This window comes from Lynx canadensis, chromosome B1 (genome assembly GCF_007474595.2).
Source record: "Lynx canadensis isolate LIC74 chromosome B1, mLynCan4.pri.v2, whole genome shotgun sequence".
NCBI lineage: Eukaryota > Metazoa > Chordata > Mammalia > Carnivora > Felidae > Lynx > Lynx canadensis.
In genome coordinates this window covers 142985681-143057769 of record NC_044306.2, presented here as the reverse complement: position 1 = coordinate 143057769, position 72089 = coordinate 142985681, and the positions used below count along the sequence as shown (strand labels likewise).

At 39.3% G+C, this 72089-nt stretch overlaps 1 protein-coding gene and 1 long non-coding RNA gene across 3 annotated transcripts; one reads left to right on the top strand and one right to left on the bottom strand.

Annotated features, from left to right (window-relative positions):
- Positions 1-11420: 11420 nt before the first annotated feature.
- On the bottom strand, positions 11421-29741 carry LOC115512520. 2 transcript variants are annotated; one of them, XR_004343543.1, is made up of 3 exons: positions 29569-29741; positions 25637-25717; positions 11421-13173 (listed from the first exon to the last, which is right to left on the bottom strand). It is a non-coding gene; the product is annotated as an uncharacterized LOC115512520 (long non-coding RNA). The 2 variants fall into 2 exon arrangements; XR_004343544.1 differs by having other exon boundaries at positions 11421-13088.
- Positions 29742-43072: 13331 nt separating this feature from the next.
- CXCL13 (C-X-C motif chemokine ligand 13) lies at positions 43073-49191 on the top strand. Its single transcript, XM_030313628.1, has 4 exons — positions 43073-43159; positions 44820-44952; positions 47746-47826; positions 48353-49191. Exons 1-4 carry the CDS (start codon positions 43096-43098, stop codon positions 48375-48377), a joined length of 303 nt encoding a protein of 100 aa, XP_030169488.1. The 5' UTR covers positions 43073-43095; the 3' UTR covers positions 48378-49191.
- The last annotated feature ends 22898 nt before the right edge of the window (positions 49192-72089 follow it).

Below are 72089 nucleotides of genomic sequence, written 5' to 3'. Positions count from 1 at the left end.
CAGCTGCAGCCATTAGACAATAAAAGAAGTAAAAGGCATCTAAACTGATAAAAAAACATAAGTAATGATGTTTTAAATATTTATAAATGATATTTTACTAGAGATAAAAAAAAAACAACCTAAAGATGCCACCAAAAAAACTATTAGAACTGGTTGCAGATACAAAATTAATATACAGAAACCTGTTGCATTTCTATACACTAATAGTGAATTAGCAGAAGGAGAAATTTTTAGAAAAACAATTCTATTTACTATTGTACCATAAAGAACAAAATACCTAGGAATTAACCAATGAGGTAAAAGATCTGTACTCTGAAAACTATGACACAGATGAAAGAAATTGAAGACAGCACAAACAAAAGGAAAGACATTGCAAGCTCATGGATTAAAAAAATTAATATTGTTAAATGACTATGCTACACAAAGCAAACAGATTTAATTAAATCTCTCTCAAAATACCATAGTATTTTTCATAGAACTAGAACAAATCATTTGTATGGAACCACAAAAGACCCTTAATCACCAAAGCAATCTTGAGAAAGAATAATAAACCCAGAGGTACAACAATCCCAGATTTCAAACGGTACTACAAAGCTATAGTAATCAAAACAGTATGGTACTGGCACGAAATATAGACACATAGATCAGTAGAACAAAATTGAGAGGCCAGAAATAGATCCACACGTATATGGTCAATTAATCTATGACAAAGGAAGCAAGAGCATATAGTAGGGAAAAGATAGTCTCTTCAATAAATAGTTCTGGGAAAACTGACAGCTACACATAAAAGAATGAAATTGGACCATCTTCTCAAACTACACACAAAAATAAAATCAAAATGGATTAAAAACCTAAATGTGAGGGGCGCCTGGGTGGCTCAGTTGGTTAAGCGTCCGACTTTGGCTCAGGTCATGATCTCACAGTTCGTGAGTTTGAGCCCCGCATTGGGCTCTGTGCTGACAGCTTAGAGCCTGGAGCCTGCTTCAAATTCAATGTCTCCTTCTCTTTCTGCTCCTTCCTCGCTCATGCTCTGTCTCTCTCTCCTTCAGAAAAAAAAAAAATTAAACAAAATAAACAAAAAACAAAACAAACAAAAACAAAAACAAAACCTAAATGTGAGACTTTAAACCATAAAACTCCCAAAAGGAAACTTACCAATCTCTTTGACATCAGCCTTAGCATCATTTTTCTAGATGTCTCCTCATGCAAGGGAAATAAAAGCAAAAATAAGCTATTGGGACTACATCGAAATAAAAAGCTTTGTACAGTGAAGGAAACCTCAACAAAATGAAAAGGAAATCTATTGAATGGGAAAAGATATTTGCTAATGATATATTCAATAAAGGATTAATATCCAAAATATATAAAAAACTTAGACACCCAAAAAAAAAACCCCAAATAATCTGATTAAAAATACCTGAATTAAGAAGAGAGATCACAACCAACACAGCAGAAATAAAAATAATAAGAGAATGAACAATTCTATGCCAATGAGCAATTATATGCCAATAAAATGGGCAATCTGAAAGAAATGGACAAATTCCTAGAAACATATATGCTACCAGAACTGAAACAGGAAGAAAAAGGAAATTTGAACAGACCCATAACCAGTAAGGAAATCAAATTAGTAATCAAAAATCTGCCAAAAAACAGGAGTCCAGGAACAGATGGCTTTCCAGGGGAATTCTACCAAACATTTAAGGAAGAGTTAACACCTATTCTCTTGAAGCTGTTCCAAAAATAGAAATGAAAGGAAAACTTCAAACTCTTTCTATGAAGCCAGCAATACCTTGATTCCAAAACCAGACAGAGACCCCACTAAAAAGGAGAACTATAGGCCAATTTCCCTGATGAACATGGATGCAAAAATCCTCAACAAGATATTAACCAACCGGCTCCAACAATACATTAAAAAAATTATTCACCACGACCAAGTGGGATTTATACCTGGGATGCAGGGCTGGTTCAATATCCACAAAACAATTAATGTGATTCATCACATCAATAAAAGAAAGGACAAGAACCATATGATCCTCTCAATAGATGCAGAGAAAGCATTTGACAAAATACAGCATCCTTTCTTGATAAAAACCCTCAAGATAGTAGGGATAGAAGGATCATACCTCAAGATCATAAAAGCCATATATGAACAACCCAATGCTAATATCATCCTCAATGGGGAAAAACTGAGAGCTTTCCCCCTAAGGTCAGGAACAAGACAGGGATGTCCACTCTCACCACTGTTCTTCAACATAGTATTGGAAGTCTTAGCCTCTGCAATCAGACAACACAAAGAAATAAAAGGCATCTAAATCGGCCAGGAGGAGGTCAAACTTTCACTCTTCGCAGATGGCATGATACTCTATATGGAAAACCCTAAAGATTCCACCAAAAAACTTCTAGAATTGATTCATGAATTCAACAAAGTCACAGAATATAAAATCAGTGCACAGAAGTCGGTTGCATTCCTATACACCAACAATGAAGCAACAGATAGAGAAATCAAGGAATCAATCCCATTTACAGTTGCACAAAAGACCATAAAATACTTAGGAATAAATCTAACCAAAGAGGTGAAAAATCTATACACTGAAAACTATAGAAAGCTTATGAAAGAAATTGAAGAAGACACAAAAAAATGGAAAAAGATTCCATGTCAATGCAATCCCTATCAAAATAACACCAGCATTCTTCACAGAGCTAGAACAAACAATCCTAAAATTTGTATGGAACCAGAAAAGACCCTGAATAGCCAAAGCAATGTTGAAAAAGAAAACCAAAGCAGGAGGCATCACAATCCCAGACTTCAAGCTATACTACAAAGCTGTAATCATCAAGGCAGTATGGTACTGACACAAGAACAGGCACTCAGATCAATGGAACAGAATAGAGAACCCAGAAATGGACCCACAAACATGTGGCCAACTAATTTTTGACAAAGCAGGACAGAATATCCAATGGAATAAAGACAGTCTCTTCAGTAAGTGGTGCTGGGAAAAGTGGACAGCAACATGCAGAAGAATGAACCTGGACCACTTTCTTACACCACAAACAAAAATAAACTCAAAATGGATGAAAGAGCTCAATGTAAGACAGGAAACCATCAAAATCCTCTAGGAGAAAGCAGGCAAAAACCTCTTTGATCTTGGCCACAGCAACTTCCTACTCAACATGCCTCTGGATGCAAGGGAAACAAAAGCAAAAATAAATTAATACTGGGACCTCATCAAATAAAAAGCTTCTGCACAGCGAAGGAAACAATCAGCAAAACTAAAAGGCAACCAACAGAATGGGAGAAGATATTTGCAAACAACATATCAGAGAAAGGGTTAGTATCCAAAATCTATAAAGAACTGATCAAACTCAACACCCAAAAAGCAAATAATCCAGTGAAGAAAGGGGCAAAAGACATGAATAGACATTGCTCCAAGGAAGATATTCAGATGGCCAACTAGCACATGAAAAAATGCTCAACATCACTCATCATCAGGGAAATACAAATCAAAAGCACAATGTGATACCACCTTACTCCTGTCAGAATGGCTAACATTAACAACTCAGGCAACAACAGATATTGGCAAGGATGCAGAGAAAGAAGATCTCTTTTGCATTGTTAGTGGGAATGCAGCCACTCTGGAAAACAGTATGGAGTTTCCTCAAAAAACTAAAAATCGAACAACCCTATGACCCAGCAATTGCACTACTAGGCATTTATCCATGGGATACAGGTGTGCTGTTTCAAAGGGACACATGCATCCCCATGTTTATAGCAATACTATCAACAATAGCCAAAGTATGGAAAGAGCCCAAATGTCCATCGATGGATGAATGGATAAAGATGTTGTGTGTGTGTGTGTGTGTGTGTGTACACACACACACACACACACACACACACACACACACACACAATGGAGTATTACTCAGCAATGAAAAAGAATGAAATCTTGCCTTTTGCAACTATGTGGATGGAACTGGAGGCTAAGTGAAATTAGTCAGAGGAAGACAAAAATCTTATAACTTCACTCATATGAAGACTTTAAGAGACAAAACAGATGAAGATAAGGGAAGGGAAACAAAAATAATATCAAAACAGGGAGGGGGACAAAACAGAAGAGACTCAAAAATATGGGGAACAAACTGAGGGTTGCTGGAGGGGTTGTGGGAGGGGGTATGGGCTAAATGGGTAAGGGGCACTAAGGAATCTACTCCTGAAATCATTGTTGCACTATATGCTAACTAATTTGGATGTAAATTTAAAAAAATAAATAAATAAAATAAAATAATTGAATTAAAAATTCAGGATACCTGAATAGACATCTGTCCAAAGAAGATCTACAGATGACCAACAGACACATGAAGTGATGCTCAAAACCACTAGTTATCAAGAAAATCAAAACCACAATGAGATATATCCTCACAGCTGTAAGAATGGCTATTATCAAAAAGACAAAAAATAACAAGTGTTGGCAAGGTTGTGGTGAAAACGGAACCCTGTGTACTATTAGTGGGAATGTAAACCAGTGCAGCCACTATGGCAAACAGTATGGAGAATCCTCAAAAATTAAAAGTAGAATTACTATACAACCCTGCAATGCCACTTCTGGTTATTTATCTGAATAAAACAAAAACACTAATTTGAAAGATAAATACACCCTCTATGTTCATTGCAGTCTTATTTATGATAACCAAGATATGGAAGCAACATAAGTATCCATCAGCAGATGCACTGATAAAGGTATGGTATATTTAGGCAATAGAATATCACTCAGTCATTAAAAAAATAATGATATCTTGCCATTTGTGAAATACGGATGGGCTTAGAGGTTATTATGCTAAGTAAATCAAGTTAGAGAAAAACAAATACTGTATTATTTCACTTATATGTGAAATCTAATAAACAACACAAGTAGATTCATAAATAGAAAGAACAGACTATGGCTGGTAGAGGAGAAAAGGGTGGGGATAGGCAAAAGAGGTAAAGGGGATTAAGAGGTACATATTCCCAGTTATAAAATAAGCAAGTCATGGGGATATAAAGTACACAGCATAGGGAATATAGTCAATAATATTGTAATAACTTTGTATAGTGACAGATGGTAACTGGACTTACTGTGGTAATTATTTCATAATATATATAAATGTTACATTACTATGTTGTTCACCTGAAACTAGTATAATATTGTCTGTCAACTATACTGCAATAAAAAATAAAGTTAAATTTATATTTGTCATATGACCCAATTCTAAGTATATACCAACAAGAAATGCAAACATATGTTCACACAAAGGCACCTATACATGAATATTCATAGCAGCCTTGTTCATAATAGCCTAAAACTACAAACAACATAAATTAATAAATGAATGGTTAAATATACCATGATATATCCATACTCTAGAAAACTACTTAATAATAAAAATCAACAGACTATTGGGGCACCTGGGTGGCTCAGCCAATTAAGTGCCCAACTTCGGCTCAGGTCATGATCTCACCATTTGAGTTCAAGCCTCCCCATCGGTCTCTGTGCTGACAGCTCAGAGCCTGGAGCCTGCTTCAGATTCTGTGCCTCCCTCTCTCTCTGCCCTTTCCCCACTCAGGTTCTCTCTCTCTCTCTCTCTCTCTCTCTCTCTCTCTCTCTCTCCTTCAAAAAATAAACATTTTAAAAAAATCAACAGACTATTGATAAACACACCATGGATCTCAAATACATGCTGAGTGAAAGAAGCCAGATACCAAAAAATATATACTGTATGATTCCTTTAAGTCACATTTTAGAAGAGGAAAACTAATTCATAGTGACAGAAGAAAGCAGCAGTTATTTGTGTCTGGTGTGAGGAAGAAGGGTACTGACAATAAAGAGGGATGAAGAAACTTTTTGGAGTAATGGAAATGTTCCATATCTTGATCAGGTGGTAGACATATACATGTGTCAAAACCCATCAAACTAAACATATAAAGTAGATATATTATACTCTATGTGTATTAAACTTCAGTGAAGTTGATTTTTAAAATCAACGCAAAAATAAGCTTATAAAAATATTCAAATACAAGTTGAAGGAATCTTTTACACTGTAAAGACATAAAATATGAGAAAAATTCAAATAATACAGATCAGGTCCACCATTCAAGAAGGTGGGAAATGGTAGAGAGAAAGGAAACAACATGATTTTCCTGAGTATAAGATACAAATCTTTAAATTAAAATGTCAGTTTATCCACTGAATCCATTTATTCCTTGGACTCCTTATACGTCCATTCTATTGGAGCCACAATGGTGCTTCAGATCTCAGCATCAATATTTTCAGATCATGTCCAATAGGACTCTTTCCATAGTGTACATTTATTTATGTAAATGACCCTGGAAAAGGACTGGGAGAAATCATCCCTGTGTGCACTTGACATTGTATGGCAGAGTCCTTGGTACCTGGATTTTCTTTAACTTTGGGGTTCCAGGCCTAAAAAATGGTTCAAATCTGGAAAGTGAACCATGGACCATGATGTTAAGGTAACTGCTGTTAACCATGCAATCATCCATCCTTGACTTCTTTTGATTACACAGATTGAGTAGTAGCCCTGTTGGTTACCCTTCTATTTTTCCCCGAGGGACACAGTTTTCTATTAATCAGCTCCACACTTATCTGTAAGTCAGATTCATCATTACCCTCTTGGCATTGCTATACATTATGATAGTTTTATCAACCTGGCTTTGGATGATTGAGTACTAACACCTGTCTTCTATGATGTGCACCTGGGGGGTTGGAGGAGTGCTATTATCAATTAGCCCAGTTCTGTAATGGCATTTCCTACTGTCAGCACTTACCTGCTAAGAAATGCCAACACTGAACTTCTTGCTGATGCTGGTGGCCCTCTTACAAGGGACATCTTTACTGGTTGGGTAAATGGTGCACACTCTGGGAGACAGATGTCTGGCGGGTTTTCCAGCCTTCATAGTGTACCCATTCTAGGCTATGTACTTCTCTGAGCCTTTTATTTTCTTCCTCTACCATCTGCTATGGCAACTTTGGTATTTTTACTCCTACTTAGTATGAACTATTGCTTTATTCATGCATCTAAGAGCCATGGTAGAGGTGTGTTTGCACCATTTCTTTGTGTTCTTGCTAAAATTTTAAATCATGTATCCTAAAAGAGTTTCTCAAATTGATAAGCTCTCTTTTCGAACAGTATTTTCTGACCCCTTGATCCAGCACACTCAGAAACCATCTATAATCTTCCAGTACATGTTTATAAAGGATGGCTAAGTCCTGTACCTCCTTTGGAATTGTCCCTTTTTTCCCTTATCATACCCAGCATGCCTCAGCTATGTGTGGGACAACTTATAAGCCCAGTGGCAAAGTGGGTGGTGGGGTCAGATCCTGAGGCAGGCACATGTTGTCTTGCAAGGGAAAGGTTTCTGCATTGTCTTCAAGCTAGTGAAGAGTTCTGGCCCTTAACAGGGAGGAGCAAACTATTTCTGTAGGGCTCCTGGGAATCTGGAGATTCAAGGTTTTATAGGAGAAGAGGAGCAATCAACGATCAACCCAGGTGTCCCCATCCCACATGTTACAAGCTTGGCATAACAGATCTGCTTAGGTTGAGAGTTTAACCTCCTCTGAAGTTCAGCTACTTTTACATTAGTTCCTGGTCCTCAATATTTTCACCCCTTCATGCTGTGGGAGATGAGAGTTTCTTTATATGCTATTAAGGTGAATCTCCTCTTTCACCTCTAGCTTATCTTTTCTCCAAAACCTCAAATGAGTTAGAAAAGGCACTCAATTCCACAGTCTTTATAGTATTTTCCTATTTCTCCAATGGCAGAAATCAATACCAGCTAATGTACTTTCTTTTACCAGTATAGCATCCAACTTCATCACCTGTGATCATTTTAACACCTGCACTACCACCTGGTGTCAATGGCTAGCTGTCCTCCACCCACCACCAGCAGCACCACCTGTCACAGTTGGATTCTCCAGGAAGCAGACTCTAAGATGGAAATTATTCTGCAGAAGGTTCAACAAGTGCAGAGGGAAGGGGAGGATATATGATTAGGCAGAGGGAGAAATTGAGATGTTATGCAGTCTGAGTAAAGCTTCTATTGATCCTGTGGAGGTTTTTGAAGATGAAACAACCCTTCAGAATTGTTCACAACTGGAGTGAGAAGGCTGGGCCTTTAAATCTCTACCAACAGTCACTTGATGTGGACAACCCAAAGAAGGAGCATGACTTTGGCAAGGTGGCTCTCTTCAGCTAGAGGCACTCCCAGTATGAGGGTAATAGCTTCTTTACCCCTGGAGGGGAATTTGGACAGCACATCTTAATAACCATACACCCTTCTCTTTTATGAAAGGACTAAAATTTGCTCTGTGTATGTGTCATTGACAGTATAAACTGAGACATATATTATATATATATTATATTATATAATATATAATAATTATATAAAGACAACATGTGCCTGCCTCAGGATCTGACCCCACCACCCACTTCGCCATTGGGCTTATAAGTTTTCCCACACATAGCCGAGGCATGCTGGGCATGATAAGGGAAAAAAAGGACAATTCCCAAAGGAGGTACAGGTGCGCGCGCGCGCTCTCTCTCTCTCTCTTTCTATATATATAATTATATATATATAGCCTCTCTGCAGGATTTTGTCCTTTCTGTTTTGAATATGTTAATGTTTACTATCCATCAATGAAGTTGATGTTTACTATCCACTTATGAAGCAGGTCCGTACTAAGAAATATACAATGGATTTCCTTTCATGAATTACCTAAGCATCACTTCAATCCTATTTAGAAATCATGAAATTATCATTTTATGCATAAGAAAATAGAGATTTAAGGTGAATAGGATGAAGTGTTTCTAAATCCCACAGCTAGTTCTTGTTAAAAATCTGTGTGAATCCAGATCTGCCTCCAAGTTCCATGATTGTAATGATTACAATACTATTGGCCACCTGCTGTTTTGCCTCCCTCTCCCTCAGCTAAGGGTCAATAAGTACATTGTGTGCCACTGTTCTTAACCAAGCCCTGTTACTGACAACACATACTCCTAAACAGGGCTCTTTTTGAGGCACATTTTATAAAATCATTTCTCTAAAGTCATGACTATTTCCCTATACATTTCCACAATATTCAAAGCAAGACTTACCTGTCCTCTGAAAGCTCAGCTGAAATCACCAACTATATTTTCCCCCAGGTATTCCAGACCAAAATAACCTCCCTATGCCTAACAAATCTCTCCCGCTAAGAACTATTTATTCACGTTTTTACTGCTTAGCATCTTCACGTTTGGCTCTATTCCCCTCGACAGACTATAAACAGCACATACATGCTTTTACATCTCTACCCTTCATAATGTATTGCACATAGGAGACATCTCAAAGCACATCACATCAATTTTGTATTAGTGCCATGTGTCATGAATTGCTTAGAGATATGTTTTGGGATCTCTTCTTTTTCCTCATTCTCTAATAATGATGCAACTTTTATCTTTTCTTGCATTTCCCATAATGCCGAAATCCTTATCTATTCTATATATTTTTCACTCTGCACTTTGTCTCTTGTGTAACTCTGTTCTGGGAACTCCAAGCAGTTAAGTTTATTAGTAGTGATTAACACAGCTGGTTATTTTCCATATAAGGCTAACACATAAGGCTCTTGTGGATGTGTTCAAACTTTTTTTTTTTACTATGATTAAACTCAACAGACCTAGGGAAAATGTTTTATGACTTATTGTATATGGTGGTTAAAGAGAAATTTTAGAATGGTTTAAAATCTTGCTGTGTGTAATCCAGGGACCAGCAGGATCAGTATCATCTGGGAGCTTATTATAAATTGCAGAACCTCGTAACCTCCTACCCCATCCAGGTATGCTGAGTCAGAATCTGCCTTCTAACAAGATTTTCAAGTGATTGTCATGAATATTAGGTTTCAGAAATACTGGTTTTAAAAAACAAGTTAGGGATGCCTGGGTGGCTCACTGGGTTAAGTGTCTGACTCTTGATCTCGGCTCAGGTCATGATGTCACAGTTTGTGAGTTTGAGCTCCACATTGGGCACTGCACTCTTGGTACAGAACTAGCCTGGGATTCTGTCTCTCCTTCTCTCTGCCCCTCTCCTGTTTGTTCTCGTTCACATTCTCTCCTCTCTCTCAAAATAAATAAATAAAAATTTAAAAAACAATTTAATGGTAGCTGTATATACAAATGGTTATGTCTGATGTTTCATATGGTTCTCATAATCCCAACACCACCAAAGGTAGGTAAATGGTGGTATTTCTATTTTATAGATGAGAAATAAGTCTCAGATGTTAACTCACCCCAAATCATTCTTCAAATCAGTTATGCTGATCTTGGAACCCAGAGCTGTTTGCTTGAAGACTCTTTTTCCAATGTTCTATTGTAGATATAGCAGGCAAGCTCAGCGTCTTCCCATCCTGGAGACCATGCCATCCCAGCGTGCATTGCCTGGATTTAGCTCTGCCCCTCTCAGCAGTTCTCAATTAATGTCTAAAGGCCCTACCCCCTTGAGCCTCCAGGTGAGATAATTCTGTGGTGTTTTAAAGTATCTCAAAGTTTATTTGCAGGATTAATTTCCAATTGACTGCTGTGATAGATGGCTTAATAATTCATCATTTTTGGCTGCTTTCCTATTTCCCTGCACCTCCCAACAAACTATCGATAATTAAACCCTTATTTCAGGCTCTGCTTCTGGAGGGAATCAGCATTAAGGCAGCAGAAAAAGCCCAGTTCTTAGTAGAGATTTCTCACACAAAAAAAGAAGCATGTAGAAGTGAATAATCTTTTTTTTTAAATTTTTTTTCAACGTTTTTTATTTATTTTTGGGACAGAGAGAGACAGAGCATGAATGGGGGAGGGGAGGGGCAGAGAGAGAGGGAGACACAGAATCGGAAACAGGCTCCAGGCTCCGAGCCATCAGCCCAGAGCCTGACGCGGGGCTCGAACTCCCGGACCGCGAGATCGTGACCTGGCTGAAGTCGGACGCTTAACCGACTGCGCCACCCAGGCGCCCCAGAAGTGAATAATCTTGATTATAGTGAGTATAACATCGTTAGCAATAGTGAAATTTTTTATAAGACTGGTGGCAGGTGAAAGATGGACTCTGTGATATTTATGAAAATGAAGTGTCATTGGGAAATCCAAGAAAAAAAAAACTGAGTCAACTCCTTTCCAAGTGGAGAGAGAGATGTGATTTTCTTCTACAGGTATCTGTTACATGGATCTTTAGAAAGAATCTCTTGTCCTTGGTTTAGAACTATTATCTGTGGGAAGAATAAACAAATGTCTTTGGAACATACATACTTTCTGTTCCTCGAGGCTTCATACATGAAAGTAAGAGAAATTTTAACTGAGCCAATGTGAGTTCACTCCTTGGTGAGTCACAGAAACCACACTGAGTTGTCTGTTGTACAAAGAAAACTTTATTTGCAGCAAGTAAGAAGATCACAGGGAATGGCTTCCAAAGTGGTGACTCCCCGAGAGAGGGTTAATGGGTGCCTTTTGTTTGGAGTTAGGATGAATATTTGTCATCATATGTAAAGGGGGCCATAAGGTCACACATGCACTTTAAGGAAACATGCCTATACATACATTGTATGTTATGTAAATAAGGCTGAGGTCTGGAGTGGAGATTTTAGTATTAAAATAGGCTAAAGGCAATTCTGGTCATGGGTGTGGTGAGGTGGTCACTCCATGGTCCATCTGTGCAGGTGCAAGTCAGGGGTTTTAACTCAAAGGGCCTTGGTGGTCAGGTTGCCATCACCTGAGTGGTGGTTTCAGGTTTCATTGCCTGAGTTAGGAGGCAAGCCATATAGAAGAACTTAAGGAAAAATGTAAGACAAAGGTTAGTGAGTACAAGCAAGTAGGCAGTAAAGGCCAGGTTTCTGGGTCTCACAGGTTACAAAATCTCATTGTGTAAATTGAATATCCTATCTGACTGTGGCATAAAGAAAGTAAAGACTTTAAATATGTTTGTACTCAGGGCCAGTTTCATGGCCCTGCACTTGGTTTAATGCTCTGCTGTCACTGCCTTGAAATTCTTAATCATTGTGAACAAGGTACCCTACATTTTCATTTTGCAATGGGTCCTGAAAATTATGTAGCCTGTCCTCTTTGTACTAATTAAAGATTGTTTGAAATATAGATTTTCATGATACAAGAAAGAGAAGTCAAGCTAAAGGAACTACAGGAGTTGAAAAACAAAGTATCTTTGGGAAAACAAACACCAATCAAAGTTGGAATTTCTAGAAGCTTCTGGGAATTGTCATTAGAGTTTTGCTGCATAGAGAACAGAAGGAATGCAATGTAATCTGGAAATTGGGTGGTACTTCTCAAACCTACATATACATGTACTGGATGTGATTGCAGAGGCCACATGTTTGATGTGAAGCTAGCAAGGAAAATTCAGGTGACCCAGAAAATTAGGAGCAAAAGAAGTGAGTCACTTGAGCTAGTTGTTCTATATCAGGCAAGCAAATATGTGTTTCTAATGACATCCAGTATTTACAAAACATTTACTCTGTGCCTGGAGTTGCTCTAAGGGACTGAAAGTCATCCCTAATCCTTACAGCAACCCTGTGAGGCAGGTGCTATTACTGTTCCTATATCACCAGTGAGGAAATTTGGGGACAAAATGAGAGTGACTGCCCTAGGCTCTTGCACCTAGCAAATCCTGGAACCTGGGTTAAGAACCCTGGCAGGCAGACTCTAGAGCCCAAACTCTTAATTACAACAGAGTCCCCCTCCCCAGTGCAATAGCTTTGTACACCCAGAGGTGGATGAAGCAGATATTGTGCTGAAAGTCCCCCTTAGAGAAGTTGAAGGGGAAAGGCCGAGTCCCCAGTGGTGCAATCCTTAGTGCAGTAAAGTTCCCCATTCCCCAAGGGGTGGGGGATGGGATAGGGGAGCAGCAAATAAACAGTCACAGACCTTGAGGAGTCCAAGTGGGGTTTTCCTGGGTCCATTTTGCTTCACAAGCAATTTTCCATGGATTTCCACCAGGCCACGTCAGGTTGTCAGTGGTCTTCAAACTGTTCCACTGAGTCTGCCGGTCAGCTGAAAGACTCAAAGGTCTTGTGGGGAGAGACAGGACTCAGTTGAGGGTCTCAGGCTCCTGCTGATTACAACTTGGGCAACCGTACTTTCGCCCATTTTAGTCTCAATACAGGAATGATGAATAAGAATTAGCTTGCAAAAAGAAAACGAGTTTCTGCAACTAAAATTAAATGTTTAAAAATCATTGTTCTGGCTGTCATTTTATTTATTTTTTTTTTTTAAATTTTTTTTTCAACGTTTATTTATTCTTTTGGGACAGAGAGAGACAAAGCATGAACGGGGGAGGGGCAGAGAGAGAGGGAGACACAGAATCAGAAACAGGCTCCAGGCTCTGAGCCATCAGCCCAGAGCCCGACGCGGGGCTCGAACTCACGGACCACGAGATCGTGACCTGGCTGAAGTCGGACGCTTAACCGACTGCGCCACCCAGGCGACCCTGGCTGTCATTTTAAAACAACCAGGAGAAAATGAGTTAGCTGTAGGTAGATCACATGTCCCTCCTCCTCCCCAAACACAACTCATGTTCAATATGGGTCAGTAGAGAAAAGATGATATTGGTATTTGGTATTTGTGGAGCACTGGACAGAACGTAATTGAAACTTTTCTGTGCCAAATGCTCGCTGTAAGTTTGTTCCTAGTTTAAGAAAGATTCTTTTAATTGTTTGCACCAGGTCTTTCCAAAAAGAAAAAAAGAAAAAAAATCTCTATAGGGCCATCTCAGAAGCATCTACAAATGACAACCCTTCCATTCAAACCTGGAATTAACTGTTCCTTCTGCTTTCTACAGCATCCAACAATTATTTGACTATCGATCATGCATAAAACACAATGGAGCCTGCTGTCAAAGGACTCACAATCTAATTGGTAAGAGGACCTAAGTAATTATCTATGCCAGTCATGGTTATTGCCACTTACCACCTCCTGTTGCCAAGAAAGGAGAGCATGCCAATGGCTGTGAGATGTGAGAAAATTGATACAATAATGGCAATCAGGTTTGGCATTAAAGAAATTCAGTCCACTGAATGGACATGTAATTAGTTTCCCAAAAGAAGATGAAATAACTGCTTCGTAGAAGCACAAGTAACAGGAACAAATCCCACAGACCTTGAAAAGCCTTCTTGGAAGGCAGGAACTGGGCTTTTTAATATGTCTTTTCCTGGAGGATTCTCCTATCCCACACACTCTTCAACATCTGAGCCTATGTGTCAAATTTCATACACTTTTGTTTATGATCCAGATGGACTTCTGTATGATTCAGCTCATAGTTGACGATGACAGCACACCTTCCTTAGTGACATAATTCTTTTTTTAATGTTTATTTATTTTTGAGAGAGAGACAAAGTATGTATGTGCGAGCCAGTGAGGGGCAGAGAGAGAGGGAAAGCGAGAATTCCAAGGAGGCTCTGTGGTGTTAGTGCAGAGCCTGACTCGGGCTGGATCCCACGAACAATGAGATCATGACCTGAGCCAAATTCAAGAGTTGGGATGCTTGACCAACGAAGCCACCCAGACACCTCTATTGATATAATTCTAATAAGAATGTGTCAGCAAGTGGTGTTTGTGGAGAGTCAAATGTGTACAGCCCTCTGGGGTAATCTAATTATTTATTATAAAATAAATATACTTGGGGTGCTCAGTCGGTTGGGTGTCTGACTTTGGCTCAGGTCATGATCTCGCGGTTCCTGGGTTCAAGCTCTGCATTGGGCTCTGTGATGACATTTCAGAGCCTGGAGCCTGCTTTGGATTCTGTGTCTCCCTCTCTCTCTCTGTTCCTCCGCACTTGAACTCTGTCTCTCTTTCTCTCAAAGGTAAATAAAGATTTAAAAAATAATAAAATAAAATAAAAATAAAAATACTTAAAATGTTCTAAAACATCCAGGGCTAGAAACGTATGTCCCTACCTCTTTTTTACCAGTCCATTCCAGGGTTTAAAAAAGTACACCTATCAGAGAACAACTGGCAGTTGCCAGAAGGCAGGTGGGTGGGGAGATGGGCAAAATAGGTGAAGGGAATTCAGAGGTACAAAATTCCAGTTATAAATAAGTCACAGAGATGAAATGTGCATGAATATGACTATGCATGTAGTCAATAATATTGTAACAATGTCATATGTGACAGATGGTAACTACACTTATGGCGAGCACTGAGTAATGTATACAATTGTCAAATCACTGTGTTGTACACCTGAACCTAATAGAACATTGTATGTTAATTATACTTCAATAAAAAAAAGATAGACCTGTTACAAAAGCAAAGCATTGCACAAAACTTTGACTCCTGAATTTGCACTGTTCCTTCAAATAATAGGGGTTAGAGAAGAGACCAAGTGTAATTCAAGGCATATCAACTCTAAAACTATTGCTGTGCTTCTATTCCCTAGACCACATCTTTCTTTCCCCCTTTTTAAGAACATTATCATTGTGATAAATATAAATACCCATAAAATTTACCATATACTTTGTTTTAAATTATAAAAATAAATTTTTAGAGTGTGAAATGAGAAAAGAGAGACCCTTGAAGGTTCTTCTTCAATTTATAGCTTCTGTTTTTCCTACAAGCACATAAACTACCAAAATACTTCACAATTCCCGTCCCTCCCTCTCTTAATTTTAGCGTGTTTCCTTTCTCCTTTTATCCTAAATCAGCCTTTTAAATAACAACATGTCAAATTTGTGAACCAGTCATCTATGAATTCATAAACACAACCATAAGAATGGTTTGAGATGTTCGACAAGTTGTACCTCTAGAATTAGGTTGCAAATGAAGTTATTAAAGGAAATTTCAGGATTCCGGTATATGTCCCAAATTTTGATAGTCAGTTAAGAATAGTAACCACTTTCCCCACAAAAAATTCTTGGCATGGTTTATAATCCATTCAGAACCTCTTCACAAAATGGAGGGAAGCTATTTTTTCCTCCGTATCGGGACTTATGTAACAACTAAAACAGCATAAAGTTAGGGTGGGCTACCTCAAAGTAGTCCCACCATCACCGAAGAGACTGAAGCAGAGGCAAAATAAGCTACTGGGAAAGTTGCCCAGAGGTAGAAGAGTGTCAGGATTTATAGACTTGGGGGACTTCAATGGCCAGCACTAACAAGGGATGCAGTAATAGTAAACAGGAATTTCTTTCTTTTTGCTTTTTGTCTCCAGTCCATCCTATTTGAATCTGCCACCCATAGTGTGAGCAACCTCTTGGATGCTCAGGCTCCATGGAGTAGAGAAATATTCCACATCTGTGGGGCCCTGGGTATCCAAGAGGCACAAGAAGACGCTAGTTGGGAATCAGTGCTGGGTGCTAGTTACTGGCAGGTTGCATGACCTTTGAAAAGTCACTCAGCTTTCCTGGGCCTTGTTATTCTCAAATGCAAACTCAGGAAACAAGGCTGGATGCCCTCTATGTCTATTATGTGATCATTCCTTGCCTCCTTCCCCTTCTCCCTAGGCAACAAATGTCGTTTCTTCACGTTCCTGGTCACTAATAGATGCCAGATAATCCAATACACTTTCTCCCCATTTTTAATCTGGACGTTGAGAAGCAACTAGCAGTGTGTGCCACAGGAACGAGGGACCAGCACTCCCCTCCTCTCCCAGCAGCATAATCACACTGTCAAGGTTTAGCTGGTGTGTAATTGTACAGAAAAAAATGTGTGGTCCCTAACCTCTCTTGCAGTTGCATATCTCCAGATGACTAAGTCTGGCCCACAAAATATAAACAGAAGTGTTAGATGGCTGTCTCTGAGCATTCCTTAATGGGGCTGTGGGAATGCTCTTTGAACTTATTTCATCATCTTTTCTTCCATCTGCTGCCTCAAGCTGAGAATGTGAGGCCAGAATGGCAGCACTGCATGGGCCACACTCATTTCCCCAGGGCAGTGAGGTAAACGGGCCAAAGTGGCTAGATGGTGAAGAAGAGCTTCTGGATGGCCCTGGGCCACCCTCCTTCAAGCTGGCCCCAAATGGGAAATGCACTTCTGTCCCATTGAAGGCACCCTTATTTTGGCTTTCAGATACTCATCATCCTAACTGATAGAGTTTTACCCACACAAAATACTTTTTTGTTCAGAAGGCTCTTAAGGAGTTCCTGTCTAGGTATAATTTTGGAATGGTAGAGCGGGGGGCCACTTCTGTGATAAGGCAAGTATTGCTGTTGTTACCCCATCAAAACTGCGGGTCCTCTGCCTATACAAGGTTGTCCCTGGGTCCAAGGGCAGTCCTGACACTGGTGAAGCAACCATCATCAGATACTAACCAGAAAGTCTTGGTTTGCTGTCTGTATTTAATTGTCTCTCTCTAACGGTTTGTCTCCTTATCTATCTTACTTTCCCTGAGGGTTGTTAGAGGGGTGGTGGTTGGGGGGATGGGATAAATGGGTGATGGACATTAAGGAAGGCACTTGCTGGGATGAGCACTTGGTGTTATATGTAAGTGATGAATCACTAAATTCTACACTTGAAACCATTACTACACTATATGTTAACTAATTTGGATTTAAATTTTTAAAAAAGTCATTGATCTTCTCTCAGTGTATTTTGCTGTTGGAAGCCCCCAGGAGTCTTGCAATCTTTATTAGCAATGTGTCCAACTCATACCCCATATTTTAAACAGGCTTCTTTGCTCTTGTGGTTTTACTGAAAATTCCAGAGTCATGTCTCCTGGTAGGCTGTTGAGGAAGAATTTTTTTGCAATGAGTGCCAAGCCCTTGAAATTAGACTATGCTCCCTTGGGAATGGTGTGTTAGCTGCCTGAAACTCTCTGCTTCTTTGCAGTGGATGCTTTTGGATGATTATTTTTATTATAAGCAGATAACCCTGGAGGTCTTGGAGTTAGGCACCCAAGATCCTTAGATTATTCTCTCTCTCTCTCCCTCTCTCTCTCTCTTTTCTTGCTTGTTCTAAGCAATGCTAGTAACTAGAAGCAAGGACTTACTCAAAGCTAACATCCTGAAGAAATCTGTGCAACTCAGGGTGATATTTATATCTTTTAGCCACAAACAGGGCACAGGAACAATCCAACCAGTCCTCAGCTGTGCAAACTACTGATACAGCCAAGCTTGTGCATACCAGCAGTCTCTCAGCCCTGGTACAGATGATCAAAATCAAAGTTTTCACACAGATTGATCCTTGAGGTGTGTGTCCTATACCTGCAGCTGCAGAATACCTTCAGGACTTTTATCTGGCTTTGCTTTTCCTTCATTTCCAAAGGATGTTTTTTTAAACTCTTTTCTTCCCTACTCACCTTGGTATTAGGACAAATTGGCTCTCCCTTTCACTGAGATTAAAAGCTTTCCAAATTTTTCATGTTCCTACTTTTTCACTTAAAAAATACCATCTCCTGGGGCACCTGGGTGGCTCAGTTGGTTAAACATCTGGCTTCGGCTCAGGTCATGTGGTTCATGAGTTCAAGCCCTGCATAGGGCTTACTTCTGTCAGCACAGAGCTCATTTTGGATCCTCTGTCCTCCTCTCTCTCTCCCCATCTCTCTCTGCCTATCTCTCTCTCTCCCTCCCTCCTCAAAAATGAATAAAACATTAAAAAAAAAAACCATCTCCTAGTGAAAGAAGCCAGTCCCAAAAGACCACATAATAAACAACTCCACTGAAATGAAGTGTCCAGCATAGGTGATTCTATGGAGACACAAAGTAGATCAGTGGTTGCTTAGGGGTGAGAAAGTAGGGGGATAGAAAAGTGATAACTAAAGGGTCCAGGATTTCTTTTTAATGATGAAAATATGTTAGGATTGTCTGTGGTAATGATCACATATGTTTGTGAATTTACTTAAAACAACTAAACCATGCACTTTATTTTTTTTAATTTTTTTAACGTTTATTTATTTTTGAGATAGAGAGAGACAGAGCATGAACGGGGGAGGGTCAGAGAGAGGGAGACACAGAATCTGAAACAGGCTCCAGGCTCTGAGCTGTCAGCACAGAGCCCGACGCGGGGCTTGAACTCACTAACCTTGAGATCATGACCCGAGCCAAAGTCGGACGCTTAACCGACTGAGGCACCCAGGCGCCCCTAAACCATGCACTTTAAATGAGTAAACTGTATTTGTAAATTTTATGTCCTTAAAAACTGTTAAATACCATGCTAGCAACTATGGTCTGGAGAAACACGTACTAAAATACAGGTTTTCAAGTGGTTGCCAGTTGGTTGAATATTGGTGTTTTTATTTAACTTCTGTTTAAATCAGTCATCAAATTTTTTAAAAAAGGGTTCTTAAATAAAAATCCAGTCTTGAGATCATAATCTCCAGGATCAACAGCTCCATATTCCTGCACAGGGACAAGTGGCTGGCTCTTAGCTGCTTAGAACCCCTGAGATGAGACCTGAGCTCTCCCAGGCACCTCATCCTGCTAACTTGACTGGTCCATCATGTTATTATTTATTGAATATGCATTAGGTATCATATACTTTTTCTCTTCTCTCTTCTCTCAGGACAAAAACCTCACAAACCTCTATGGTCTCTTTCCACCACCTTCTTCCCCTTCAGCCTATAGACTTTTCCTGGTCTCTATTAGCATAAAAAATTTCATGCAACTAAACAACCTTCTGTTGATCCTGCTACTTTCTCAGGTTAGCTGTTTTATCTTTCCGCTTTATTTTTACCTACAAACTTGTTAGGTATAATCTATATTCACTACCATTTCTTTCCTTCCTACTCCTTTGCTGATAATTTTGGTTTTCATTACTCTACTGAAGCTTCTACTAAAGGTCATTAGAAAAGGGCAGTAAGTCATGAAGTCTAATGCCCTTTTCTTAATTCTTTCTTCAATGCTTTGCCATTGTTCTGCCCAGAAAATACAGAAAAAAATAGAAATGGAAAAAATCATCATTATTCCCCTAACATAACAATTATAATGTTTTATTTATTTTTGAGAGTGAGAGAGAGACAGAGTATGAGTGGGGAGGGGCAGAGAGAGAGGGAGACACAGAATCTGAAGCAGGCTCCAGGCTCTGAGCTGTCAGCACAGAGACCGATGCCAGGCATGAACCCAAAAACTGAGATCATGACATGAGCCGAAGTCTGAGGCTTAACTGACGAGCCACCCAGGCACCCCCCCCCCTTTTTTTTTTAATATTTCTGCTTTATTTATTTATTTTGAGAAAGAGAGAGAGAGTATGTGAGTAGGACAGGGGCAGAGAGAGAGAGGGAGAGAGAGAATCCCAAGCAGGCTCTGCACCATCAACGCAGAGTCTGATGCGGGGCTCAAACTCATGAACTGTGAGATCATGACCTGAGCCGAAATCAAGAGTTGGCCACCCAGGTGCCCCAGCATTTTAAAACTCTAAGAAAATGGGTTTCCTTTTGATTTCACCAGAGTTCTGACATTTCGTGGATCTTCCACAAGGACTACTCCCCTCCCTATATATATTAGGCTGTTCAACAAATAATTAACTAAGATGGGCTGTTGTATTCAGAGAAAATTATGCTTAGACACTGAGATTATCTCTGTCAATAATTTATTTAACACAGTTTCACTTCAGGAATTATAATTTATAATAACATTTCATAAACCAATAGCATACAGGAAAGTGTTTCTTAATAAGCCAATAAAGAAATAACATACTCCAAACCAATGACAGATTAATTACACTATTGTTCCAGATAAAAGGGAGATGAAAGAAACGAAGTCCAAATTTAGGTGAGGTGTACCTTTCTACAAGTTGGTTCTTGGAGGAGTCAGCTTAGCCAACCAAGAGATGACATCCAGCTGCCAGCACAAAGCAAACGTCCCTTATTGCTAGAGCACAATCCTAAGGGAATGAAGGCTCTGGTGTTGGCAGACAAGATTATCTCCTTCACCATGCTGCTGCATGGCTTTTACCACTGAAGGCAAAGGATCTCCTTGCCACAGCAGGAGTTACTGCCTCAAGGTCCCTGGAGAGCTATTTAGATCAGCAAAGGGTAGCCTGTCCCAGACCTGACACTCTTGGTAAGTCCCCACAAATTCTTGGTATTTAAAGTTTAAATGAGTATTACATCATACCCACTCTTCCATATGTTCTACTTATAAGTCCCCAGAGGCACCTGACAACAGTTGAGCTACTGAGTGCTTATCAACAATAGATGACAACATCCTGAAACAGCTTCCTCAGTGTAAACACTTTCACCTTTAGACAAAAGCAACCTCACTTGAGTCACAAACAAGTGGATTTGAAATCATAACAAACCACTATACCACATGGGCCCTGGGTACAAACAAGACCCTGTCCTCATAGAGTTTATAGTCTGGTGGAGAATTACATGGATGTACACTTTTCAACTGGGCAGAACTCCAAAAGAAAGAGCATAATTCTTAGAAACCACACAATGACAAGGAAGGTGACCTTGATGAGATGGGTAGTGGGATCAGGGAAGATGTTCATGGGCAAGTTGTTTGTCCAGTTAACTTCTACTTATCCTGTGCTTCTCCTCTCATAGAAAATAAGGGGGGAGAGAGACAGGGAGAGAATGAGAGAGAGAGAGAGAGAGAGAGAGAGAGAGAGAGAGAAGGCATTTCAGGCAAAACAACAGCAAGCAGCATGCAGGAAGGACAAAGAGAATACAAGGTAAGGCTAGAGAGATTTGATAGAATCTTCTAAGTCATGGTAAGAGTTTTGTTCTTTATCCTAAAAGCAATAGGGAGGCATGGAAAGTTATAAGCAAGGGAAAGGACACCATCACATCAATTTTTTAAAAAATGATCCTGCTGCATTTTATAGAGAATTAGCACAAGAGCCAGAGAAGAGAGAGAGAGAGAGAGAGAGAGAGAGAGAGAGAGAGAGATTGCAGTGAGTCATCTATTAATGTAGGATAGGTGAGAGTTAATGGCTGACGGATTCCACAGAGATTTAAGTCAACAGGAGGCATGTAGACTTTTGGGATACCATCTAATCATCAGAAAATCTCAAGGCTTTCTCCCCCTTCCTCCAAACTCAAGAAGAAAGTACTCATATCAAGGTGATGGCTGAGGATACTGTTGGCCTTGTATTGTCAGGGTTGGAGTTTTTTACGTTAAGGAACAGAGGCTTGAAACACTTTCTTTCAGTTAAACAGAGTAATCCAGCTGAAACAGGTTCCCCCCCTCCCCTCCCTCAGGTCAGGAGACCAGGCAAGAACTAGAGCTAGGTGGAGGAGGCTGTTAGAAAAGATACCTGAAGCCTTGAGCTAGAAGAACAAAAGTTGCTCTTGTGGTTCACTCTTTGTCCATCTGGACCACCTGGTTAGGTTTAGTCCCAAACCTCAGCCCTTTGGGAATTGAAAAGAGTTCAGTGCAAATGCAAAATCCCTCAGAGATATCTTCCCAGTCTTTATCTGCTGACAGAATTTTCTCCTTCCTCCCTAGTTCCTGCCACCCTATGGTTTGACAAATAGCATTCAATCATGACCACTGTTGAATCCATTGCTTCAGATACTGAAGACAGAAAAGTAAAGGATGGAGAAGTAATTTCCCTCAACCTTTTCAGAATGTACTACTCCTTCCCTTGCAGTTCCTTTTGTATTTCAATTAGGGCCTCTTCGTACGGCACTTCTTACATACCTGGTGGTACTGAGTTGTCCTTTCCCTGGATCCCAGATGCATTTGCAGTAAGGATATAAAAAGCTATAAGGCTTTGTTGTTACTTCACCAGATTGAACAGCATATAAAGTATGATGTTACACTGACTGTGCCCTCTGACTCGCAGAGAAAGCACGATATGCTCATCTCCATTAAGGCCCTTTGTAGGCCACAGGGGAAAGTACCTGGTAGAAGTAATGAAGGCATTGAGGATAACCATCTATCTGAAATGTACTCTTCAGAGAGACTAGGTGGGCTTATTTGGTACCTGTTGTTATTGTTTATCTGCTTTGTCATGTTTGTTAGTTTTTGGTTTTTGTTACTGTTGTTTTAGATTTCAGTGAGCCCTTCTAAAGAACAGATGGTACATCCTCTCCCTCCATACCCCCTTTCACCCTTTAAAACAAAATAAGTGACAGCCAAGGTAGGACCCTGGGGAAATGGGCCAAGGATGCCATTGAAATTGATCTAGTTGAGGTCCTAAAGTAGAGGGGCAAGAGGGGCTTCATGGTGTAGGTCCATCCCATGTCACTGATTTAGGACACTGCATTCAAGGTTAGGGCCAACACACAGATGAATGGCCTAAAATAGTCGTTAAATATTATTCTTCAAAAACTGTGGTGTGGCCACAATAGATGATACCCAGGGTTTGTAGCCCAACCACTGGTTAACCCTTACCTATCCAGCTCTTCCCACCACCCAATTCTGTTCAAATCACCTTGGTCTACTTGCCATTCCCCAACATGCCCTGTCTTCATTAAGATAGTTGATAAAACCAATATGTGCTCAGAACAAGAAAGAAGACCATTCCAAGCCTTTTATCATTTTATGCTGACATTGTTCCAATATGCAGAGAAGAGAGAAAATACTCTTTCGTTAATTACCACCTGAACTCAAAATAATCTCAGAACTTGACCAAAAACAAAAAAGTCATTCCAGATCATTCCAAAGCCTTCTAAAAATGTGAATTATCTTTAGAAGATAGATTTTTAACAATGTGGAGAAATTCACTGAAGACAGCCCTGACTGAATTGGACTTTCTGGGGCATAGGAATGGCAAGGAATTAGCTCAGAGAGATGAAGTTTATTATTGGCCCAGAACATCCAGCTCATTGACTGTCTGGGAGAGTTGTGGCAAGAAAATAATTGCCTGAAAGGAGATGGAAAATCCAGTAAAGGACTTCCACCCCTTAGGCAAGAGGTAGGAGAGAAGTGGGATACTCTGATCTGCTGTCTTTACCCTAGGCTTTGCTTAATGGCAAAAGACAGGAGATATAGGAGGCATTTAAAATCCAATTATCCTCAATCCTAAAGCTGCCTTAATGACAGCTATAACTTACACCTTTGCAGAACCTATTATACGCTCTAAAGATTCTTCCTTCTCCAAAGACTGCAGAATGAAAAGACACACAGCTGGCTGAGCACACGATGTTGTAATAAGCCCAGAACCCCTTGCAAGCTCTTCTAAAGGAGTGTCCTGAATCACACCACCATCCTGCAGCATCGTTGTTATCTCAGAACCCTTGTCAGGCCACTGAAAGTAGAGGCTTTACCAAAGCTGGTGGTTACTTTATTTAATAAAAGTCTCAATCTTACTATTTGGATTATTCAAAGTCTCTCTTGCTTATATGCAGTATCTAAAAAACAAAACAAATGAACAAACAAGCAAAACAGACTCTTAAAAACAGAGAATAGGGGCGCCTGGGTGGCTCAGTTGGTTAAGCGTCCGACTTCGGCTCAGGTCGTGATCTCACGGTTCGTGGGTTTGAGCCCTGCATCGGTCTCTGTGCTGACAGCTCAAAGCCTGGAGCCTGTTTCGGATTCTGTGTCGCCCTCTCTCTCTGCCCCACCCCCCACTTGCACTCTGTCTCTCTCTGTCTCAAAAATAAATAAACATTAAAAAAAAAAAAAAACAACAACAGAATAAACGTGGTTGCCAGAGGGGAGCGGGATGGGGAGTTAGGAGAAATTGGTGAAGGGGATTAAAAGTTACAAACTTCCAGCTATAAAATAAATAAATGATGGAGATGAAATGCACAGTATAGGGAATCTAGTCAAGAATATTATAATAACATTGTATAGTGACAGATGGTGACTACAATTAGCGTGGTGAACCCTAAATAATGTATAGAATTGTCAAATTACTATGTTGTACAACTGAAACTAATACAACATTGTATATCACCTATACTTCAATGATTAAAAAATACATAAAATAATAACATAAAAAATAAAATTTCTCTCCAAGTGTGGATGCTCAGGGGCAGGGGGACTTGGATGACGCAGGTCAGGAATATTGAACTTAAGGACAAATTAAGTTTCAAAAAATGTTTAAATTATGATAAATCTCAAGGTCAGCAGAGCACTTTGGTGCTGATGCCGTTGGCTGCTATTTACTGTCCAGGAAGCTGCAGTACTGATTCCTAAACTTCCTCACCCACACTATATTTTCCCATAATACACACAGAAAAGGTAATTAGGCAGTCTGGTGAGCAGCCTTTGACACTCCGTTTCCTTTCTATTCAAATACATGAGGTCAGGGAAAGAGAAGCTGCTCCATCCAGTAAACACCAAGTCTGTGGCATTTTACACCTCGTTCATGACAAATTCTTAATTATTAGCTAACCATTGGGGCCCCACAGTGGCTCAGTTGGTTAAGAGTCCATCTTCAGCTCAGGTCATGACCTCGTGGTTTGTGAGTTTGAGCCCCACATCGGGCTCTGTGCTGACAGCTCAGAGCCTGGAGCCTGCTTAGGATTCTGTGTCTCCCTCTCTCTCTGCCCCTGTCTTTGTCTCTCAACATTGAATAAACGTTAAAAAAAAAAAATTGTTGTTATTAGGTAACAATACTCGCTTAAAGGATATTTTTTTAGAACTAGACTTCTATGGTAAAATAACTGGCCACGTATACTTTGGCACGAACATTTGAGAAGCTCTATGTAATAAGCCCGCAGTTGGCTGAGAGCCTTTCCACCTCCATAAGGCCATGCAGCAAGTAGGATCATGACACATGAAATCCATACCTGGAAGTTTTCCCGAGGCCTCAGATGCCACTCACATGCAGCACTTCCCAGAGGTTGAGCCCCGGTATATTTAACAAGGACCTGTCAAAACAAGGTGATAAAAATAGAGTGTATTTTAAGTGTCTGCATTTAATAAATTAACACTTGTAAAATATATAAGCTTAACACAATTGTGCTGTTACAAAGTAACTTATAAAAATTACTTCAGGTTGTGTAGTATTATAATGAGACAATTTTATAGTTGGATGAAAAAAAAAACCTTTCACTCCCATCTTGGGTCTCTGTGTCAGTGTGTAAAACCCCATTTGAAGTGAAGGTTAAAGTCTAAATTTGGTGCATTTGCTGACATAAGGCCTGAGACTATACCAGTGGTCATCCTGGGCTAGACTTTGCTCTTCCTCCTTCAAAGGGACACAATGAAATCATTTTTTAATTTTTTTAAAGGAACAAGATTACTAAGGTTAGTAAGAGAGGGCTATTCTTTAAATCAAGATGTTGGCAGGATTCTTTCTTTCTTTCTTTCTTTCTTTCTTTCTTTCTTTCTTTCTCTTTTTTTTTTTTACATCTTGGTAAGGTTTCAGTATCTCTGGCTGGGCAATAATATGGAATATCATGGTCTAGTTTTTATACATGGCTTACTGTGTATCTCATGCCAAGGCAGCTGAATATGAGCTTAAGAGAATTTAATGGGCAATATGTATCAATGATCTAAAATTCCCCTCTGTCCACAGGGACAGCAAGACCAAGTGCCCTGGGCAAGAGACTAGGTAATTACCTACACAAAGTGGCTCACCAGAGGTGCATATTCAGAACAGGGTCTCTTGACAGTGGAGAAAGAATAGCTTTTTCGCTCATTGCTTAGCAGCCATATTTTCCTGGTTTCAGAGAAATAATTCATTTTCTCAACTGTTAGAAGACAGAGCCATTAGCTTCGTGTGAGCAGAGTGTTGGCCAGGAACACTTTGAGGGATAATTGTATGGCAGGAGAAAGTCCAGGGAAGTAAAGGATCTAGACATCAGTTGAAAACTGGGCAAGAATGAAGGCTGGTTAGCTAGCACAGCTCTCATAGACGACTGCAGACCCACTGCGGCAAGGCACTGCTGAAATGTGAGAGGCGGGGGATGCCGCCCTCTCCAGCAGGTGACAGATAATGAGAAACCACAGTGTGTCCTGGCAGCTTGAGGTTTCTTCTTCTTAGTCACAACCAACTCAGCAGCCTAGTATTGAAAGTCTGAGGAGGCTTCCCTGCCTGGCTCTTTAAAAGTAAATACAGCCTAGACTTCCTTTATTCGCAAACTTGTCAACAGTGCTCAGAATAAAATCCGGTAAATCTGCTGCCTTATTTGCTGAACCCGTCAAAACAAGAAAAGGATGCTATGTTGGAACATTCCCCTCTATTAATGAAAACCTCCAGTTTCATTTCTCCTCTCCCCCATCCCCCATCCCATTCATTCACTTATGCATTCAGTCAGCAGAGGAACCAGGGGATCCCATGAACTTTCATTGAGCATGTTCTAATTACAGTGTGAGGAATACAAAACTGTAAGGTTTGACTTCTTCCTGCAGGAACTCACAGTCTAGCTAAGGATAATGTATACAAATGATGTATAAAAACAAATGGTTGCCTTCCTCAGGGGTGAATGCAATAATGTGGGTGGGTACTTGGTAGAACAGTGGCTCAAAGGAGTGAGACAAAGAATCTACTTAATTGGAATCTTCACAAAGGCTGTTATCTGTTCCAGGTGCTGTGTCAAATACTTTACCTCCTTCAGTTCATTTAATTGTCCAATGGCCATCATTTGAAAGATCAGAAAACTAAGTCTCCAAAGAAAGCAAGTAACACACCCAAAACTATCTATTAAGAGGCAGAGACAGGATTCAAGTCCAGGTCTGTCTTTTCAGTTCTCTGGCACTCCTTGCCCAGCGATGGCAAGGACAGTGAGCATGGAACTGCCCGGTCCATTTGGCTGGAGTTGTAGGGTCGTGTAAGGGATGGTGGCAGTGTGGACAAGTTGAAGCCAAGGCCAACTTCCACTCCTGACTGCAGAGGGAATAGGATAGAGGAGCTGGCCCTCACGACTGGCATGGACTTTTAACAGCATTCTTCACCTCTCCATCCTTTTCAGCTGCTTTCAAGGAATGCTGTACCCACCTTCACAGCCTCATAACCATTCCGTAAAGGCCTTTGGAACGAAGTAGGGCCCTAGCATCGGTGGCCAAGGGGATTTCTGTCTTACTTCCTTTGTATGATCTTTATTTCCTCTTTTTACCCTTGGTAGACTCAGGAAAGAGAAAAAGTCTCTTCAGTTAAATGTTGTGACCCCTACATTAATTTTCCAAGAGGGCTGTTCCCCCATCTCCACCACTGTGTTCTTCATAGAAAAAGCTCCAATGAACAATCATATGTTACTTTGAATTTGGATACATATTTTATTCTACTGATTCTTAACACCCCCGGGGTATAAGACAAACTGCAACTCAGAAAACTGGATCACTACAATTGGGGCAGGCACAGAAGATTGGTCCCGACCCTCAGCGATTCTGGTACCAAACCTGCTACCCACCTCTGAGAGTCACTGTTCCAGCAGTTAAGCATCATTAGTGTTTTTGTACTCCAGTCAGCTTAGTTCAGCCTTTAAAGATGTTTAGCTTTACTCATTACTGACAGTGCTGATGCCAGCCAAAAGAGCACACGAGAAAAATTATTTAAAACCTGTAATCTTTTGGGGAGCCTGGCTTGCTCAGTCGGTAGAGCATGCAACTCTTGATCTCAGGGTCATGAGTTCAAGCCCCACGTTGGGTGTGGAACCTACTTTAAAATATAGTTTTTTTTTTTAAACCTGTATTCTTTACTTATTTGTCTTTGGCATGTGTCTGTGTCACTAGGGTTTCTGTCCTTTAAACTATGAGTTTACTTTAGACCGAGAGAGAGGATCTGGTTCTCACCTCCATTGTCTTCATCTGCCCTTATGGACCCTCTTTCTTCAGGTTTTTTCCTGGGTTAACTTCACAGGTTCTGCTCACCCCCAAGACAACAACCTCAAAAAATGAGAGCCAAACTGAACACTCCCATAGCAATCACTGCACACTGCCCTTAAAACCACTAAATGAAGTAATGTAGGTAAATCAAACCCAAGGAGATGAAGTTAGAAGGTTCCCTTTTACAACTACCAGAAATGAAAATATCCCCCCCCCCAAGGTTGAAGCAATTTCTTCTGAGACACTTCTATTTTCAATCTGTCTAAGTTTCTATTTCAGGCTCCTGTGGCTGGAAAGGCTACAGATTATTATGGGCCATGTACATTTTGTAATTTACAGAAGTGCTTGCAAGGATCTTGCTTTGATGGTAGGAGGGGTAGAGGAAATTTTTGAAAGTTGTGTCAAAGTTTTACTTCCTGACCCCAGGGCCAAACACCGAGGGTTTGGCATGGAGTTGGCATTGGCAAATATTTGAGAAAGGCTGTTTGCTTTGCCGGAGTCATAGAGAGACTTTGAAAGATGTTGGCGTTTTCAACTGAAAACTTTTGAAAGGCCTCATCTATCGAATGTTCCTTTTCTATCAATTCAGTGTAGGAAGTTTGTAGAAGGTTCATTCAATTCAGTAGACAACACACAGACATACAGCCTGTGCTTGCATCACAAGAAGGATACCGCTCTTCACTCTTTCATCCCCCTCAACACCTACATATACGTTCCCCACACTCACATCTCCCGCGTAGCAGAAGTTCATGGCCCATGTAAATTTGCTGTATGATTGAAGTGCATAGAAGACGGTTTTTATTAAAGTGTGGTCACAGCCCCTTGGGGTTTGCAGGGAACTTCCAAGTCAGAGACCTTTACATTGAGTGGCTCCAGGAGATGGTAAGATATATTTTTTAATTCAGAACCAGAATCACCTTCCAAATTTATATATAAATTGCTAACAACTTACCACGCGTGTCCAAAATGTCCTTTTAGAGAAATGTCTCTTCTTTGTCTTTAGAAACCAGTTTCCACAGGAGAAAGAAACAGTCAAAGGTAAAGCAGAGTCTGTCCTTCCAGCAGAACAATGTGTGGGCCAAGGTCAAAAGTGCTTATTCAAGTTACCATTCCACTTCAAAGAAGCTGATGGCTGTGGGGGAATCACAGAGGCAATTTACGGGAAGTTTGAACTCTTCACTAATTTCAGCCAATACAAGTATTATTCCTTTTTTAAAAAAAATAAATGGTTTTAAATAGAAGTGCACTTGGCATAATAATTTAATAAAGCTAAACACAGTACCAAAATATTGTTCATTAGCTTACCTCCAAAAGGCCTAAAGAATGCACATTCCATGGACACAAGTAACATCGCAATTCCTTCCTTTTTCTACGGCTTGCTTTGAAACCAAACAGCTAAGATAAGGCCTGTTGGCATGACAGTAACCCATGAATTAGCCCCTCTTCAATAGCCATACCCCATATTAATTCTGTGGGGCAGGACTGAGAGCATTATAAATTCAGGGGGCTTAGAACGAGTGTGCTTCTATTTTCCAAACCCCAGGACAGGGCTGGTCCTTTTGTTTTGTGACTAGAAAGAGTTTGTTAAAAGATTTTAATGCTATATAAAGTTCATCTGTAAGCAATCCTACCTATCTCATACTATTTACTGTGTATGTGCACTCAGACTATTTATGTCTGATATCACCATATTAGGAATGGTTCTCTAACTTTGCCAAGAATCAGAATCCCCTGGGGAGCTTTTTCTTTTCTTCAATCGAGATGTAATTGACATAAAACATTGTATAAATTTATTTTTTTTAATTTTTATTTATTTATTTTGAGAAAGAGAGAGTGTGTGTGCAGGGGGAAGAGCAGAGAGACAAAAGAGGGAGAATCCCAAGCATGCTGTACACTGTCAGCACAGAGCCCAACACGGGCTCAGTCCCACCAACCATGGGATCACGACCTGAGCGGAAATCAAGAGTCAGACACTTGACCAACCCAGGTGCCCTGTAACATTGTACAACTTTAAAATGTACAATGTGTTGATTTGATCCATTTGTATATTGCAAAATGATTATCACCACCATAGCACTGGATAACACCTCCAACACATCACATAGTTACCATATCTTATTTTGTGGTGAGAACGTTTAAGATCTAGTCTCTTAACACCCTTCAAGTATATAATACAGTACTGTTAACTACACTCGCTATCTTGCACATTATTAGATCCTCAGAACCTGGGGAGCTTATTAACCATGCAGCTTTTCTAGTCTGACCCCCATAAATTTGGATTCCGTCAGTGGGACTGTGAAATCCACTTGTGTATAAGTGCTCCCAAATGGTATTGATACCTAGAGAACCCAGGCCACAGTTCACATGGCCCTGCTCTGCTCTATTCATGTCATTCACCACAATGTTCTTCATGCCAGCAAAGAGCCTGGCACACAGTCGATGTGCAGCAAATACTGCTGAATGATGGACTTTAAAATCAAGGCACCTAAATCAGAGAGCTCATTCATCTTTAACTGACCACTTAGACTCTGAGCTCTAAATTTTCATCTCTACAAAAAACAGAATCATGTCCTTCTATACAGAGTTCAAGGTTGTCAGTGACATACAGGAGCAACAAAAACAATTCTGGCTACCTAAAGAAATAATTGGAAGCATATTGGACAAGCCATGGAATCCAGAGGGAGGCTGCAAAATCAGGGGAGGCCACGGGAACTGGGCAGCAGGAACCATGCTGAGGTCATGCCACGGGCAGGCCAGTTAAAACACAGACATTGAATCACTCAAGATTCAAAGCTGTGGGTGAGATCACTAAGGTTGCCATCCTGGCTCTTATGTCCTGACCACTAGGAGCCTTTTCAGATTCCATAGTGGAAATGAGAACTCACTGTCCCCCAAGACACACAGTGGGATATTTCTCCAAAACAAGAAATTTTGAATTCTGAGCACCTAAATGTACATTATGTTATGATCAGCTTCACTTTAAGTAATCCAGAGAGGTTAATGACTTACAAACAAGTGAGCAAAGTTGTAATTGTAACTCATATCTTTCTTTCCTCTCCCTCTAGACCCCTCTCTTTAGGCTCTATTCTTCCATCATTCCCTGGGATTTGGGTGGTCTTGGGCACTCTTCTTCAAACCAACAAGATAAATTTTTGACCAGAGGAGATGAGTAGAAACTGAAAGTTTGCTCCATTTCCCCGATTGTGTGCTATTATGAATCACTTTCTGTTAAAACAAAACTGTCAAAGCACCAATTAAACATTTTAAGAGCCAACTAAGCTTCAAGGAGTAGAGAGAATCACCTCCAATTTACAGTAAGAAGGAGCAATAATCATTGCCTCATGTCATCTCCCATATGTGCCCCCTGTTGGGAGTCACGCCAGAGTTGGAGATGCGTCACTGGTGCTGACATGATGACAGAGTGGCATTCCCTGGAGATGTAGCCTTCCAAAGCCAAGCTGATAAATTCATGTGGCTTTCAGGAAGTTGATCTCAGGAACTAAAGCCAATGGAAACACAAAAACAGAGTAATGGAGAGATAGTAAAATACCTTGAATTTCAAAATCATTTTATATTTTATGAAATACTTTCACATACATTAATTTCCTATGTCACCCTCATGTAGACAGCTGTTATTTCCTTCTCACAGATGAGAAAATTTGGAGCTCAGAGTTTAAGTAGTCAGCTCAAGAACAGTGAGCTTCTAAATCTAGGTCTCCTGATTCCAGGGAAAAGGTGAGAGTGTTTGAAGACAGAGGTTGTTTTTGTACGAAGGAGGGCGTGCCACAGTGGTATCAGCACCCGGATAGAGAGCTCTGCCTTCAACCAGTGGAGGGGAGGGGAGGCCAGTACTGCCCCAGACATGGGAACAGACAGACAGCTGCCAGAGGTTTTCCTAACAGGTATCTGGGGCTGAACCCAGAGATGGGGCTGGCTGAAGGGACTAGGAAGAGCAGTGTCACTCTGTGCACGAGCAGAAGGGCGGCAGTGCTCCTGTTCGATGTGCATGCGCACTGCAAGCCGTGTCATAGAGGCAAGGCTGCTTTTCCTTAAGACGTGACATCTGCTTCCTGGCAACACTGAACCGCAGTGCAAGTGCTTGAGGCTCAGCTTAACGGTAAGAATACCAGATTTTGAGTCAGAAGGGCTAGTTTGAGTATCTCAGGAGACTACTAGAGCAAGTCAACGAAGGGAAGGGGGATGAGCTCTTAGACAACTGGCTTTTGGCCCACAGAGGCCCAGCTTCTCCTCTGCCTGGAAACCCTGGTGCTCAGAGCTACTCCCAATGCCTTGAGGCCACGGCAAAGGCCCTTGTAGCACTACTTCTGTGGAGGACAAGGTTGTTAGAACCAGTTTGTCTCCTCCACAAATAGGGATTGTTTACTGATACTTGAATCAAAATCATCCATTTTGTCAGCTTTGTCATTAGAGCTGTGGGTAGCAAAATAGCTCAAAAACTTCCTTGCGGACATTCACCTGTAGACAGCAGCACAGCCTGCCCAGGCCTCCGCTAAGATGAGTGTCAAGGCACAGAATAAACACTTCGTGTCATGGATCCCGGGGACGCTGCTCTGGCTGTATTGACAGGCAGGTCCCGTGGTGTGCCAGTGCCAGTGAGCTCCGATTTCTCATCAATCCCCAACTCCACATTCAGTGAACTCAGGTGGGTAGCAAATGCCACACGTCAGAACTATTTCCAGAAACATTCGCCAGCACAGGGGCACCTGGGTGGCTCATCTGTTGAGTGTCCCACTTCGGCTCACGTCATGATTTCACGGTTGGTGAATTCAAGCCCCACAAACGGCTGCTATCAGCGCAGAGCCTGCTTTGGATCCTCAGTCCATCTCTCTCTCCCTCCCCGGCTTGTACTCTCTCAAAAATAATTAAATATTTACAAAACAAACAAATAAGACATTTACCAGTACTTTTTTTTAACCAACGAAACAAAAACTTTCTGCGTATCACTGAAGTAGATAGAAGGTCTATGGACATGACTCATATTTCTGTTCATTTAGTATGGGCAGCTGCTGCTTTTGAGTTCTCTACTAAGACCTCTTATGTTTCATAATTAAGGGGAAAAAATGTGTTGGGGAGCCTGGGTGGCTCAGTTGGTCAGGTGTCCAACTTCAGCTCAGGGCATGATCTTGTGGCTTGTGGGTTCAAGCGCCACACTGGGCTCTGTGCTGACAGCTCTCGGAGCCTGAAGCCTGTTTCAGATTCTGTGTCTCCCCCTCTCTGCCCTCACTCTCTTGTGCTCTCTCTCTCTCTCTTTCTCTCTCTCTCAAAAATAAATGAAAGAAAGAAAGAAAGAAAGAAAGAAAGAAAGAAAGAAAGAAAGAAAGAAAGAAAATTGTACTAGAACATTTCAATCACCCTGAGTAAAAGTAATGCTAATTTGTGCTTTTAAACTCTGGGCCAGCGTGTGTTGCACTTAGAAACCCAAGTGCATGCAGTAAACGTACTAAATTTTTGGCTGATTCTCACACAGCATGGGCCACACCTTTTTTTTTTTTAATGCATATTGCATGCCTGACATATAGTAGACACTCAATTGTCTGTGCATTTGAAAGCAAGAACAGAGCAATGATAGTGATTTAGTTCACGCATGGACCCTAAATAAAACTGAACCATAGAAGGAAATTTAATAAGCCTTTCTTTGTTCATGACTCACAGAGGAATGCAGCAAAAAAGTGTGAAAGCCACAGCGTTTGACTATAAACATAGCCATGTATGTATTGATATTGCACTTCTAAGACTTTGACTTGCTTGTCTATAGGACTCCTGTCCACCGCCCCCAAGAAGCACCCTACTGATTTCTGGGAAATGTGTAATAAGACTGTCAGTGATTTTTGCTCTAGCTTCTTTGCCAGGATGCATCACAGCTGCACTGTAGGGGCCTTCTGAGGATGCTGCTCTATCACCCTGAGCCTTCATAGTCTCGGAGCTTTACTATCATCTGTAGCACAGTTAGGGGAAATGACCTCTACCCAGTTCTCTGTCCCACTTCCTAAGACAATAAGTTCTGGACTTCAAATAAGCATGCTTCTGTCCAGAGATGTTATCACACAGAGTGTCTTCAGCTTGGCATTCCAATCATCTATCAATGGTCCCAAATAGTCTTTCAGTTTGCGTGGGGATAGAGAATTGACTAAATGAAGCCATACCCCATGATACTTCTTTATGGACCTTGTCATACTAAAAAAAAAAAAAAAAAATGTTGCCTTCACAGAACTGGAACAAATAATCCTAAAATTTGTTTGGAACCACAAAAGACACTGAATAGCCAAAGCAATCTTGAGAAAAAAAGAACAAACCTGGAAGTATCACAGTCCCAGATTTCAAGATATACTACCAAGCTATAGTACTGGCATAAAAATGTACACATAGGTCAACAGGACAGAAATGTTCCATTGGGCAGAGAGCCTGAAATAAACCCACACTTATATGGTCAACTAGTCTACAACAAAGGGAGAAAGAATATACAATGGGGAAAGACAGTCTCTTAAATAAATCGTCCTGGGAAAACCAGACAGCTACATGCAAAAGAATGAAACTGGACCAGTTTCTCATACCATATACAAAAATAATTTCAAAATGGTTTAGGACCTAAAAGTGAGACCTAAAACCATAAAAATCTTAAAAGAAAACTTAGGCAGTAATCTCTTTGACATTGGCCTTCACAGTATTTTTCTAGAATGGTCTCCTGAGGCATGGGAAACAAAAACAAAAATAAACTATTGGGACTACACCAAAATAAAAAGCTTTTGCACAGTGAAGGAAACCATCAACAAAACAACCCACTGAATGGGAGAACATATTTGTAAATCATATATCAGTTAAGGGGATTAATATACAAAATATGTAAAGAACTTATAAAAACTCAATGCCAAAAAAAAAAAAATTCCAATTAGACATGGGTAGAGGACCTGAAAAAGGACCTTCTCTTTCCAAAGAAGACACACAGATGGGCAACAGACACTTGAAAAGATGCTCAACATCATTCATCATTAGGGAAATACAAATCAAAACTACAATGAGATATCACCTCACACTCCTCTGGGTGGCTAGTATCCAAGAGACAAGAAATAACAAGCATTGACAAGGATGTGGAGACAAGGGAAAGCTGGAGCTCTGTTAGTGGGGATGCAAACTGGTGCAGCCACTGTGGAAAATAGTATGGAGGTTTCTCAAAAACTTAAAAACAGAAATAATATGTGACCCAGTAATTCGACTACTAAGTATTTACCCAAAGAATATGAAAACACAAATCCAGAAAGATATATGCACCCCTATGTTTATTGCAGTGTTATTTACAATAGCCAATATACGGAAGTAACCTAAGTGTCCATCCATAGATGGATAAAGGCGTGATATATAGATTATAGGTATAGATATAGATATATAGATACAGATATAGAGATATAAACACACATACATACAATGGAGTATTACTCAGCCATAAAAAAAAGAATGAGATCTTGCCATTTGCAACAACATGGATGGACCTAGAAGGTATTAAGCTAAGCGAAAGAGGCCTTACATAGCACGAAAGCAAGTGTCAATATACTAGAGTCAAGGTTATTGGAGGAAATATTCTTCATTATACACCAACAAGTTGAGAGTCCAAAGTAAACATGTTCTACTCAGGAGGAAGGTAAGGTATTACCTAATTATAAGCTTCAAAAATATCCATGTTCCGTTTCTAGCCCACCTACAACACCCTGTTATTGAGAATAAATATAAATAAAGCCATAGCAGTAGAGCTAGAAGGAAACATGTAAAATATCAAGGTACTGACAATGAGGAAGAAAGTATCCATTTAGAACACAACATTGGAGTCCTTGCAGAAGATGCTCAACCTGTGAACTTCAGACCCCTAGTGGAAGGCAGAGGGATTACACAGGGTTCCCAAATCCACCTGAAAAGTTGAGTAGAGAGCAAGGGAGTAAGGGGAGATGAAATTGGAGAGGAGGCCAAGATCCATGTAAGGACTTAGCCACCTAAGGACAGTGAGAAGCTTTCGAAGCAGAGCAGTGAGATGATCAGGTTTGTGTTTTGAAAAGATGACTGGTAGCAGGGTGAAAATAGGGATGGGAAGAGAGGCTGTTGCCGTGGTAGTTCCAACAATAAACAATGGTGGCTTGGAATAGGAAGTGGCAGTGAGAGTGGAGAAAAGTGGACAAAGCCAAGACACTGTAACAGATATAAGTGGCAACTATTGGAGACCAAGATTAAGGGAAATGAAGGAAAGATGACTTCCTGGCTTCTGAGCAACTAGGTGGATGATGACACCATTCACTAAGACTGAAAATATTGGAGGTAGAGCAGATTTTGGAGAGACTAAGTTCATTTTTGAATATGATGGGTTGGAGAGACCCAAAAGGCCTCTATGAAGTAATGACCAGTAGGCTATTGGATAGATACCAATGTGAGTGGACTTATATCTCAATTTGAAGCAGGGGAAAGACATGCTTGCCTGGGGAAAGAATATCCAGTGAGAAGAGGAGCTTAGTGTCTGGTTAGACAAAGGGGACACGCTGGAAAAGGAATATAAGGCCAAAAGGACTGCCTGGAGACACCTGAGGGCTGAGGATCAGCAGTTGTTAAAGGGACAGAGTGATATGCCAAAAACTTTCAAAAGTAAATAGGGGTGCTCTTGCTGGAAAATTAAACCATTGATTTATATTTATAACATCCAGGACTCCATACGTGGTTATAACATAAAGATATGTATGCTCGGTGAGAAAAGCAGTTGAGAAAATAACATATAGATTAGGGAATCAATGAAAGAAACAAGGTGTCTGTTTTGCTAATGTTCGTGGTGGTGTGCTTTAAAAGGCTGGAAAACTTTACTACACTTTGACATTGGTATGTGGTAGCTTCACTGTTCTCTGAAAACTTTCTAATCGTAGAAGGTTCACACCCAGCTCTGCTGAGGCCCAATGTGATTGCATGCCAGAGCACTGAGGCATCTGATTTTGCAATCTTGGGGCCAGGAAGTTGGATTTGGCCCAGAATTTGTTGGATTACTTCAGATTTTTAGGGGTTTTTCTCCCCTCTTTGATGAACATTTCAGCCTAATCAAAAAATCTCAAATCTCACAATATAGCTTTAGAAAGCAACAAACTAAATCAAATAAATGATTTGAACGTTGAAAGAATACGCAGCACAGCACTCTTATCAGCACTCCGGGGTCTTTACCTGAGGACTGGCCTTTTTCCCTTCCAGCAAGCTGTTTTCATAAGTAATGCTGCCACCTAGCAGTCTTCTTGCAAATCACCGTTTTGAATTGAAGGCACATTTTAGCTTTGTCTCGGGTTCACCGTATTTGAGTTGAACTTGAGCAAAACTTGAAATATAAATTTAACTATCTTTGAAAAATACCTTTTCCACAAATACTGGTCTTGAAACCATTATCTGGAAAACAACAGACTGTTGTAAGCAATTCAGTTGAGATGAAATTGATGGCAAAAGGTAAAACACCTTCTAGGTAAGACTTTAGTACGTTTAGGGGAGCCTGGGTGGCTCAGTTGGTTAGGCATCTGAATTGGGCTCAGGCCATGATCTCACAGTTCGTGGGTTTGAGCCCTGCATTGGGCTCTGTGCTGACAGTGCAGAGCCTGGAGCCTGTTTCGTATTCTGTGTCTCCCTCTCTCTCTCTCTCTGCCCTCCCTCCCTTGCTTGTGCTCTCTCTCTGTTGAAAATAAATAAACATTAAAATTTTTTTTAAAAAGACTTCAGTACATTTATAACTAATACAAACCTCCATGTCTATCTCCTTAGGGGAAATAGATCAATATTTTTTGTTGAAAGTGGGTAGATATGAAGTGTGGGTGATGAGTCTCAATAAGGAACAGCTTTTTGACCAGAGGACCTTCAAACTGAAGGAATCATAAATGTCCAACGGAAACCTAAGAGACATTTTAATTCACATCAAGAGCTTGACTCACAAAGTAAGCCAAAGTTGCTTTTTAAAAAAGATGAATAAGGTCTAGATATCTGTTGTACATGATTATGCTTATAGTCAACAATATTGTATGGTACACTTAAAAAAAATTTTAAGAGGATAGATCTCATGTTGTATTCTTATCAAAATACAATACAATACAATACAATCTCATAAATTTTTGTGTTTTCACAAAGGTAAAAAAAAATCTAACATTTATTGAATGTTTGCTATTTGCCCAAACACCAAGCAAAGCACTTTCTTGGTACTGTGTTCCCTACACAAATCTCTAAGAAGGTATTACAGTAAATAATCCTATTAATACAGGAGGACCTGAGCCTTGGGGATGGTGACAAGGCAAGTGAGTGTTGGAGGGGGTTACAAACCCAGATGGTCTGATTTCAGAACTTGGGCTCTTACCTACCAGCAATCTATCAGAAGCAAATAGATGCCAGATTTTCAGCAGGTTAAAACACTTAACAGAACGGAGTAAGTTTCTATTTTCTACCTGGGTTGCTTTTTAAATGGCATGAAAGAAAATGTTCTCAGTTTGGTCAGAGTGACCTTTGTCTTATCTCCTGTTTTGTTACAAACTACTAAACATTGTAAGAATTTTTAACTCTACCAGAGCTCCCCTGTTCAATGACTACTGGCCTGCTAGATTGGTAGATACTTTGGCCAGTTTTGCCACCTCTCTATTTTAGTGACATTTCATTTCTTCATGTCTTGGGAAGGAGTGTCTTTCTTGTTGATATCACTGCTCTGCACTTAGCTCTCAGTGGACACGTTTGTCCTGGATGTTCTCACTCAGGGATATCTGTACATCATACCCTGAGGAGATTACTTGGGCAAGCATGTCTCTGAAGACAATTTGAATGTGTGTGTGGCTCATGCTCTGCTACAGGTGCTTCTCAGACTTTAAGGTGCATTCAAATCACCTAGGAATCTTGTTAAAGTGCAGGACCTGAGATTTTGCATTTTTAACAACTTCTCAGATGAAGCTGATGGTGCTGGTCCATGGACCATGAGTATTAAGGTGCTCAAAACTCCTCAGTTTTTCTTGGGTCTGAGGAGAAAATCTGGCTTATTTCTGAAGTCAGGGAAGAAAACCTTCCCCATAATTTTCTCATTTTTCCTGTTTTTATGTATCCAATCATAAAAATCAGGGTATAAATCAAGTCATGTATTTTTATATTTTTAAACAAAGGTATCCATAAAAGCTATTTTAAAAATAAAATCCATTTGGGCCTTAAATCCATTGGTTCAAACTTTTCTTCTTGGATTCAGAGTCTTTGCAATTTATACCCCTACCATAAATGAGATCATGGAGAGTCATTCTGGAAATTTCTAGAACAATTGGGCTACCCGAGAGCTGCCCAACCTCCAGTCCTATCTTGGGGCAAGCAGGCATAAGGCTCCTATTGTCAGTATAAGCTAAATCCAGAACTCTGGGCATTAAAAAGACCAAAATCAAACTTTAGAATTGCTCTGGAATTAGCTCCCTGACCCAGTGGTCCTATTTTAACAATTGTGGAATTTCCTGGGTTTATTCAGAGTCCTCTTTCAGGTACTTTTGTCCCTATATTCTTCCTGTTATTGTCAGCATCACTCATTTTTGCTCTAACAAGGAGATATACAGTACATATAACAGAGGCAAGTGTAAAACTGCTACACTTAGTTCCCAAGATCAAATGGCACAAGAGTGAAATGAGTGAGACATAGAAATTGGCCATTTTCAAAAGAAAAAAAAATTCATTGCCTGTCTACTCAGTATAAGTGACCAGAATAATGTTATTCAGTCTAGGAAGGCATTAATAGAATAGTGCCTAGGACAAAGGAGGTAATGGGCCTCCTCTAGTTTGCACTGGCCAAGCCATACTTGGGGTACTATGGCGTTCAGATATGTGTGTACACGGGAGTGTGTGTGTGTGTGTGTGTGTGTGTGTGTGTGTGTGTGACTCAGTGAAAGTATGGGAAGGCAAAAGGAAGAGCAGTCATGATTTAGGAGAAACAATGAAAAAGACCCAACAGATTTCAAAAAGATAACCTTTCTCTTTTTGAAGATAAGTGGTGGAAAGAAGTTGAGAGAATTTCAAACTGTGTTATAAGTTAAAGGACCTAGAGATATTTGCCTTCGAAGTGTGTCTATGCGGGTTTTAGAGCAGAAGTTACTTAAGACCCGTTAATGGGTGGATGGACGGATGAATGGATAGACGGATGAACAGACAGACAGGCTATCTATTGAATATATTATATATGTCAGGCGCTCTACCAAGAACTCCACATGTACTGAATGATTTCATTCTCCAAAAAATCCTTTAAAATTAGTATTATCCCCATGTGAAAACTACTAAATATAAGGCAGAGATAAATTAAGTGCCCTGTCCAAAGTCATTGACCGGGTGATTCCATAGCTTGTGCTCTTAACATCTATTTAATAGCCCTATGTGACAGCTATGGAAGTTCACTACTCAGATGTCCCTTAAAGAAATAACTTGCTGGCCGGCTGTGAAAAGTACAGTCAGCTGACAGCCTCCAGCTGTTAATATCTCTGGGATCTCCTTGTGCCTTCTACCAGAGACCATACTGTTTCTGAGAAGCCCCAGTGACTGAGTATGGCAGGGGTTGCAGGACCTGGATATTTCTGCATTATGGGCTCCTCTAATAGATAGTCTTTTCTCAGGGTATGTCCATGAAGTTGTCACAGACTTTGTCGGATCAGCACTGCAGTCTGAGGCTCTCTCTGCCCACTCCTGCTCCCTGCCCTTTTACCTACTACAGGAGTCATCCTGAAAACAACAGCAAAAGAAACTTCTTTCACTCCAACATCCATCTCATTGTCTGCTTCCTGAGGGACCCAACTGTGCTTCCTGAGGGACACACACTGTGTCTTCAAATATTCGGAATGTTATCATATAAAAGGGCATTTAGAATTGTTTTCATATAGTGATGAAGTATTGGATTAGGAGAAACTGACTGAACTACTAAGGAAGCAGCTTTCACATATACATAGGGAAGAACTTTCTAACAACTAAAACTGCACAAACAAGGGGATAGGCTGCCTCAACACTGAGTTTTCAGTAGCCACTGCAGTCATTCAGGCCAAGAGGAAAACCACTTGTAAGGTCGTGTGACATTACCACAACCCCCACCCCATACACCATGGAACATCTAAGATGCTAAACATCCCCAATGCTAAGTGAGTACAAAAACCAAATTGTTTAGGAAACCACACCAGGAAGACCATAACTTTGAGTTTTCAGTGGTTTGATGAGTCTGGTTTCATACATCCATACTTGTATACTCCCAGGACAGCCCAGTGGTACTCTATGCCAGACCACCTATTGTCCACATGCTTTTATTTCTTTTATTTAGTCAAAGAACTCCTAGCAAGTGAGTTAAGGCTATAAGCTCATTGTCCACATGGGCTCATTTGGCAGGATCAAAAACGAACTGCGCATATGTTTTGTGAAACATACTGTAATACTGAGTTCAGTATCAGATAAAATTTTAATGACACCCTCCACTGACACCTGGTTCTAAAGCTCAATAACCTGCATACTTGAGACTGAAAGATTCTCTTCCTCAAAGTTGTTGCCTCCCTCCCTTCATCGAGACACGGGCACACCAATGAGGAGACACATACTTGCCCCCTTCCAGCATTTCCACAATGACCAAATTACATAAGTAATTATATATTTCAGATGATGAAATAAAAGGTGGGAAGTCTGACAGGAAAACAGTAACCTAGTCAGCATAGAAATCTGTATATAAGGAGACATTCATTAGGTGTGCAAATATTTACTAAGCATCTGCCAAAGGTTAGACTTTCTTACAGGGGCCAAGGGCCCAAGGATGTGCTCCACAGAGTTCCCTGATTTCCTGGCGCATGCTTTCAAATGTCATTGAGAGGGGCGCCTGGGTGGCTCAGTCGGACAAGTGTCTGACTTTGGCTCAGGTCATGATCTCGTGTTTCGTGGGTTCAAGCCCTGCCTTGGGCTCTGTGCTGACAGCTCAGAGCCTGGAGCCTGCTTTGGATTCTGTGTCTCCCTCTCTCCCTGCCCCTCCCCCACTTCCTCTCTCCCTCTCTCTCTCTTTCAAAAATAAATAAACATTTAAAAAAATAAAAATTAACAAAACAAATGTCATTGAGGAAGCCTGCTGACCCTTCACTGAGAGAAGCAATCAAAGCCACAATCACAGTGACCTGTAGAACCTCCAGTCTGATGTCTTTTCCCTCTCTTCCCACCCCCAAATTTCTGCAGCATCCCTGCCATTTATAATCTATATTTGTAAGACATATTTCATTATACTTAAAGTGCTTTGAAGCCAATTCATAAAATTTGCAAGGGGAGTTCAAAAAAAAAGCAAGCTCAGCAATATTTGGGGACTTTTAAAACTGATGACACAGCTGACCTATTGGAGACACAGGCAGTGGGAGGGCCCTCACTGGTATAAATAAATAGGAATCTCTGTCCTCAGAACCCACAGTTTAGACTCAGAGCTGAAGTCTGAACTCCACCTTGAGGCAGAATGAGGTTCTCCCTGGGATTTCTGCTTCTCATGCTGTTGGTCTACAGCATCACTCCAGTCCATGGTGAGAACTTTCACTTATCTTCTCATTGTGCTTTGAGCAGAAATAGTCTTCAGCATTTCTTTCCTTTTTTTTTTAATTAAAAAATGGGGAGCAATATGACTGAAATTGGAAGGGGGAGATTACCTAAGTACTCCTAGGTTTCTAAAAGTAATATGCTTAGAGATTTAACTCTTAGAGGTTAGAGACACTTATGTTTAAGATTATTATCCATAGATAGAGATACTGAAGTTCAGCGTCCGTGTGACTTATCGTTGGTTTGTCTATTCCTGGTCTTTTTCAGATTCAGCTCTGCTATAACTAATTCTTTCCATGTATATATCTTCTTGGCTCTGCCTTTCAGTGCTACCCCTTCCGACTAAACCCTTTATAGGGTTTAAAGATAATTGACCTCAACAGGTTGGTCTCCTGCAGAGAACGTTTGGTGCAATTCTATTTGGCTAGCTCTGATGTGAGCCACTGTAAGCACAACATGGGTACTTAAGTACATGCTTTCTGCAAAGACATAGACTTCCAAGTCTAAATGGGGTGATGATTGTATAAATAGATAAACATCTAGTTGAAGTTGTAAGTTTTTATACAGCTGAGGAAATCCAAGGCATGTGCCTTGGATTGATATGATATAGTCTGAATGATATAGTCTGCTCAGGTATAAAAAACAAATTTTTGCTCTTAAAGTGTAAGGCATTGTTTTTCAATTATTTTGCTTCACATGCTATTTTTATTCTTCAAGAACTTCATCTCTCACCTCCTCCATAAAGCTGTCCCATTGCCCTGGCAAAGTCCTCTGTTCCCATCATGTAGTTTGGATCCTGGGTGTGAAACACAACATTCTGTGACATTTTAGTTTTTGTTCATTTGTTTCATCCACCAAATTGTAAATGCCTTGAGAACCAGGGCCCTTTTATTTGCAAATATGTGTCAAGCATTGTGTTAGGCACTGGGCTTAAGAGGGTAGACTTCATTAAAATACATGAGATAGAGTAACTTATAAAAGTATCTAGTACTAATGACTTCTGTTATTGAATAAAAATAGTCTTGAATTTTTATTATCAGCTTTCGTTGGTAATAATTTGCAACCGAGATGAAGGACCAGCGTATTAAAATATATACATATATATATATGTATATACATCTCGTATTAAAATACATACATATACATATATATATATATATATGTATATGTATATATATCTCCCGTGGTGTTTCCTTGGAGAGACAAGGAAGGGGGTGGTGAGCATGATGAGAACAGCTTATTACTACTCTGGGGACACTGTAAGGGATTCATGTCTTTGGTTTTTATGTGTTTGGAGGGAAGATCAAATCAGTTGATTTTATACTGTATGAATTATAAGTGAGTTTTAAGTCCCCAGAGCAGTGGTTCTCAAATTTTATTATACAATCACCTGAGCACCAATACAATGCTATCACAAATTTCAATAGGTGTCGTACTTTTAGAAAGCTAATTTTATTTTTAAGGTTTTGGTAGAAAATGTTCGAAAATAAGCCAAGACAAGCAGAAATACACAAACTAAAAGCATCTGGGTAAAAGCGCCAACTTGAAATTTTTAAATCTTCAAATAAACCGTATGAAAGATCAGTAATTAAATTCAAGTTATGAATTATATGTCAAAGGGATTAAAATAACTGATTGTGTTTACAGGTGTTCTGGAGGCCTTTAACACAAACTTAAAGTGTAAATGCGTCCAAGAAACCTCAGCCTTTATCCCCATCCAACTCATTGAAAAGCTTCAAGTCTTGCCTCCTGGGAATGGGTGCCCAAACAAAGAAATCATGTAAGTTGCAGGAGAAAAATTTATGTGATTCTTTTCTCCCAATGAAAATCAGATCAAATGTTGCCATATAGTATTTTTTTAGTATTGTTGGCATACAATGTTGCATTAATTTCATATGTACAGCATAGTATTCTTATTCAAGAATCTCAAAGGGATTGATTTTGAGAGTTGCTAACAACTCTCAAGCTAATAATGGGACTCAATAATATTTGTTAAGTACCTACTTTGCAGTGGCCCTGAGTTAAGTGCTTTATTCACATTCATTCATCATATTCCTTTAACAGACATTAAGTTACATCTAGTGTTATCACTGATCTGCAGGTGCAGAAACTGAGGCTTAGGGAGGTTAACCAACTGCCCTGAGGCAAACCCTTAGAAAGGGACAGAACCAGGACTCCACCCAGGTGTTCCCCCTCCAAGCCTCTTCTCTCCTACCAAATTCAAATCACCAGCAGAAGCAGACACTTTGTTCCCCAGAAGTTAAAGAGCAAGAAAATAAGTACCCACTACAGTCCTTGGTCTGAACATCTATTTTATGGGACAGTCCCTTAGCTTTAAGATCTACCAACGTTGATACCATTACTCTGATTGAAGAGTTAGGCTATGGAGTCAGTTGTGGCTGCAAGAAGTTTAATAGGTATTTTCTTTAGCTGAAATAGCATGATCTCTTGTTTCTGTGACCCTTTTCAGTACTTTCAGAGAAATCTGTTGATACTTCTATCATAACATTTTCCATGGCACATCAAATGAGAATTTACACATTGCATGCAAAGCCCCTAGTATAGTGCCTGGCACAACAGTAAATGTAACAAATGTTCAGTAAATGTTAGCTGTGATTATTATAGCATCACTGTGTTGAAGCAATCAGGTTTGTGGCTCTCTTTCTCTCTCCCATTCTCTCTCTCACCAGAATTAAGTTCCTTATAGACAGGGATCAGATTTATTTGTTTCTCTACTCCCAATGCTTTATCCCTTACCTGGCATAGAGCAGAGGTACAAGCAATGTTGGATTGTTACACTGCATTTTTTAAATAATCCTATAGATCTTTTGTGTATCACTACTTGGAACTTTGATTTCTCCTTCCTAGATCTATCTTTATGAACCAAGCATCCACAGCTCGTGGACATATTAGGCACAGAATCTTTCTCCACCTTTCCTGACTTTCACTAGCAGCTCTGCCCCTGTACTTCTTTAGACATTTGATATGTTTGTAATCAGCCACTTTTTGTTTCTCCCATTTTGATATGGGCTTTGGGTGTCGCACTAGTTGTGTTCAACTTGTAAAAAAGAAATATGGGATATCAAAAACGTGTGCAAAAATTTTTCATTAAAAAGGCATTATACTTTTCCTAATGTCTTCACTGATGAAGGTTCTAACTAACCCACAATTATTGGCCTCAAACTCAGAGATGTCAAGTCCAGCCATGACCTTGAGAGCAGTTCCTCTGGAGGAATAGAAACCTGAGATTCTCTCCTCTCTCTCTCTCTCTCTCTCTCTCTCTCTCTCTCTCTTTTATTACATTTCCTCTGTCATGAGTCAAGTCTCTTACCTCTCAACCTGAGGAAGTAATGCACCCCAACTTTCTCTTCGTTAACAATAATCATTTTGAAGGGGCAAAAATTTGATTTTATATCTTGTCACCAAATTCTGTATTTCTGAATTTTAACCAGATATAGAAACAAAAGCTGGAAATTACGAGAAATACATAGCAATCAGGGTAAAAATGCTGTGAGTCCGGATGGTCAGAAATCTATTTTCCCTCATGAACTCAAAAACCAAATTGGAAGACTCTGCCCAAGAACCCCAAAATGCTGTGACCTCTGACCTCTCTAAGATTCATTTACAAGGGTGGAGTTTCAAAGCTAGATGGACAGATCCTTCTTGCTAAGGTGAAGGTGAAGAAATCGTTTTGCTCAGAGGCCACCCCGATAGAGGGTTGGGTGTCCCTGGTCACTATCACCTGGGAGACCTCACATCTTTCACTGCAGGTAAAACATTCAGCACTGTGTCTGGCACTTATTGATAACTATTCAGATCCTGCCCATGTAGAGTGGCGGCTAAAAGTGTGGGTTCTGGAGGCAGATAACCTTCATTTGAATGCTGCCCTGCCCTTGCATTTGTCGTGCCATCTTGGGCAAGTTATTTAAACTCTCTAAACCTCAGGCTCCTCATCTAAATGTAAGGAAATAATAGTTCTCTAGCAAAGGACTTGTGTGAGATTGACATAATCCATGTTACCTGCTGAGGATACTGATTGGCGCATTGTAAGTGCTTGATCAATATTAGCTATTATTGTTGCTGCTTTTGTTGTTATCGAATCTCTCAGAGCAGTGAAAGCCTAACTAGAGGTTCAACAAAATGCCAGGGGCACTCGGAGCGATCAGCTCTGTAACCTCTCCCACATTAAATGTCATTGGATCTGCTTTTCAAATAAAATTTTCTCAAGAGAGTGTTTCCTATCATTTATTTTGTTCTCCCAAGCTCAACAGACAACCATCTATTTTATGGGACATAAAGATAATGTGATATAGATTTAGAAGTGAGCCAATCTTAGAGTCAGCTATTTGGTCCACCTCCAATTCATGTAAAGATTGTCAGCAAAGCATTAACCCCTGACACATAAGATTCTGTTAACCTCATCTTGAGCTCCACTGGCTCACACACAGATCCCAAACTGCCCACCTCCAATTCCACTTCATCCGGGAATATTTTTCTACTCCACTCTCCTTAAGGGCAGGATTGACTAAAATGTAACACTGCCTTATTTTTATTATTTTTTCTTTCCCCCCAGAGTTTGGAAGAAGAATAAGTCAGTTGTATGCTTGAACCCTCAAGCTAAATGGATACTAAAATTAATAAAAATGTTACAGAGGTAAGTCAGACATCCCAAGGGTTTTCAGATTCCAATTTGTACTGAAGGGCTTCCCTTTCATGGGTAGTCAAAATGGGGACCATTTTAATTATTTATTTATTTTTAATGTTTATTTATTTTTGAGAGAGAGACAGAGTGCATGACTGGGGCAGGGGCATAGAGAGAGGAGGACAGAGGATCTGAAGTGGGTTCTGCACTGACAGCAGACAGCCCGGTCGGTGCATGGCTCAAACCCACGAACCGTGAGATCATAACCTGAGCCGGAGTCAGATGCTTAACCGACTGAGCCACCTAGAAGCCCCTAAATGGGGACCATTTTAAACTTATGAGAAATTCCCAAGACAAATATCCATTCTTCACTATTATTACTTTTCAAATGAGTAAGGGTGACTCATTTCAGTAGCTCAATAAACTAAATGGAAAGTCAATATGCACAACAGTCCTTGTTTGATATCTTTAAGGAAAACCAGTTTTTAGTAAGTCTCTCTGTGAATATGACTCTCTTGTTTTTGTTTTTATTTCACAGAAAAAGTGCTGTTTCAACTCCATGAGCTCCAGCGTTTAAGAAAAGAGTCAACTGATGCCAATATCCCTACTAAGGACACCTGCCTATGCCCCTCCTCCTGCTCTGGGTTTTAGTTTTGTATTTGGCTGAGTCTTTCCAAGAAAAAGAACTTCCCCATATAAGCAAGCATGAAAATATATGTTAAATAAGCTTACAGAAGCTGATGTGGCCAACTTGAGCTTTTTAAAAATTATAGTACCCGTATACACTTGGACTTTGCATTTTTATCAATCAGGAAGAAAGTTTCCTTGAGGATACTTAGTAATAAATCACATCGGTTTCTTTGAATAGTATACCTCTTGTTTACACTAAATTTTCCTAGAAACTAGGGGAACAAGAATTTAAACCTCAAATCTGAACATGTGGCTTGAATTAAGAAGGAAATGATGGAATTCATTTCAATCATTTCACACCATAAGAAAAGCAGGCCTCCATAAGAGACTGAAACCTGCCTGGGAAACCCAGGGAATTTCATAAGAGACAGAGGGCTCTCATAGTAGCTATCTTCCATTTAAAAGCTCACTATTGAAAAAAATGGAGTCCTTTTCATTCGAAAGAGTTCTTTTACGAGATTTACTGTCCTGGACAAAAACTAATAACATTCAACAATCTCCAGACTTAAATTCGTAGAATATTCAGGAAAAGCATTTAAAAACTGATATTCAGATGTCTTCTTTTATACATTTGCTTTGATGAACTTTTCTTACTCATATCTTTTGCACAGACTTTTTTTTCCCTTGGTTTCTGGTACCTGATTCTTTAATGCTTCCTGTTGATCTAATGCTATTCAATAAACTCAAGTAAACGTTTTACTTAATTATGAGGAACTCATTCTTAATAGAGCATTTGCTCAAATTTAGACACTCTGACTCATCACAATGAAAAGTAGGACTTCATCATGTTAATTTTTGCTTGCATGATGCTTGCCTTTTACAGTTGTTTTAAATTATGTGGCAATGGGTGAGTGAAGTTATTCCTGATATTAACACAGGGGGAAAATGCTTGACTATGAGAGCTTCTTTTCCTCGATATACTCATCATTATTTCCTCTAGAGATTTCCAAATTCTTACCAAAACCTATTTTCACTTATATTGGCTCTTAAAGTCTCCAATGTTTGCTTTGACAAAGTTTTTCACTGGGTTTGACAAACAGAAGAAGTAGACCCTTAAACCCCCATCCCCTCCTTCCCTGGAGGCAGCCTGGCTCTCCCATCAGGGCTGGGCTTTCCCAGTAGGCTGGGTTCCACTGCCCTAGTGCCCCTCATTCCCCTTGCCGCTTTGGGGGGCCCACTCCAAGCACAACCAGGTTTAAAGCTATATCTGGCTCCTGCTTTCAATTCTCTCTTTTTTATTTTTTGATTTATTTTTATTAAATAGATTTCTTGGATGGGAGTAAAGAGAACCTATTAATGCTACTTTTTCTGTTGTCTACAACAGGAATCATAAAATGGATCATAAAATGCCATCAAAATCCTGCATTCTAGCCCTTTCCAGACTTCTACTTTTAGAGGTCAGGAATCACATCACTCTTTAGTTTTGTTTTGGTCTTTGAGAATGCAGCTAGATGAATATTTAGGATCCTCAAACAAGAACTATTACCATTTTCTATGAGGCAGCTACTCATGTCACCCTCATTTTACAGAGGCAGAAGCTGAGACACACAGGGATTAATAACTTGCTCGAGGCCTTACAGCTACTAAACAACAAATCAAAATTCAAACTCACGCAGAGTGCATACTTCTAATCACCACACAATGCTGACCACACTTTATAGGGAGTAGACATCACCGGCTCCATTTTACAGAAGGAGAAGTTGATGCAAGTGAACATTTACTTGCCCCAAATCACATAACTAGTAAAAAGACAAAACCAGAATTCAAACCCAGGGCCTCCTGACTCCTAAATATATGTATTTCTTACCTCAGCCCCTTTGTCCACCATTTTTTCAGGGCCAATCAAAGTTCCAGAAGATCCAAGCCTCCCTTGGGTTGAGAAGACAGCATGAAGACAGTGGGCAAATGTGGGATTAGAAATGAAACAACAGGACCAGGGAGGGTTCTCAAACTTGCTTTCCTTACCACACAACTACCAGCTTCTCAAAAGTCACAGTAGATTTGGAGGTGTTCAGTCTGATTGGGGACAGGGATCTTAACCCACAGTTAAATGCAGGATAACTTGTTGAGCCATTTAATGAGTGTCTGAGGAAAAGTGATCATTAGCTGATCTGAGCGTGTTTGGGTTCAGAAAGAGAGAATAATGAAATGGTAAGGCAAAATTCAGGTAATCCATGGTCACATACATGCAAACATACATAATTAAATTAATGAAAATCCAGAGTGAAATAGAACTGAAGGGAAAACACAAGCTAATGCTGGCCAACGCAGAATGTTCAACTCTGGGAAACAAAGTGCAGGAGTTAGAAGGCCAAGCTATGCAGGGAGCTCTTGGTAGCATAACACAGGGAACCTCTCACAAAGTGAGCCAAGCCTCAATTGCTCTACTCAAACCCATCTTACTGGTAGAAGCCCAGAGGAAAAGATTCTCTATGTCAAAGGGAAGCAGAATTCTCCTTTCTAACCCCTGAAGGGGCTTAGCCCTACCTCACCTGGACATGGCTTGCCCAGCTGTATGAGTTCTGCCTTAGTGGTTTCCATTTTCTATTGCCTTCCTTTTTACAACTCTTCCCTGTCACTGAGATGTGTCATTTTATTGCTTCCAACTCTGTGTAAGGATTGGTACATTCCCCAAGGCTTTTTGCTCTGAGGTAAAGTTTGGTGGTACTTTTAAACACAATGAATGTGTTGGTTTACAGAAAACTTGGTGGAACTGAGAAGGAGAGGAAGCCCATGGGTCAGAAGGGTAATATTTGAAAGAGATATCACATCATTTTGTGACCCTCAAGGACAGAAGTTCTCTATGCATAGTCCCTCTGAAGAGCACCATTGGCAGCATCTGGATACTTGTTAAAATACATATTCTCAAGCCCCTCTCCAGGCCTACTGAATCAGAAACCCAGGGGTTGGGCCCAGAGTTGTAATAAACTGTGATATAACAAAAACTGTATTTCCTGGCACAGATCTCCAAAACCCCTTGGAATTTCCTGACTCATAGGATTGTCTTTTGTTCAGAATGAGTCCCTTTCAACCACACCTGAGTTTATGCTAGTGAGGTAACCATTGGTTACCTCATAGATAGCTTCAGGATGGGGGCTGGTTTCCAGAGGAACCAACCATGTGATTAAAGAATTGGACCTTTCAGCCTCACCTCTGACCTCCAGGGAGGGGAGAGGGGCTGGAGATTTTCAATCATCAATGGCCAATGATTTAATCAATCACACCTATGTAATGGAACATCCATTAAAAATCCCTAAACAATAATGTTTGGAGAGCTTCTGAGTTGGTAAATACCTTGAGGTGCTGGAAGGGTGGTACACCTGGAGAGGACATGAAACAATATCCCCCACTCCCCCTCCTGCCCATGCCTCATCCTATGCATCTGTTCCACTCAGCTGTTCCTGAGTTGTATCTTTTATAATAAACCAGTAATAGTAAGCCACTTTCTGGGATTCTATGAGTCATTCCAGGAAATTATCAAACTTGAAGCAGGATTGTGGGAATCTCAGAACATGTAATCAGCTAGGAAGAAATGTAAATAGCCTGAGAACCCCATTTGCAGCTATTATCTAAAGTGGGAGTAGTTTTGTGGGACTGAGCCTTTAACCTGTGGGGTCTATGCTAACTACAGATAGTGACAGAATTGAATTAAATTGTTGGACACCCAGTTGACATCAGAGAATTGGAGAATTGGTTGGTGTCAGTAAACACTTGAGGGAAAAAAAAAGAAAAACTTTCACAATCCCTCCAGGTGATTCAAGTTTGAAAAACATTGTTCTAGGATAAGGGCCCCTAACCCTCATAATACATTAGAGTTATCTGAGGAGTTTTCTTCTTCTAAATATCAGGTTAATTGTTGTGATTTATATACAATAAAATTCACCCTCTTTAAATGTTCAGTGAGTTAGCTCAAACTGCCCCTGTCTTAGTCAGTTTCTACTGCTACTGAAAAGTACCAAAGGATGAGTGACTTATAAGTAACAGAAAGTTACCTCTCACAGTCTGGAGATTGGAAGTCCAAGATCAGAATGCCAACATGATTGGGTTCTGGTGAGATCCCTCCTCTGGGTTGCAGACTGATAATTTTTTCCTTGTAGCCTCACAAAAAAGAGAACAGAGAGGGAAGTGAGCTCTCTGGCAATCCTGTTCATGAAGACTCCACCCTTATGACCCCATCTGATGCTAATTATCTCCCAAAGGCCCTACCTCCTAATATCATCACATTGGAGGGTAGAGCTTCAGCATACAAATTTTGAGGAGACACAAACATTCAGTTCATTACAACCCCAGTCCCTGTTTTGTTCTTATCATTTTGCCTTTTCCAGAATGTCATATAAATGGAAATATACAGTATGCATCTTTTTTGTCTGGCTACTTTTACTTTGCATAAAGTTTTTGAGGTTCATCATGTTATTGAATATATCAGTGGTTTAATTTTTTTTGTTGTTGCTGACTACTATTCCATTGTATGCATATACCACAGTTGATTCAGTCACCAGTTGATGGGCATTTGAATTGTTTCCAGTTTTCAACTATTATGAATATAACTGCTTTCAACATTCACACACAAGTCTTTGTAGGAACATATGATTTTGTTGCTCTTGAGTAAATACCTAGAAGTGAGATTGTTGGGTCATATTGTAGATGCATATTTAACTTTATAAGAAGATGCTAGACTGTTTTCCAAAGTATCTCTACTATTTTGCATTCCCACCAGCAATATATGAGAATTTCAGTTTACATCTTTACAGAAAGATGTAAAGTCTTTTAAACTTTAAAGTCTTTTAAACTTTAGATATTTTAGCAAATGTTTAATCTCTTATGATCTTAATTTGTATTAATTAAAATGGCTAATGATGTTGAACAATTTTTAATGTGCTTATCAGAACCATGCATTTAGAGTAGAAACCTACCTTATGTGAAAGACTCTCCCCATTGAGTTACATTGGCAAAATTATCAAAAAGAAATTGATTATATATGTATGGTTCTACTTCTGGACTTGTTTTATTGATCTATATGTCTATCTTCATGCCAACACCATATGGTCTTGATTAGTACAGCTTAATAGTGAGTCTTAAAATTCAGTATCATGACTTCCTACATTGTCCTTTCTCAAAATTATTTTGGACCCATGCCCTTTGCTTTTACATATGAATTTTTTTCTTTTTTTAATGTTTATTTTTTTAATATGAAATTTATTGTCACATTGGTTTCCATACAACACCCAGTGCTCCTTCCAACAGGTGCCCTCCTCAATACATCACGCACCCTCCCCTCCCTCCCGCCCGCCATCAACCCTCAGTTTGTTCTCAGTTTTTAAGAGTCTCTTATGTTTTGGCTCCCTCCCTCTCTAGCCTTTTTTTTTTCCTTCTCCTCCTCCATGGCCTTCTGTTAAGTTTCTCAGGATCCACATAAGAGTGAAAACAACATATGAATTTTAGAATCACCTTGTCAATTTCTACCTTCCCCCCAAAACAATTTTGACTGGGATTGTATTGAATCCATAGATCAATTTGGAAAGAATTGGCATCTTAATAATACTGAGTCTTTCCAGACATGAACACACTACATCTCTCCATTTATATAAAACTTATTTAATTTCTCTCAGCAATGTTTTGTAGTTGTCCACATTCAGATCCTGTACTCCCTGCCAAGCCAAACCATGAGGTGTTACCTTTAAAGGACGGTAATATGAAGGAGCAAGACAAACAAATGTGTTCTTTATTTATCATCCATTTAATTTGGGAAGTGATCAGATGTGTCTTCTAGCTTAACTTTAATTGGACAGTATTTCTCCCTCCTTGACAGAAAAGTAGTAAATTACTTGAAATGATATGATGATGGAACACCTTCTAATTCTCTCCCATCAGATCTACAAGTCTACCCAAATCTCCCCCTTATCAATTCCCTTTTCCTACATCAGAGTAGGTAACTCTCCTCCTCATTCCTCCATGACCAATCCCTCTACCTGTTTTAAATCTCATCCCCTTTCACTATCTCAGGAGTCATTAACCATACTTTTGTTTTCTTCTATAATCAAGCACTTCCTCCCAGTTCCATCTGCATACCATTTAAACTTATTTTAGTCTCTGTCAAAAACTAACAAAAAAATTCTTCCTGGCCCTTTTCTGACTATCATCCCTACCTTTCTTCACCTCCATCACAGCCAAACCTCTTGCGTTGTCTATACTCAACATCTCCACTTCCGCAGGTCCTCTCACTCTGTAGCACCCTCAAGATGAGGCTTTCACTTCCTCACTACCCCAAAACAACTCTCAGTAAGGTCACCAATGACCATTGTAGCCATTTAAGTCAGCTATTTCTGCAAAAGTGCTATGTAGCTCAGTGGCTTACAACAAAAACATTTATTTCTTGTTCATGTGTCTTTAGTTGAGCTGAGGTTCAGCTGACAAGAGTGACTTTGGAATTAATTCAATTCAGGCCATTTGTTTGGTTCAGGTCTACTCCATACGTCTCTTATTTTGGAGGTATCAGAGGATATTCAGGGCATATTCTTCTCATGGTGAAGGCAAATGCAGAAGGGAAGTGAACAAAAATATGCTATGCCTCTATGGTCAAGGCTCAGAATTATGAATCTATTTCTTCCACTCACATTTTATTGGCCAAAGCAAGTCATATGTCTTGGCCCAGTATCAGTGGGCAGAAAGTTTATTTCACTTTAGTGGAACTGCAAAACCATATGGCAAAGAACATGAGTACAGAGAGGAGTAAAAAAAATGGGGAAAATGTTAAATCTGCCATAGTTGACAAGTACAATGATCAAGAGTTCATGCTCATCTTACAGAACTCATTTTTTTTTTTCAGGAAAGGAGGACTACTGCAGTTACAATCACTCCCTTTGTCACTCAGAACAACACATTTCTAGATTTTCTTCTATCTTTCTGGCCATTCCTTCTCAAGTCTTATTTTCAGGCTCAACTTTCTCTCCCTGGCCAGTCAAATATAGAAAGGTGACTGCTCCTCTTTTATCACTATTTATTTTCTGAGATATATCTAAGACCAAGTTTTTGTGACCATGTAAACATTAATGACTCTAAATTTTTCATCCCTATTCTCCTGTGAATTTCATTCTATCCTACCCAAATAACTCTGCTATATCTCCACTTTGGATCTTGCAAAGGTACTTCAAAAACTCAATGTCAAGGACCAAAATTCATGGTCCAATTACAGCACTACCTTCCTCAGTAAGAGGTCCACAATTGTCCGATTTTATAAGAGACAAAACTAAGATTCATTTAAAAATTAATTGTAAATGACTACCAGCTCCACAACTAATTCATAACAAAACTCTGTTGACCTATTTCTGTAAATACTCCCCTAATCTGTCCCCACCTTCCATCCTTACCAACACCTTATACCAAGATGCCATCAATTTTCACCTGAAGTAATTAAGTAGCTTAAAGCTGTGTGTATCCTACACCCCATCTGATATCTCTCTCTAACGCACTAAGGTGATCCTTATAACATGCATTTCAGATGATGTCACTCCTGTTTCATTTCTAAGCTTAATAGTCACTTCCTCAAGAAAGCCTTCCATATCCTTCCAGCCTAGGTTATATCTCTTTGTGATATGCTCTTACAGAAATCCTTAAGAGCATTTACCTCAATCACTAATAAGACACTCGTTATTGTGACCATGTAATAAATAGATGTTTCTCTATTAGGCTATAACCTCCATGAGATCAAGAACTGTGTTTGGTTTTGCTCATCCTTGTATCCTTAGCATCAGTTATGGCCTTGAACATAGTAGGAGTTCAAGAAATATTTGTTGAATGAATAAATGAGTGAATGAATGGATGAATGCCTTGTAATTATCTCATTTATTACTTTTATAATAGTACAAAAAATAAATTTTCACATGTTCATCCTATTTCTCTAATTGGATTATAAATTTCTTGGAGACAGAGAATCCAATTTTCATTTATTTGTCTCCCACACAGCATCCCGGATATTCAGTAAGCAACTTTTGTGCAAAACGAAGGAGATCTTGTACAGCACATAATTTGTTTCTAATATTTAGGAAATATTTCTTTACCATATTACCTAGAACATATGACTAGGAGAAGGTAGAATCTCACCATATTTATAACTACCATTGTGCACTGGAAATGCTGACAGATATAAGCCAATTGATGATTGTCATTGAAATCTAATATAATTGTATAATATTAAGATTTTCCACCCTGATGAACATGGATGCAAAAATTCTCAACAAGATATTAGCCAACTGGATTCAACAATACATTAAAAAAGTTATTTACCATGACCAAGTGGGATTTGTACCTGGGATGCAGGGCTGGTTCAATATCCGCAGAACAATTTACATGATTCATCACATCAATAAAATAAAGGACAAGAACCATATGATCCTCTCAATAGATGTAGAGAAAGCATTTGACAAAATACAGCATCCTTTCTTGATAAAAACCCTCAAGAAAGTAGGGATAGAAGGATCATACCTCAAGATCATAAAAGCCATATATGAACAACCCAACGCTAATATCATCCTCAATGGGGAAAACTGAGAGCTTTCCCCCTAAGATCAGGAAAAAGACAGGGATGTCCACTCTCACCACTGTTATTCAACATAGTATTGGAAGTCTTAGCGTCAGCAATCAGACAACACAAAGAAATAAAAAGTCTCCAAATCAGCCAGGAGGAGGTCAGACTTTCACTCTTTGCAGATGACATGATACTCTATATGGAAAACCCTAAAGATTCCACCAAAAAACTGCTAGAACTGATTCATGAATTCAGCAAAGTTGCAGGATATAAAATCATTGCACAAAAATCAGTTGCATTCCTATACACCAACAATGAAGCAACAGAAAGAGAAATCAAGGAACCAATCCCATTTACAATTGCACCAAAAAACATAAAAATACCTAGGAATAAATCTAACCAAAGAGGCAAAAAATCAATACACTGAAAACTATAGAAAGCTTATGAAAGAAATTGAAGAAGACACAAAAAAATGGAAAAATATTCCATGCACCTGGATAGGAAGAACAAATATTGCTGAAGTTTCAATAGTACCCAAAGCAATCTACATATTCAATGCAATCCCTATCAAAGTAACACCAGAATTCTTCACATAGCGAGAAAAATAATTCTAAAATTTGTATGGAATTAGAGAAGACCCAGATAGCCAAAGCAATCTTGAAAAAAGAAAACCAAAGCAGGAGCCATCACAATCCCGGACTTCAAGCTGTACTACAAAGCTGTAATCATCAAGACAGTATGGTACTGACACAAAACAGACACTCAGATCAATGGAACAGAATAGAGAACCCAGAAACAGACCCACAAATGTATGGCCAACTAATCTTTGACAAAGCAGGAAAGAATATCCAATGGAATAAAGACAGTCTCTTCAGCAAGTGGTGCTGGGAAAACTGGACAGCAACATGCAGAAGAATGAACCTGGACCACTTTCTTACACCATACACAAAAATAAACTCAAAATGGATGAAAGAGCTCAATGTAAGACAGGAAGCCATCAAAATCCTCCAGGAGAAAGCAGGCAAAAACCTCTTTGATCTTGGCCACAACAACTTCTTACTCAACACATCTCCAGAGGCAAGGGAAACAAAAGCAAAAATGAACTATTGAGACCTCATCAAAATAAAAACCTTCTGCACAGCGAAGCAAACAATCAGCAAACTAAAAGGCAACTGACAGAATGGGAGAAGATATTTGCAAACAACATATCAGATATGTTAGTATCAAAAATCTATAAAGAACTTATGAAACTCAACACCCAAAAAGCAAATAATCCAGTGAAAAAATGGTCAAAAGACATGAATAGACACTTCTCCAAGGAAGACATCCAGATGGCCAACCAACACATGAAAAAATGCTCAACATCACTCATCATCAGGGAAATACAAATCGAAACCACAATGAGATACCACCTCACACCTGTCAGAATGGCTAACATTAACAACTCAGGCAACAACATGTTGGCGAGGATGCGGAGAAAGAGGATCTCTTTTGCATTGTTGGTGGCAATGCAAGCTGGTGCAGCCACTCTGGAAAAAACCTTTTTTTTCCTCAAAAAATTAAAAATAGAACTACTCTGTGACCCAGCAATTGCACTATTAGGTGTTTATCCGAGATACAGGTATGTCGTTTCAAAGGGGCACATGCACCCCAATGTTTATAGCAGCACTAGTAACAATAGCCAAAGTACGCAAAGAGCCCAAATATCCATCGATGGAGGAGTGGATAAAGAAGATGTGGTATATATATACAATGGAGTATTACTTGGCAATCAAAAAGAATGAAATCTTGCCATTTGCAACTACATGGATAGAACTAGAAGATATTATGCTAAGCAAAATTAGACAGAGAAAGACAAATATCACAAGACTTTACTCATATGAGGACTTTAAGAAACAAAACAGATTAACATAAGGGAAGGGAAGCAAAAATAATATGAAAACAAGGAGGGAGACACAACATAAGAGATTCGTAAATATGGAGAACAAACAGAGGGTTATTGGAGGGGTTGTAGGAGGGGGGATGGGCTAAATGGGTAAGAGGAATTAAGGAATCTACTCCTGAAATCATTGTTGCACTATATGCTAACTAATTTGGATGTAAATTTAAAAAATAAAATTAAAAAAAATATTTTCCACTTAAATTCCAGTGAATTTGTGAATTTTAAATAATAAAATTATATCATAATATTAAGACACTAGTATTTTTCCAGGATGTTACTGGAAAAAGCAAAATTAATAATGAGTACATTCTCACTACAAATTTAAGGTGACTAACATTAGAGGCTAAAGTCTGGGATTGTGATGCCTCTTGCTTTGGTCTTCTTCTTCAATGTTACTTCAGTTATTCGGGGTCTTTTGCAGTTCCATACAAATTTTAGGATTGCTTGTTCTAGCTTTGAGGAGAATGCTGGTGCAATTTTGATTGGGATTGCATTGAGTGTGTAGATAGCTTTGGGTAGTATTGACATTTTAACAATATTTGTTCTTCCAATCCATGAGCATGGAATGTTTTTCCATTTCTTTGTATCTTCTTCAATTTCCTTCATAAGCTTTCCATAGTTTTCAGCATACAGATCTTTTACATCTTTGGTTAGGTTTATTCCTAGGTATTTTAGGATTCTTGGTGCAATTGTGAATGGGATCAGTTTCTTTGTTTGTCTTTCTGTTGCTTCATTATTAGTGTATAAGAATGCAACTGATTTCTGTACATTAATTTTGTATCCTGCAACTTTGCTGAATTCATGTATCAGTTCTAGACTTTTGGTGGAATCTATCAGGTTTTCCATGTATAGTATCAAGTCATCTGCAAAAAGTGAAAGCTTGACTTCATCTTTGCCAATTTTGATGCCTTTGATTTCCTTGTGTTGTCTGCTGATGCTAGAACTTCCAACACTATGTTAAACAACAGCAGTGAGAGTGGACATCCCTGTTGTGTTCCTGATCTCAGAGGGAAAACTCTCAGTTTTTCTCCATTGAGAATTATATTAGCTGTGGGCTTTTCATAAATGGCTTTTATGATGTTTAAGTATGTTCCTTCTATCCCAACTTTCTCAAGGGTTTTTGTGAATAAAGAATGCTGAATTTTGTCAAATGCTTTTTCTGCATTGATTGACAGGATCATATGGTTCTTTTCTTTTCTTTTTATTAATGTGATGTATCACATTGATTGATTTGTGAATGTTGAATCAGCCCTGCAGTCCAGAAATGAATCCCACTTGATCATGGTGTATAATTCTTTTTATATGCTGTTGAATTCGATTTGCTAGTATCTTATTGAAAATTTGTGCATCCATATTCATCAGGGATATTTGCCTGTAGTTCTCTTTTTTTGATGGGTCTCTGTCTGCTTTAGGAATCAAAGTAATGCTGGCTTCATAGAATGAGTCTGGAAGTTTTCCTTCCCTTTCTACTTTTTGGAACAGCTTGAGAAGAATAGGTATTATCTCTGCTTTAAATGTTGGTAGAATTCCCCAGGGAAGCCATCTGGTCCTGGACTCATATTTGTTGGGAGATTTTTGATAACTGATTCAATTTCTTCCCTGGTTACAGGTCTGTTCAAGTTTTCGATTTCTTCCTGTTTGAGTTTTGGAAATGTGTGGGTTTAGGAATTTGTCCATTTCTTCCAGGTTGTCCATATAATTTTTTGTAGTATTCCCTGACAATTGCTTTGTATTTCTGAGGGGTTGGTTGTAATAATTCCATTTTCATTCATGATTTTATCTATTTGGGTCATCTCCTTTTTCTTTTTGAGACGCCTGGCTAGAGGTTTATCAATTTTGTTTATTTTTTCAAAAAACCAACTCTTGGTTGCATTGATCTGCTCTACAGTTTTTTTAGATTCTATATTGTTTATTTCTGCTCTGATATTTATTATTTCTCTTCTTCTGCTGGGTTTGAAGTGCCTTTGCTGTTCTGCTTCTATTTCCTTTAGGTGTGTTGTTAGATTTTGTATTTGGGATTTTTCTTGTTTCTTGAGATAGGCATGGATTGCAATGTATTTTCCTCTCAGGACTGCCTTCGCTGCATCCCAAAGCATTTGGATTGTTGTATTTTCATTTTCATTGGTTTCCATATATTTTAAAATTTCTTCTCTAATTGCCTGGTTGAACCATGCATTCTTTAGTAGATGTTCTTTAACCTCCATGCTTTTGGAGGTTTTCCAGACTTTTTCCTGTGGTTGATTTCAAGTTTCATAGCATTGTGGTCTGAAATTGTGCATGGTATGATCTCAATTCTTTAGCCTCTACTACAAAGCTGTAATCATCAAGACAGCATGGTATTGGCACAAAAACAGACACATAGACCAATGGAATAGAATAGAAACCCCAGAACTAGACCCACAAACGTATGGCCAACTAATTTTGACAAAGCAAGAAAGAACATCCAATGGAAAAAAGACAGTCTCTTTAACAAATGGTGCTGGGAGAACTGGACAGCAACATACAGAAGGTTGAAACTAGACCACTTTCTCACACCATTCACAAAAATAAACTCAAAATGGATAAAGGACCTGAATGTGAGACAGGAAATCATCAAAACCCTAGAGGAGAAAGCAAGAAAAAAACCTCTCTGACCTCAGCTGCAGCAATTTCTTGCTTGATACATCTCCAAAGGCAAGGGAATTAAAAGCAAAAATGAACTATTGGGACCTCGTGAAGATAAAAAGCTTCTTCACTGCAAAAGAAACAATCAACAAAACTAAAAGGCAACCAACGGAATGGGAAAAGATATTAGCAAATGACATACCGGACAAAGGGCTAGTATCCAAAATCTATAAAGAACTCACCAAACTCCACACCCGAAAAACAAATAATCCAGTGAAGAAATGGGCAGAAAACATGAATAGACACTTCTCTAAAGAAGACATCGAGATGGCCAATAGGCACATGAAAAGATGCTCAACGTCACTCTTCATCAGAGAAATACAAATCAAAACCACACTGAGATACCACCTCACGCCAATCAGAGTGGCTAAAATGAACAAATCAGGAGACTAGATGCTGGCGAGGATGTGGAGAAACGGAAACCCTCTTGCACTGTTGGTGGGAATGCAAACTGGTGCAGCCACTCTGGAAAACAGTGCGGAGGTTCCTCAAAAAATTAAAAATAGATCTACCCTATGACCCAGCAATAGCACTGCTAGGAATTTACCTAAGGGGTACAGGAGTGCTGATGCATAGGGGCACTTGTATCCCTATGTTTATAGCAGCACTTTCAACAATAGCCAAATTATGGAAAGAGCCTAAATGTCCATCAACTGATGAATGAATAAAGAAATTGTGGTTTATATACACAATGGAATACTACGTGGCAATGAGAAAGAATGAAATGTGGCCTTTTGTAGCAACATGGATGGAACTGGAGAGTGTTATGCTAAGTGAAAGAAGTCATACAGAGAAAGACAGATACCATATGTTTTCACTCTTATGTGGATCCTGAGAAAGTTAACAGAAGACCATGGGGGAGGGGAAGAAAAAAAAAAAAGAGAGGGAGACAGCCAAACCATAAGAGACTCTTAAAAACTGAAAATAAATTGAGGGTTGATGGGGAGTGGGAGGGAGGGGAGGGTGGGTGATGGGCATTGAGGAGGGCACCTGTTGGGATGAGCACTGGGTGTTGTATGGAAACCAATTTGACAATAAATTTCATATTATAAATAAATAAATAAATAAATAAAATAAAAAATTAAAAAATAAGATGACTAACATTTATTAAATTCTTACTTGCTGTGTCATTTAGGGTCCCATTAGGAAACAGTACGCTTAGCTGGAACTTTGAAGAGAATACAATAAATTAAGTATTTCAGAGGTGTGGACAGGATTAAGGGAACCAATAACAAATGTTGAGAAATCCAAGGACTAGTAACCACCCCATTTTTACTTCACTCTAAGCCAAGAGGTAGGAATGAGAAGGAGGAAAGGAAGGAAATGGTGTTATGGAAGGACTTTGGAGAACTACAGCTTGGAAAACTAGATTACTTGATAAGAACTATAGGCATTGAGGATCAGCCACAACAAGAACTGGGTTTTAAAAAGGAGTGGAGGAAATAAATTCTTCTACCTCTGTTTGCTTCCATCCTCCAATCTCCTCTCCATACCCCACACCCTTATTGACCAAACACATCCAGCAGGGGTCAGATGAGAAAAAAATCGTTCAAAGAGGTTAAAAAGTTTGCCCAGAGTCACATAGCTACTAAATATCAGTTCTGGTATTTGAATCCTAGCAGGCAGACTCCAAATACCATAATCTCATTTAATTATTTTACATGTGCAGTGAAGGACTGTCTCAATTACGACTCATTATAATGAAAGTTAATGAAGTCTAAATACATATATTTTCATCATATAGTCCACTGTTGAAGAATCGCTTATTCCTAGGGTACAGTTGGCTGCTTAACCAAATGAGCCACCCAGGTGCTCTTGTGTATTGACTCCTTGAAGGAGCCCACCTTGAGGCTGGGTGAGGCAGGTAGTTGGGTCTACCTCCAGTTGTGGTGCTACTGCGGGAAAGGCAGGGAGAGTGGCCAGTTCTAAACTCTACTGACTGGAAGGGACTTTGAAGATCTCTCTAGGTCTCTTGTCACAATGAGAAGAACCAGGCAGAATTTTTCCCCCCAGCAAAAGCTAAAATTCTAAGGAAGATTAAAATTGAGGAAGTCTCTTAACTCTTTTTTTTTTTGGCCTCTTCAATTGTCCTTTAGGTCCAGCTCTGCATTCTTGATTTCCTCAGAACAGAACTGGAAACTTGGTGTTAGTCTGTGACTAATAAGATCATCCAGCCAATTCAAAGTGAAAAATTTATGTAACTTTCAGAAAACCTTGGCCAAAATCTGAGGTTGGTTTTTGGCAATGCTAAAGTCAACATATATTAACAACACAAATGCTTCTTTGTATCCTCAAATCCTGGGACAAGCTGTAGATTTTGACATTTAGCATTCATATTCATATACAACCTGTGGAGTTGGTGGCAGAGTGTGGCATTTTACTAGAGGGAAAATGACAGCTTGCTTGTTGTTCATACACTGTACCTGCTTGACTTACAGTTTTTTTTAAAGTCCTTATTTTGTATCATATCAAATTGTGAGTGAAATCTTGGAAACAAACAAGGACGCTACATAATCATAAAGGGAACAATCCAACAAGATATAACAATTGTAAATAATTTTGTACCCAACAAAGAAGTTCGGTACATACATAAAGCACCTATTAACAAACATAAAGGAACTAATCAATAGTAATATATTAATATTAATAGTAATATAATAATAGCAGGGGACTTTAACACTCCATTTACATCAATGTGTAGGTCAACCAAACAGAAAATCGACAGCAAAACAGTGGCTTTGAATGACACAGTGGACCAGATGGATCTGAAAGATATGTTCAGAACACTCCATCCCAGGGGCGCCTGGGTGGCGCAGTCGGTTAAGCGTCCGACTTCAGCCAGGTCACGATCTCGCGGTCCGTGAGTTCGAGCCCCGCGTCAGGCTCTGGGCTGATGGCTCGGAGCCTGGAGCCTGTTTCCGATTCTGTGTCTCCCTCTCTCTCTGCCCCTCCCCCGTTCATGCTCTGTCTCTCTCTGTCCCAAAAATAAAAATAAACGTTGAAAAAAAAAATATTTAAAAAAAAAAAAAAAAGAACACTCCATCCCAAATTGTAGAAAACACATTCTTTTCAAGTGCACATGGAATATTCTCCAGAATAGATCACATGTTGGGCCATAAAAGATGTCTCAACAAATTAAAAAAGACTAAAGTCATAACATGCACTATTTCTGAGCACAGCACTATGAAACTAGAAATCAACCATAAGAAAAAAAATCTGGAAAGAACACAAATACATGGGAATTAAATAACATGCTACTAAACAATGAATGGGTAAACCAAGAAATCAAAGAGAAAATCAAAGTATACAGGGATCCAGATGAAAATAAAAACACAATGGTTCAAAATCTTTGGGAGGCAGCAAAAGCTGTTCTAAGATGAAAGTTTCCAGTGATACAGGTCTATCTCAAGAAGCAAGAAAAATTTCAGATAAACAAGCTAACCTTATGCCTAAAGGAGCTAGAAAAGAACAAACAAAATCTAAAAGCAGCAGAGGGGCGCCTGGGTGGCGCAGTCGGTTAAGCGTCCGACTTCAGCCAGGTCACGATCTCGCGGTCCGTGAGTTCGAGCCCCGCGTCAGGCTCTGGGCTGATGGCTCAGAGCCTGGAGCCTGTTTCCGATTCTGTGTCTCTCTCTCTCTCTGCCCCTCCCCTGTTCATGCTCTGTCTCTCTCTGTCCCAAAAATAAATAAAACGTTGAAAAAAAAAATTAAAAAAAAAAAAATAAAAGCAGCAGAGCAAAGTAAATGAAATAGAAACTAAAAAACAATAGAATAGATCAATGAAACCAGGTGGTGGTTCTTTGCAATATCAACAAAATTGATAAACCTTTAGCCAAACTCATCAAAAAGACAGAGCGGGGAGGGGGGGGACTGAAATAAATAAAATCAGAAATGCAGGAGGAGAAATCACAACTGACATCACATAAATGCAAAGGATTATAAGAGAATATTATGAAAAACTATATGCCAACAAATTGGACATCATAGAAAAAATGGATATATTCCTAGAAACATATAATCTCTGATAACTGAATCAGAATGGAATAGGAAATTTGAACAGACTGATCACCTATAACAAAATTGAATCACTAACCAAAAATCTCCCAACAAACAAAATTCTAGGATTAGATGGCTTCACAGGTGAATTCTACCAACCATTTAAAAGAGTTAATACCTATTCTTCTCAACTATTCCAAAAAATAGATGAGGAAGAAAAGCTTCTAAACTCATTCTATGAGGCCAGCATTACCCCAATACCAAAACCAGATAAAGACTCTACAAAAAAGAGAGAACTACAGGCCAATATCTCTGATGAAAATACATGCAAAAATCCTCAACAAAATATAACAAACCAAATTCAACAATATATTTAAAAAATCATTCACCATGATTAAGTGGGATTCATCCCCAAGATGCAAGAGTGGCTCAGTATTCACAAATCAACCAGAGTAATATATCACATTAACAAGAGAAAGGAAAAAAACCATATGATCATTTCAATAGATGCAGAAAAAAGCATTTGACAAAGTACAACATCCATTCATGATAAAATTTCTCAACGAAGTAGATTTAGAGGAAACATACCTCAACATATTAAAGTCCATCTATGAAAAACCTACAAATAACGTTATACTCAGTGGTGAAAACTGACAGCTTTTCCCCCAAGGTCAGGAACAAGACAAGGATGTCCACTCTCACCACTTTTATACAATGTAGTACTCAAAGTCCTAGCCACAGCAATCAGACAACAAAGAGAAATAAAGGCATCCAAACTGGTAAGGAAGAAGTAAAACTTTCACTGTTTGCAGATGACATGATACTATATGTCAAAAACCCTAAAGACTCCACCGAAAAACTATGAAAACTGATAAATGAATTTAGCAAGGCCACAGGATACATAATCAACTTATAGAAATCCATTGTGTTTCTATACACTAATAATGAAGCGCAGAAAGAGAAATAAAGAAAACAATCCCATTTACAATTGCACCAAAAATAATAAAATGCCTAGAAATAAACTTAACCAAGGAAGGAAAAGACATGTACTCTGAAAACTATAAGACATTAATGAAAGAACTTGAAGATGACACAAACAAATGGAAAGATATTCCATGTTCATGGATTGGGAGAACAAGTATTGTTAAAATGTCCATTCTACCCAAAGCAATCTACAGATTTAAGGCAATCCATATCAAAATACCAATAGCATTTTTTCACAGGATAGAACAAATAATCTTAAAATTTGCATGGACTCACAAAAGACCTCAAATACCCAAAGCAATTTTTAAAAAGAAGAACAAAATTGGAGATATCATAATTTCAGATTTCAATGTATACTATGAAGCTGCAGTAATCAGAAAAGTATGGTACTGGCACAAAAATAGACACATAGGTCAATGGAAAAGAATAGAAAACTCAGAAATAAACCCACAATTATGTGATCAATTAATCTTTGACAAAGGGAGCAAGAATATGCAATGGGACAAGGACAGTCTCTTCAACAAATGGTATTGGGAAAACTGAACAGCTACATGTAGAAGAATGAAACTGAACCACTTTCTTACACCATACATAAAAATCAATTCAAAATGGATTAAGGGCCTAAATGTGAGACTGAAAGCATAAAAAAAATCCTAGAAAAAAGCACAGCCAGTAATTTCTCTGACATTAGTTGTAGCAAGCCTCTCTAGATACGCCTCCTGTGGCAAGGGAAACAAAAGCAAAAATAAATTACTGGAACCATATCAAAATAAAAAGCCTCTGTAGGCAAAGGAAGCCATCAACAAAACTAAAAGCAAACCTACTGAATGGGAGAAGATATTTGCAAACCTTTATCAGACACATCTGATAAAAGTTTAGTATTCAAAATATATAAAGAACTTCTATAACTCAACACACACACACACACACACACACACATATAATTACATTTAAAAATGGGCAGAGGATCTAAATAGAAATTTTTTGAAAGAAGATATACAGTTGACAAATGAAAAGATACTCAACATCACTCATCATCAGGGAAATGCAAATCAAAACCACAATGAGATATCACCTCACACCTGTCAGAATGGCTAAAATCAAAATCACAAGAAACAACATGTATTAGCAAGGATATGGAGAAAAAGGAACCCTTGTGTATTATTAATGGGAACACAAAGTGGTGCATCCACTGTGGAAAACAATATGGAGGGTTCTGAAAATTAAAAATAGAATTACCATATGACCCAGTAATTCCATTACTGAGTATTTACCCAAAGAATACGAAAATACTCATTCAAAGGGATACATGCACCCCAATGTTTATAGGAGCATTATTTATAACAGCCAAATTATGGAGGCAACCCAAGTATTCTTTGATAGATGAATGGATAAATAAAATGTGGTACACACACACACACACACACACACTGGAATGTTACTCAGTCATAAAAAATAAGAATGAAATATTGTCATTTGCAACAAGGGTAAAGAAAGAAGGTATGAACCTAGGTGAAATTAGAGAAGGAAAAATACCGTATGATTTCCCTCATACATGAAATTTAACAAACATAACAAACGAACAAAGGAAACAGAGAGAGTGAAATAGACAAACCAAAAAACAGACTCTTAACTATAGAGAACAAACATATGGTTACCAGTGTTGATGGGGGAGGAGATGGGTTAAATAGATGATGGAGAATAAGAGGACACTTATGTCAGGGCAACTGAGTGGCGCAGATGGTTAAGTGTCCGACTTTGGCTCAGGTCATGATCTCGCAGTTTGTAAGTTCAAGCCCCGTGATGGGCTCTGTGCTGACAGCTCAGAGCCTGGAACCTGCTTCCTGCTTGCTTCTTCAGATTCTGTGTCTCCCTCTCTCTGCCCCTCCCCCACTCGTACCCTGTCTGTCAGAAATGAATAAACATTAAAAAAATTAATAAAAAAAGAGTACACTAGGTTATGAGTCTTGGATAATGTATAAAATTGTCAAATCACTGTATTGCACACCTGAAACTAATACTGTATGTTAACTATACTTGAATTAATTTTTTTACAAAAGAAAAAGAAATCTCTTAATTTCCTTACCTGTAAATTAGAAGAGTGATTTAGACAACTGCTAAAGTACCTTTCAGTCCTAAAATTCATATTGCTACCCCTTCCCACTTCCTTTCCTCCTGATACTTCCTATCTCAGTAAAGTTTGGCACTACTATCCACTAACACTAAACTTACGTGTCAGCTTTGACCCCCCGTCCCCCTAACTTTCCTCTTTAAACCATTCATCAAGAGCAGATTGTCCCCACCTCCATGACATCTCTGGGATCCATCCACTTTATTTCCACCACGGCATTTGGCCTTCTGAATGAGCTCTTCTTATTTAGGGAAGTGATTTTACAAGCCAAGAAGTTTTAGAACTATATTTTTAGAGATGACAGAATAAATCAAACTCATGTATTTATAAAGTAAAAGAATCTGGCCTCTCATGGAAACAAGACTTCAACTTAAAGTATATAACTAATTTAAGTCTGTGATTTTAAGCTGAATATTTATTTAATTTTAATTTTAAGCATTTTAGAGTATGTAAGAAAATTCAATATGAAGAAATTTATAATTTTATGTATTTGATTTACAAGATGTTCTTAAATAGTCAGGAAGACTTGTTACAGTTGTGATTTTGCCTTGCCAAGCATTTTAAATACCTAGGGAAAAAATGGACTATATTTCAATTTCCAACCAAGTTAGTAAATAAGCCTGTTTAAGGTAAGTTATGTTTGCTGGACTGAGTTAAGCATTAATTAAACGTCACTTGAAAGAAATTATTAATATTTACATAAATATTAGAATAATGTTTATAGACAAACTTGGTAAAAACAAAAACTTGAAAACAATATTAATTTTAAACCTAAGCAACCACTAATTGTCCTTTCTATACTCAAAAATTCCCCTCCAGACATTAACTTTACTGACTATGGTAAAAAGCAGCTCCCTTTTATCATGGAGCTGCTAATGTGATATCAAGATTTAGTCAGGAACACTTTAATATGTGTCTTGTCTCTTAATTAAATACAATGAGTGCAGAGTCAAACCAAGTTCTAGAGCATACAACAATTTAAATACTTTGATTCCAGTATAACTTTTTGTGATTAGTGTAGAGAAAAGCCACATGTGATCTCTTAGGATCCTATTGAAATGCTGCACTACTCCAAATGTACTTCAGAAACAGAGAAAATGTCTTGGCAACTTGATTTTCTCCAAATCATGATCCAGGCTTTACTAAAAGTCTGTCATTGGTTCTATATAACTAGAGCAGCACCTTGGCTCTTTCTTTATCTGGCTGGGATTTGTTATTAGTTGGGTGATATTCTTTAAAACACAGCTGATAAGGATTGATAAAATTTGTAAATGCAAACTAAGTTAACCAGAAGAAGGAAGTTCACCAAGTCTCTGGCATAATAAAAAAGCTTCTCTGTATTCACTACTAATATCTCCATCCATGCCATCAACGTTTACTGTCCTTCCAATTAGTATGTTTTATTATTTTAACCTCAAAGGAGCAGTGAGAACTGAATGAAGGACTCTTCTACTTTATAAATCATCTCTTCCTTTGCCTTAAGACATTTTGGAAGACACCCAGCTTGCTGTATGCTAACTCATAGCTGTGCACAACCTTACAGAGTGGGGAAAGTTTGTGGGGAGAATTCCAGAGCTGTGTCTTCACAGCGTCCTCTATGTGCTGAACTGAATGTGAATAAATCAAACATGAGTCTACGTATATAGAAATCCACAAGGTGGATCATCTCTGCTACCTCCCCCCCGCCACCCCACAACGTCCCTAACAGCTGATTGTATGTATGTGAGATGCTTTTCCTTCATAGAAGGTAGAAAGTGAAGACTTACAGATTATCTTCCTGTGGTTTCTCAACAGGAGCACTGCTAGCATTCTTATTGCTGGAATGAGTATTTTGTTGCACATTAGGAGATGCTTCTCATCTCTAGCCCCAAGCCACTAAATACCACTAATAATTGGAAATTTGTGGGAGCATATTTGTCACCAACATCCCACCTATAAGGCACTTCTACCTCCTCCCCAAGAACCACTGACCTCAGTAGAACAGAGAAGATTTTCCAGCACTATTTCAACCCCTTGAATTCTGCAGGAAGGGGAGGACGGGGAGGGGGGAAGTTTTTTTCCATGTCTCTGCTTTAACAGAATAAGTGGTCTTGGAAAGAAATGAAGCCTGGAAGCCAAACTTTGCAGACATTCCTACCCTACCTTTCTGCCATTAGGCACAGAGCCCCAGGAGCAGGGAGTTTATGTTGTGATATGAGCTTGAGCAGAAAAGGAGATGGTAGGGATGCCTGGGTGGCTCAATGGGCTGAGCTGCCGACCCTTGATTTCAACTCAGGTCATGATCCCAGGGTCGTGGGATTGGGCCCCAAGTCAGGCTCTGCACTGAGCATGGAGCCTGCTTAACATTCTGTCTCTCAAAAAAAAAAAAAAAAAAAGATTATTTCTCTCTCTCTCCCTCTGCCCTTCTTGTCTGCTCATACTTTCTTTCTCTAAAATAAAGCAAAAACCAAAATAAATTTGAAGAGAAGATGGTAGAACATTTGAGTTGGAAGGTATCTTAATAATCATCTAGTCAAACACCCTCACTTTAGAGATGAAGAAAGTGGGATTATGAATCATGATCTATAAAACATACTCTAAATGTTAGCTATTACTATGATAACTAGTAATTTTTATGTTTATTACTACAATATCTGTCTTAAAATTACTCAGCCTCATGAAAGGCCATTTTAGTTCAAGGGTTCACCAGAAATTGTGTCTGATCAAGCATTTGGGTGAAAGTACTTTATTCTAGCAGTGACCCAGGCAGTGTGGTGAGACTGGGGAAGTGATACAGTATGCAGGCTGTGCTGAGCCACCAGATCCACCTTCAGAACTGAAGCATTTATTCCCTTCAGCTGTTGGGTATGCAGCAGGCAGTGTCTGTGAACTGCTTTTAACCACAGTCATGCTCCCTTCCTGGGAGCAGCCTGTATCCAAGGACTGGTTGATGCAAGAGAGTCTATATACCACCCCTATCTCCCTAACTCCCAACAAATCTGAATGGTCATCCCAGCTTCAGAACTTCCTATGGGGTCATGGACACCTTTGCTGCAACTGCCTCCCATTCAACTTCACCCTCTGATAATCCTACTCACTTCTCTTCCCCTGTAGGTTTAAATCCCAAAATACTCCCAAATAAATGTTCTGCTTTCTAATCTCCCTATCAGTATACTTAGCCAGGGAGCCTGATCTGCAAAGGTAGGTGCCAGAAGTTGTTAGAAGTGGAGTCTAAAAAAGAGATTCTAGAGCTGAATCATGTCCAGCCATCTGTCAATGAAAATCACATTACTGGTCACACAGGGAACCCACCAGCCCCTGAACAAGGTAGTAACGGAACTGTGAATACTTCTCATCACCAACAG

Bases quoted from the DNA above. Each gene is read 5' to 3' on its own strand.
- CXCL13 (XM_030313628.1), top strand. From the start codon at position 43,096: ATGAGGTTCTCCCTGGGATTTCTGCTTCTCATGCTGTTGGTCTACAGC. The intron at 43,160-44,819 runs GTGAGAACTTTC...TTGTGTTTACAG, and splicing joins CAGCATCACTCCAGTCCATG to GTGTTCTGGAGGCCTTTAAC. The intron at 44,953-47,745 runs GTAAGTTGCAGG...CTTTCCCCCCAG, and splicing joins TGCCCAAACAAAGAAATCAT to AGTTTGGAAGAAGAATAAGT.